Here is a 72,089-nt window from a genome sequence, read left to right as displayed (position 1 = left end):
TGACTTTCACAAATTTGACAAGTGCATAGGAACATATCTGGATTCTCGGTTGGTTCTTTTGTGAAATACGACCACACATGTGAAACAGCTCTACCACTAGAAGGTGGCATTGCCGGAAAAGGTTGTCTTACTGGTTCATCTTCATCTAAATAAATAATTTAAAATTATAAAACTATAATTAAATAAATAAATAAGTTAAAGTTTAATTAATTTGAAGAATAAAATTATAAAACTAACCGATAGTTTGGAAATTGACTCGTTTACCACGAGCTTGTCTTTGTTGTTGTTGTTCTCCTTGTTCTTCATCTGATCTTGTTGATGACTGTCGAGATATATGTACCCCAATTGGGGTCGTTGGTTCTTCTTCTTGTTCTTCTTCTTCTTCAATTTGTATATCTTTTTCCACTTCTTCTGCATATTGATGTAACTCCGGGTCGTACCCTTCCGGATAATTAGGTTCATAATTATAATTACTAATGGAGGGTGTTGTTGATACCGACGGAGTAGAAGTGGCCTTTCTTTTGGAGGAACTGGAACCTCCTAATGATTTTGCCACTTTAGTAACTTTTTTTGTGGCTCTTTTCAAAAATGAAGACATGATTGATAGTATAGAAGTAAAAATAGAAATATAGAATTAAGAAATAAATAAATGATTAATTATGTAACTAACTAAATTAAGAAATAATTAGAAGACTAATTATGTAATTAAGAGAATAATTGCGTAATTAAAGAATTAAGTAGAGAGAGTAGGAGAAGAGATGAGTTGTGAATGAAAATGATTGAAAGTGATGAGTATTTATAGGATGGATTCCAACGGCTCTCTAACGGCTAGTTTGGCTCAACGGTTCCATGGAACCGGTGGGCCGGTTCAACCGGACCAGTCCCGGTTCCGGTTCCGGTTCCGGTTCCATGGAACCGTTGAGCCGGTTCAACCGGACCGGTCCCGGTTCCGGTTCCAGAACCGGTTCCATGGAACCGTTGGACCGGTTCTCCCGGACCGGTTCCGGTTCCAACCCGCGGGTTTTTTGGCCCGGTTCACGACGGTTTTTTCCGGCGGTTTCACGGTTCCGGCGACTTTTTTCCGGCGGTTTCACGGTTTCGCGGTTCGGGGCGGTTCGGAACCTGTCGCAAACGGTTCCGGTTCCGGTTCCGGTTCCAAGCGGTTCGGGACCGGTTCGGTTCCGGGTAACCCGCCCCGTGGCCATGCCTATATGTATGGATATATATATATATATATATATATATATATATATATATATATATATATATATATATATATATATATATATATATATGTATATATATATATATATATGCATATATATATATGTATATATATATATATATATATATGTATATATATATATATATATATATATATATATATATATATATATATATATATATATATATATATATATATATATATGTATATATATATATATATATATATATATATATATATATATATATATATATGTGTATATATATATATGTATATATATATATGTATATATATATGTATATATATATATATATATATATATATATGTATATATATATATATATATATATATATATATATATATTTATATATATATATATATATATATATATATATATATATATATACATATATATATATATATATATATATATATATACATATATATATATATATACATATATATATATATATACATATATATATATATATATACATATATATATATATATACATATATATATATATATACATATATATATATATATATATATATATATATATATATATATATATATATATATATACATATATATATATATATATATATATATATATATATATATATATATATGTGTATGTATATATATATATATATATATATATATATATATATATATATATATATATATACATATATTCATTTTTTTCGAATTTTGCATTTTTTTTGAAACGCTTATTTGCTGCGGTTTTTTAAGAACCGCAGCATTTGCTCTTTGTTTTTTTTTTTCCTAATTCTTTTATACTATTTAATGTTGCATTTACTAAAAACCGCAGCCAATGTCACGAAGTAGATACGATTTTTTCCACTAGTGTAAGATGACTTCTTATCTTGACCCTCAGTCTAAAATGTGAACCTATTGACATAGTAACCCTCACATATTTGTTGACATCTTCACGAGGACCAAAAGCTAACCACTTAACAGTATCAGATACACCCTTGAGTTCTTCATATATTACTCGATTATGAAACCAATCGACAAACTTCTTATTATGCAACTGCATCAATGCCCTATCCCCTTTAGAAGGATATTTGGCACGCAATATATCAAAATGCTAATTCAGAAAAGGATGGACTTCTGGAATATGATGCAACGCATACAAGTGTGCTTGTAGAAGAATGTCTCGAGGAGGTGTGATCGATTTGGAGCAATTGTTTCTTTTCCCTTAAGCTTTCCTTCATGTCGAGAGGTGGGAAGTCCAATAGAAACCATGAATATATACTCAGCTATGAAGCTACCAATCTCATCACTTATAGTGCCTTGAATTATACTCCCTTCGGGTTGTGTTGGATTCTTCACTTTGTTTTGTAAAACTCCTATGTGCCTTTAAAAAAGATAACACCACCTTAAAATTACTAGACCTAGAAGCTTGATTTCACGATTGAGATGGACAATAAGATGAACCATTATGTCAAAAAAGAAGGTGGAAAATACGTCTCAAACTTGCATAAAGTTACAATCACGTCGACTAGAAGGGCATCGAGTTTAAAGGGATGAAGAACTTTACTACAAATTGTGTTGAAGAACGAACGTAGCTCGGTAATAGCATATCTCACATGTTTTGGTAGTATTCAACGGATTGCAATTGGTAAGAATACTTGGATCATTACATGGCAATCATGAGATTTCATGCTTTCCAACTTCAACTCACCATTTAGGGTCACAAATCTTTTCATGTTGGATGAGTACCCAAACGAAACCTTAATGCCATACAAAGACTCACAAAATGCCCGCTTCTCTACCTTTGAAAAATTTGTAGCAAGCAAGAGGCAAATAGTTTTTAACACATCTTCTTCTTACTTCCTTTTCCCTTGTCACTGCCACATATTTCTTCAGCTCTTTTTCTTTTATTACTCACCATAACCTGTAGCCAAAACCCTGGACGAAGACCCTTACATTCAAAGTAATCTCGCACGGCCTTAATATCCTTTGTCTTAACCGAATTGTTCATGAGTGTCCCTAGTATGGCATTGCATACAATTTTCTTTATATGCATAACGTCAAGAAAATGCTTAACCCGTAGATCTCTCCAATATGGAAGCTTCCAAAAGATTGATTCTTTTTCCATAGTCGGTCTTCACCCCCTTGCACTTGCCCTATTTTACCAAATACAGTTTCAACTCCCTTAACTTGTTCTTAAACCTCATAACCGGTCAATGGTCGACGAGCTACACAGTCCTCAACCTCCTCGCTGAACATCTTTTTCTTCTTACGATATTGTTGATCTCGTGGGAGGAACTTTCAATGGTGCATGAATACATGTTTGCACTTAGGAATCCACGTGATTCCATGTCATCGATACATATTGGATATGCTTTCTTCCCTTTGTTCTTATACCTTGATAAGTTGTCATATGCTAGAAAATCATTAAAGGTGCATAAAAGCATTGCACATAAGGTGAACTCCTCATTAGCATGTGCATCAAACACGAAAACGCCTTCATCTCACATCTTTCCCAAATCCTCAATGAGAGGTGCAAGATATACATTTATGTCGTTCCCAGGTTGTTTAGGACCTGAGATAAGCAGCAAAAGCATAATGTACTTACGCTTCATACACAATTAAGGAGGCAAATTATAGATAACTAACATTGCCGGCCAAGTACGATGTTGAGAACTAAGATTGCCAAATTGGTTCATTCCATCCGTACACAGTCCGAGCCTTAAATTACGCTCTTCATCCCCAAATGTCTTATGCACCCTATCAATACTCTTCCACTGCGGAGAATCAGCTGGATGTGTGAGCAAGTGACCTTTCATTTTTAGCCTATATACTTATTTATATTAAACATGTTTAACCCTAAAAATATATACTTATTTATACTAAACATATTTAACCCTAAATATATACTTCATATTCTTTAAATTGTTCAAATTATCTATATTCTAATAACCAAAACATATTTTTAAATAAAATACACATAAATCAAAAGAATTAACAAACTAATATAATATAACTTGGAAAAATGTCATACTTCAATATAAGCACTACATTGTAAAATAAAATCATATACAAAATATAAATAATAAAATAAAATCATTTAACCCTAAAAATATGAAAAACAATAAAAATTAGTATTAGTAGAAATTACCTTGTGTATTTATATGAAGAACAATTACAATGTGACCTACAATGAAATAAGAAAAAACAAAATTACTACACATAACCATTTTTCCAATGAAAGTAAAAATAAACTTAAAAAAACACCATTAATTCATGAAAAGTACATTGAATTTGTGGGTTTCAAAGCTTAAAGAAGAATTCGTGGGTTTATGAAGAAGAGAGTATATGAAGAAGAAAATTCGTGGCTTTCAAAGTTTGTACAAGAAGAAGAGAGCAAAGGAAGAAGAGAGCAAATGAAGAAGCAGGTTGCGGTTTTGAAGAGAGCAAATAAGCAAATGAAGAAGTTTGAAGAAGCAGCATGAAGCAAATTCAAGAGTTTGAAGATGTTTTGAAGAAGCAACAGGAAGCAAAATTTCGTGGGTTTATGAAGATGGAATGTTGTGATAAAGAAGCTAGCAATAAAACAGTATGTAAAGGGGCGCATTTTTTTTAAAAAAAGAAGAAATTGGTTATTTGCTGTGGTTCACAAAAAACCGCAGCCTATAATGCCTTAAATGCTGCGGTTTTTTGTGAACCGCAGCAAATAACCAATTTCTTTTTTTTAAATACAAGTTAGACAATATGCTGCGGTTTTTTAGGGAACCGCAACATATAGTCTATTATTTTTTTTTCACTCGTTTTTTCTTTCCATTTTATGTTGTGTCTGTTATTAACCACAGGATATTTCATGCAGCATATGATCTTTTTTGCACTAGTGTATATCCATGATACACATCTTCATAAGGTGATATGTAACAATACTTACGTATTATTCTTTAGTTGTTTTAGGTTTATTTTTTTAACATAACTTGTTATTTTTGTGTTTAGTGCAACTTACGAGGATTTGAATGGTAGGGAGTCTATTATTAAAGTTGGGTGCTTATATGCGAAAATAATTAGTGCCATTACATGTTTGGAACTTGGAAAAACCGACCGATGTGAAGGAATATATTGAGCATTCTTTGAAAAAGTCAATTGGAGCAAGCCTTAAGTTCATTGTCGCTCCATATTATCAAAATTATGTTTTATTCCTAACATTCAATATCTTTTATTATTTTCATCTAATTTCTCATGGTTCCATTTATTGACGTTACGAACACGTACTAACAACATTTGTTTTTTGTCCTTTTATTTCCTATTACTTCCTCTACCCAATGTAATACAATCCTCTATAAAGGAGGATAACATTGCATCCTCCCTGCAAAGAGGATGTATATAGATAATGTTTTTGGTTTCAGGCACACTTCACATGGCAATTAGCATTTGTTTATTTTATTTTATTTTTATTTTTTTACCTAATCATACATTGATATTTGTCATGTTTTTATTGGCCCTTAATTTTAATTTGGTGTATGTTTTACTTAGAAGAACTACTCAAATGATAAAATAAAACAATTGGCAAAGTCAAAAATACATCAATATATAGTTCAATTATTTTTTTCTATAAAATGAACCCACATTTGTAAATTTTACATTCACATCAAATTAATTTCATCATTTTCTCTCATTAGATATAATTAGTATAATTATCTCATTTAGACCTTACTTTCTAATATTAATTTTTTTATATTATTAATTTTTTTATATTATTATATTCATAATTATGAATCCAAATAACACAAACCATGAAAATTTTAATTTTCCTATTTATTCAAACTCTCAAAATAACTCAAATGTTGGCCCTTTGGATCCACTTATCCTCAATAATCCTCAAGTCAAGCTGCTTTATAGTGATTTGAACATCAACCGAGACCAGTTATTCCAAGTTACACCCCTTTAAATTAAAATGCCCCACTCTTTACTCCGTTTCAACAATCTTTTAATTAATATCCTTCATCGTTCCCCGTTTCTTATCATTTAACTCAACAAAAGGAAGCAATCTCCAGGGGGAGGATTCTTATAATGGTACTCCGACTTCGACAATGAGGGAAACAAGACATCTCGATGAAATACATGAGGAAGATGTTGAAATAGTTCCTCAACAAGTCTACCACGGCTAAAAAGACAATTACAACCCGAACAATTGGTGATCGGGCGAGTTAGAGCATATCCGAAGATAAAGCAATTATTTCAAGCTACATTAATGCAGGAGGAGATATAGAATGAAACCCTAACACTAGAAAGGTTGGCTTATGAAATGATATAGTTAAATATTACGAGTTAGCACAGTAAGAGAACTCCAATGAGATACGTGAATGGTTCTAAAAGTCTATGCAACTATTTGAGATCACATCAACTCTACAGTTTCGAGAAGGGTGGATATTTATGATTATGAGCTACGCCACAAAAAGATTGGAGACTCAACTTTGAATGTTGAAAATCGTGCGTATGTAGCTTTCCACAAAGAAAATAAAAATAAACCATTACAATTGATGCATTGTTTTGGAATTAGGAGAACATTTCCTAAATGGAACCCTGAAATAATTCAACTCCCTTACGAAAGTGAAGGAAGTAACAAAAATCATGCCCCGATAGACCATCCGAGGAAGGGAAGGGTGCCGCACCAACTAGACTTGATGGGATAAAGAAGACAAAGCGCAAGGGTAAAGAAGCTGCTACCTATTCAATGTCATTTGTAAACCTTGAATCTTTCAATTCTTCTTTTCTAGAGGTTGTTATCCGTAGGATAGATTTAGGAGAGTGTATGCTTAACGAGATAAGGGAGTGAGGTGAAGAAATAAGAAAGTAGAATGAGGATGCAGAAAATATGAGGATGTTAAGTGTTTTAATGGCTAAACCTATGCTTGATGATGTTAAAGCGGATATGTATCAAAAGTTGAGAGAGGAATTCAGCAATAAGCTTCTTTGAGCTTAAAACAACTAATAAGTCATTGTAATATTTCTTTTAATTATGTTAAGTATTAATTAAAATATTTTTTTTAATTGTCCTTGGTTGTTTGCCTTATGTCAAGTAGTCATTGTAATATTTCTATTAATTATGTATGTGTTTTAGTAATTTCAATATTATCGTATCTTTTGAACATAAAAATTTCACTGCCAAAATCTTTATCTTCTGAACCCAATATTATCACAGCAAGGATCTTATCTTCTTAATAGAATAATGTCACTATAAGAACCTTATCTTCTACGTTACCTTATGCCTACATTTCGAAAAGTGTGCATTTTAAAATCTTATCTTCGGACGTATCTTATCCTTAGATTTTAAAAAGTGTGAATTTCAAAATCTTATATTCAAACATTATATGAGTGCATTATTGAAGTACATTGCCTATAGATTGTACACTTTTATTCATATACCATCATCATCATAAAACTATTTTACTTCATCACGAAATTATATTATTAGTAATGGAATTGAATTATGATTCCAGTTCATCGAGTTCAAGTTAGGATGATGAACTCAACGAGTATTTGTTAATGAATTTTCTTAAAGAAAATTGTGAATTACAAGCACTGGAAGATGCAATAAGATACTTTGTTAACTCCGCCGCAGCAAGAAATAGATTCATGGTCCACGTCAACGAAAAAAGAGAACTTACCTTTTAAGAGATCGGGATCAGCAAATGAATTTTTGGTTGTTGATTACTTGTGTAACCAACCATTATACAATGAGTGCCAATTTTGGTGTATGTTTTGCATGAGGGAACACTAATATTCATTCGCATTGGGGATACCTTAAGTGTCCATGATTGTTTCTTCCAGCAACATGCAGATGTATGTAAGCAACAAGGTGCTACGACTCTTCAAAAGTGCACACACAGCTATAAGAATATTAGCATATGGATGTGCAACTGATAAAATCGACAAGTATTTGAAACTTGGTGCTAATACGTCCAAGGAGTGTCTTGCACATTTTATTGATGGTGTGATAGCACAATTTTCAGCCACTTACCTTCGAAAGTTTACACTTGACAATCTCCAACATCTCCACTAAAGGGTGTTATCTTACCAATGGTATTTATCTCAAATGGGTAAACTTTATCGATGGCATCACTGCTCCTCATACCCATAAACAAAGGTTGTTCACTAAAAACCAAGAAAGTGCACGAAAGGATGTTTAATGTGCCTTTGGTGTGAAAAAAGCTCGATTTGCAATTATTCGAAAATCAGCTTTGGCATGGAGTATGGCTATGTTGTGGAGGATCATGATGGCATGTATCATTATCCATAATATGATTGTAGAAGACGAGCGCGATCTTATACAAATCATAAAGACCTCAAGAGTTCTCCCAAGAACAACATGAAAATGTGTTGGGATCTTCAAGTTGTAATGCTATAACATTTTCTGTCATGCCAGAATGATATGACGAACACAACTTTGCGACACTTTTAGTTATAAGAGAAGAGATTCGTGATAGACAAGCACATTTTTCTTTGAATTATGATTTGATCGACCACTTGTGGCAAAAGTTCGTAAGCTCGTATTCTGATTAATAATCCTTATAATAAATCTCTATGTAAGTCAATTTTATAGCATGTTTCCTAATCTTGTTTAATTGCTTTTGTGAATTTTCATATCTTGTTTGATAATATATTTTAATGTTTTAATTTATTATTAATTATCGTTACATTTTATTATTGATAACCAATTGATAATGTCAAATTTTTATTTATTATTTAAAATTAGTAATCAATTAATTATCGATAGATTTTATAATTGAAAACCCAGAGATTAATTAACCATCACCAAATCAATATTATTAATTAAGATAATACATTAAAAAATATTAAAATATTAGAAATTTGTTTGGTAGGGTATATATAAAGCAGGAAAGAGAAAAAAATGAAAGAGGATACAAGAATGTTGGGTAAAATTTAGAGAGGAAATGGATGAAAATAGTAAAAAGTGATATGGATGAAATAGATTATGATGTGTCAAATGGAGAAAAAATAAAATAAATATTTAGGTGGATGCACCATTACACATGCTCTAAATTTGTGTTTGTAGTATGCATTGGTCGCTCCTAGTCATATGTCCTTTTACTAACACTGTATATCAATTTCATTCTTTATGTCAACATCCACCTCGCTCTAGACTTCTCAAGCCCTTGTAATACCCCAGATTTAGCTTGGAAAAGGATTGATAGACTACTCATATCAACAAGGTGCATTTTTTTTTCTAGGGAGACCATTTGCTAAGAACTCCACAGTTAAGCGTGCTTGGTGGGGAGCAATCTTAGGATGGGTGACCTCCTGGAAAGTGTTCCCGGGTGCGCACGAGTGAGGCCAAAGTGCGCTGGAAAGACTTGTGTTGATTTGTTGGGCCAGTCTACAGTCTCCATAAGTAGTCACCAGTGGTCCAAGGGGTTGGGGTGTTACAGTCCTAGTTGAATATGTATCTTTAAGTTGACCAATTTTATATTAGTGTTATATACTTAGTTTTGATATTACATGAATTGATAAGGCCTATATTTTACTTCATTGAGTGCAAAACATTGAAGAAATTACATGCAAATATGGCATCAATTTCCCGAGCCACATTTCTAAAATAGAAATCATTTAAGGTATATTCAACACCAAATAGTAACTTTTTTAAGCCACGAGCTTGGAAAAACTAGATCAAACTTGATTTGCTTGTCATGATACTTGACATGTAATACAATTTAGTAGCTATTATAGTTTTGAAATGGTTAAGGAGGAAAAAATGGGCATATGTAAGAAAATACGTGTCAAGTTGCCGTTTTACGGGATTTTTAAGCCACTAACTTGAAAAAAAGTAGGTCAAACTTGAATTGTTGACATGAAACTTTGCAAGCAAAAGTGATTAGTACCTATTTCTCTTCAAATGTTTTTTTTGGCTTTAATAAACTATAGAAAACTTATTAAATGTCAACTAAAGATAGCCCATTGCGCGATCAATATGCCTAAAGATAGCCCATCCATGTTCACATAACTCATAATCCTATAGCTCAAATTCCAAAGCTAACACCAATGCCCGAGTTAAAGGTAAAAAAGTTTACGCAACCAAGTCAAATCTCTCATAGAAGAGTTCTTATAGCTTGTACTTACACTTTCATAATTGTTGGTTAATTGTTTTAGGTTTGTTTTCTAACATAACTTGTTATTTGTGACTTTAGTGCAACATACGATAATATGAATAGTTGAAAGTCTATTACAAATGTTGAGTGGTTATGTGTAGAACTGATTAGTGCCTGTACATGCGGGGAACAACCAACTAATGTGCTGGAATATAATAAGCATACTTTGATAAAGTCAATCGGAGCTAGACACAAGTGCATTTTGGCTCCATATTATCAAATTTGTGTTTTAATATTAACATTCAACACCTTTTGCTAGTTTTTTTTTTCTAACCTCTTATGTTTTTATTTATTGATATTAAACTTGTGTTCGTAAATTGTATTGGATGCTCTTAGTCATATGTCCTTTGACTAACACTCTATATCAATTTGATTCTTTGCGTCATTACCCCACCTTGTTCCACACTTCTCAAATCCTTGTTGAATATGAATTATTATGTTGACCGATTTTATATTAGTACTATATATACTTAGGTTTAATATTTCATGCATCAATAGGGACTATAAATTACTTAATAGACTGCAAAACATTGAAGAAATTAAATGAAAGTATGGGATCAACTAAAGAGGCATATTTCCAAAATTGAAATCAATGAAGGTACATCAATCATTAATTAGTATCTTTTTAAGCCATTAACTTGCAAAAACAAGGTCAAACTTCATTTTTTGACATAAAACTTGACATAAAACATTAATTAGTAACTGCTAAAAAATGTGAAATTGTTAAGCTTAAAAACTTGGGCATATGAGTGAGATTATGTGTTCAGTAGCTATTTTAAAGGGTTTTCAAGCCAGTAACTTGCTAAAACTAAGTCAAAATTAATTTGTTTAACATGAAACTTGGCATTCAACAATATAACATAAAAGTTTTGAATTGGTTAGGTGCAAAAAAGGGCTTATAATGCAAAATTATAAGTCAAGTAGTCGTTTCATGGCTTTTAAAGCCACCAACTTGCAAAACCTAGATAAAACTGGATTTGTTTGACATTAAACTTGGAATGTAACATTAATTAGTAACTATTATAGTTTTGAAATTGTTAGACTTGAAAAAGGAGCATATGTGCAAAACTATGGGTCAAGTAGCCATTTTCAAGGCTTTTTAAGCCACTAAATTCTAAAAACTAAGTCAAACTCGATTTTCTTGTCATGAAACTTGGCATGCAACACTAATTAGTAACTATTATAGTTTTGAAATGGTAAGGCTAAAAACAAGACATATGTATGAAATTACATGTCAAGTAGTCATTATCAGGGCTTTTTAACCCACTAACTTGCAAAGACTATGTCAAACATGATTATTTTGGTATCAAACTTAGCGTATAAAAATATTTGGTACCTATTTCACTTTGATAAACTATATACATCTTTCACATTTTCTTTGAACCGAAGAGGTGGAAAGAAAAAGAGGCAACTAGCTAGCTCACCCCTAAATGTAGTGTTGATGCTTTACATATGGTTAGGAAAAGACCACAAAGGAAGCATGGTTGGAAAATGTGGAGTCCATTTAGGGATGAAAAAATCCTTCGGCAAAGAGTGCTTGGCCTCGCAACCAAGTGCGAGCATGGTAACACCACATGATTTAGAATCTTTCAAAACTAAGATAAATAGAGAAAGAACCAAGTGTAAGCATGATAAGTTATTGACTTTGCTGGTGTTAATCTTGTTGATAAATTAAGTCAACATGCAAATCCAAAGAGTCCACTTGATAGAGTAGAGACTTAATCGAGCCTATTAATCCTATTACTTAAATTCCAAAGCGAACACCAATGCATGAGTTAAAGGTAAATAAGTTTAATATATTTAACCACATAATTACATTGTGACGTGATGATGTGATACTAATTATATCAAACATAATTTTCAAGATGTGATTCCTTGTACTTTGTTGCTGCCATAGTTAGGGGTGGTCGATGGTAGCGACTTAACTAAGGTTGAATATGGTGAGAAAAAAAGACCTTGAGAGGGTCAAATAGTGTTTTTTTTTGTATTTTTCAGAAGATTAATTAAATGTGGTCGTGGATAATATTGTTAAGGGGTATGAAGATTACTCACTCTTAGTTCCAATGCGAGAATGAAACTTTGAGAAACTATCAGACACACAAGTTACTTTTGTAACCTGAACATGTGCTTGGGTTTGATGTTTAAATAAGATAATAACTATTTTAATCTTTTTAATTTTATTATTTTTACAACCAACAACATTTTTTGAAATTGATTAAATTGTTTAGATATTTAATCAAGTTTTGCATCAAACAAAATAAGTTCCAAAGGGCTCAATAAGAGAGGTCATTTTATTCAAGGGCTCAGCTCCATAGGCATCTGATCAAAAGAGAAATATTTCACAAGACAGTAAAGAACTATAGAAACCTTGCACCGACGAGTGCTCCTAGATACATATTTGTGCGAAAAAATATGACTGGCGATAGCCCAATCTAAGTTGATTTAATTAAGATCAGTTGAACTCATTGATGATGCATCATTGTACATGGACAAAGAAGATCTTCGTGAATTTTTGACATAAGTGATACTGAATTTATCAATGATACTTGTCTTCATGAGGTGATATGTACTCACACTTTCGTATTAGTGGGTTAATTATTTTAGCGTTACTGTCTGACATAACTTCTTACTTCTGAGTCTAGTGCAACTTACGAGGAACTAAATGGTAGCAATTATCTACTTAAAACTTGGAAGGTTATGTTATTAAAAGATTTGTGCCATTAAATGCTTGCAATAACTGGCCAATGTGAAACAATATATTGAGCATAGTTTGAAAAGGAAAATTGGAGCTAGGCAAAGTTTTATTTTGGCTCTATATATGGAAGATCTTAAATAACATCTACACAACGTCTTCAACATTAATGAGTTAGGTAAGCTTCATTTTTTTGGGCATTGAAGTATTTAGATGACGGTTTTGATCTCATACATAAAGCATAGAGCTACATAAACAATAATGGAACCAACCAGCTGACCAATTATTGGCAATGAATAGATGTCATTAGGATTTTATTTTTTGAGGTCCCAAAGTCTATACATATCCTTCATTTTCAAGGTTGTTCCTCATTCTCCTGAACCACCATTTGCTAGCGATTTTGGGTACTTATAGAGCTCTATGAACCCATCATCTATAAAATTTTTGAGTTCTTCCTAAAAGATATGCTCTTTCTTTTCCCTAAAGTTCCTCTTTTGAAACTTAAGGGAGTTCTTCGATATGTTGGTAGATGAATATGAAAAGATATTAAGAATCTTCCTTTCCAACTAGATAATAAAGACTCTAACTTATGGGGTCTAGATCTTTCCTAATTTTAACGATCTTTTTTGTCCCTATAATAATGGGAACTTCCTTAACATTTTCTTCCTCAAAAGGAAAACATTATCGATATTGTCTTCCTCAAAGGGTATAAGATCCATTCAATCAGAGTAACTGGGCTGGTTCACCAAGGTACCCTTAAAATGAATGAAAAATCTTAGTTCTTTATTGTTTTACTGCTCCCATAGGTCTTCTTATCCCACCGAGACCTTTCTTGGAGTTTTCTCTTGATATTCTTCATAGTCTCCTAATAATTTCAAAAACAACAATGTTTGGTGGTGAGTAGAGGGGATACTAGTGATGGATAACTCAACTTTTTAACTACATTAAATATTTTTTCTGTGAGATTTGGATAAAATAAAACTCCTAACTAACTGTAATTGTGACACCTCACTTGTCATTGATGGTCACTAGTATTGTGAGATTCCCTTCGGATGTAATGTACTCTCTAGGAAAATCCACAAAGGGATTGGAAAATCCCAGCAATACTTTGTCTTCTAGGTCTATTAGTAGATGACATTGACGTCAACACCAGAATTCATAAGTACCCTATAGATAAGCTAGTCAACAATACCAATCACCATGACTAGAGGTTTACAATGAGGTTCGAAGACCACTAAACAAAACCTCCTCAGTGAAGGTCATGTCTGGGATATAGCAAGTTAAGTGTAATTGTTTTTTGATTTTTCTTGTGTAGTTCATCTCTATTACCACGTCTCCATTTTGCTCTCCTGTTATTTAAACTTAATTGTGTAAAAGTTCTTTATAAAGTATTTGAATATACTTATCTTGTGTGGAAATTCTTAAAGGGAAATGGCTTCAAAAGAATGGCAAACCCTCTTTTTGGCGCCAAATTATTCTTGTTAAGGAATAGACATTATTATGTTAGTAGAAAGCGTGGTTTATGCTAGTAATAAAAGTGTTAATTTAAGTGTTTGAAAATGATTTAAAGAAGAACATTACCAAAAAATAAAGAAAGAAGAAATAATCTCTAACATAATGTACTTTAATGTGACATTAGGATTAACAAAGCAAAAGAACAAACTTACTGTCCCCTACTTCAATACTTAAGAACACCTCGGAGAATTAAAGACATGTTATAAATTTTAGACAGATGTAAAGTGTTATGGGGTCAATAATAACACATTTAGTCAAACCCTAACTACCCCCTTTGTCCACTACTATCACTACTCTTAGTCACTTCCTAAAATAACTCCCCATTATTCCCACATCTACAAACATTATGTTCATGATCATCCCATGATCAAGTAACCACATTTAGTGTCCTTATAAGAAATTGCTATAAATATGTCATAAAACTACATAAAATGACACACAATTCTACTCTTCTACATTCAATTTATTTTACCAAAAATACTTCCTTCAATCATTTAATTAGAAAGAAAGTTTATATATTCCTACCATTACTCCACAAAAATGACACTACCCTCCTACTTACAATCTATATTCTGAACCAAATATTCCTTCAATTGATCTGAACTCATCCTACAATCCGTTAATCTTGTATTCATTCATTATCATATATTCATTACTTTCTGTCTCCCGATCTGACTTGAGCGTCGGAGGGGTTTTCCGGGAAGTCACCCCCGGACAAGTCTAACGTTGTATTGCAGGATTTGAGGTCTCATCAGCGGAAGGATCATAAACACTTTCAGCATATTGAGAGTTGTACCCGATTACACCTATCTCCAGGTATTTTAAGTGTCTTTTGCACTTCCTCGTTTCATTACCGAAACAGTTTGGCGCCGTCTGTGGGGATTACAAACATAAAAGTTGCGTCTCCCCTAAAAATAAAAAAAAATAAAAAAAAAAACCGTAACTCACAAATTATTTGTGTGACTCCATTTCATTCGGTCAGACTGGTACAGAGATAAACATGATCACATATATAAATTGATTGAACCACAATTTTTATCTTGATCATAGTCAGTAAGTTGATCTCCTTCTGCTCAAATTCAATTATACTAAAAAATTTCGATGAGTTTCATGCCTTTTTCATGATTATCGGTGGTTAGATTATTATGAGAATTAGATTATGTTACACGATTTTTTTTGGGCGGATTTTAATCAGTTAGTGATTTTTCAATGGAAAATAATCAGTTTTATTAAAAATAACTGTTTTCCAATGAAATGTGGTTGAGCTTGAATCATTTATTTGAGATTGTAACTGTTGTGGCGACAGATGTCACCAATTCTAAATTCTTATGCAACTATCTGTTCGGTCAAAAACAAAGCATGCTTTGCAGTCTTTTGTAGTCCAAGGACTTAATTATTCTAATTAGAAAAGGTGAGGAATGCAAAATCTAAATTCACTTCTTTGATATATTCTCATAATAAACATCAAGCTGGATATCTACTAACTATAAATTAGGGAATGCCTTCAAATTGGAAGTTTGTAAAAAATCATCAATGGAATTAATTTGTGGAGCTGTTGATCGATTGTGAAGATGGAATATGCAATTTATTTATTAGATATAACATTACTATTAGTGCCAATTCCACAATATTTGATACAGAAAGCCATGTATCATTATAAATTTCACCCGCTATCGTACTTCATCTCTATGTTACTTAGCTTGAACCCTTGTTAAGCAGATTGGTTTCCTCCCTTTCATTATCGACCGATGTAATCAGATTATAAGTGATCGAGTTGAAATTAAATATAATCAGATAAAGTTGTGGTTATTGTTTATAATCAATTGGAAGGTCCAAAAAAAAAAATTAGTTCCAATTTTGAGTTCGGTTTGATGCACCTTCTAAAGGGTTATTAGATCCGTAGATTGTTTCCAAACCAACTTCAATCGACTAAAAATTTCAGTCCTAATGTTGAAGTTCGGTTTGATGCACATTCTAAAGGATTAGATGACCCATAGAACGTTTCCAAACTAGCTTAAACTAAGTGGTATCGGTCTAAAGGACCATCATCTTATCTTTACTGTGCCGTATGTGAATATTTCCTGAATTTTTCTCGGCACCCATTATTTTTGGGGATTCGGAAATTATTTGTTAATGATGAAGATTTGATTTGAAGATCATTTTGCTATGAGGAAAAGAAGGTTCCCACTCGTGTGTGACCGTCTAATTATGTGATATATTATATCCAGCTCTTTAATTTCACCATTTTTTGTCAACTCCAGCTATGTGACCGTCTAATTAATAAGCTATATATCATAAGCGATTCGGATGCGATGAGTCATTCGGTACCATCGAATAGCCGGATTCTCTTGTCTAAGGTTATTATACAAGTTTTGTCTTTTGCCGTATCATCAATTTGTCCGAAATATTAAAAAGTCGGACCCCCCAAGGGCCTCCAATAATTTCGCAAAATTGTCTAAGTATTGAAAGTAGCCGAGTTATGCTACATCCGAATCATCGAAGACCCGGTTGAGTAATTGTCATGACGTATTATCATAAAGTCGGACCCAAATTTGGTTTGATGCACCTTCTAAAGGGTTATTAGATCCATAGACAGTTTCCAAACCAACTTCAACTGACCAAAAAATTCAGTCTCATTGTTGAAGTTCGGTTTGATGCACTATCTAAAGGATTAGATGACCCTTAGAACGTTTCCGAACTAGCTTCAGCTACGTGATTTCAATCTGAAAAAATTACTCCAAATATTGCCCAATTCAAGGTATTGGTTGGATTCGGGTACGATCTGACAGTGGTTCAAACTATCTTAATCAGATCCCCGGAAAACTACCTATATTGATTGTAATGGCTGGATCCGGGTATGATCTGACAGTGGTTCGAACCATCCACCCGTGAGAAAACAATCTCAAGTAACTTGATACATAAAGCAAAATCATCACCATGGCCTTTTTATGAAATGCTACATAAACGATGTAAATCTTTGATTAGTATTGCCAAGTGAAGAATATATTATATTAATCTGATGATGATCATACGGTTATTCTTGCTTTTATTTATCAATATATATCGGGTGTTTTATATTTGTTATATTCATGGGTCAACATGAAAAGTGATGGAGTATGATATTGACACATATTGGAAGAATATTATATTATTTCTGCATGGGAATTCAATACTTCAGCATTATTATTCGTATTATATTGGGTCTTACTTACATGTGGTTTTCAATGATGAATGTATACAATCATCTGAGCTTTCACCTGGTTTGAAAGACATATTATTATTATTGAAGTCCCAAAACATGGGCATCATTTATTATATTATGGAATCATCTGAGCATTCAAGTAGTTTGAAGTCATATTATTACTGAAGTCCCAACACGTGGGCGTTCTTTGTCATATTATGGAATCATCTAAGCTTTCACCTAGTTTGAAAGTCATATTATTATTGAAGTCCCAAAATGATTAATTTTGGGCGATATTTTCCAAGTATTTATCTTAATTATCAAACTTTCACCTAGTTTGAAAGTGAAATCCTTGCGAGTGTCACCTAGCTTGGTAACTCGGACTCTTATTAAGCCCCAAAACGAGTGATTTTGGGCGTTATTTGTCAATGTATTCATAGCGAGTATCACTTAGCTTGATAACTCGATCACTTATTAAGCGGACCTATGTCCGATCAGTATATTCATCAATGTTTTCGAAGGATTCACCTAGTATGATTCCTTATCTAAGTCCCGGGTGATTGACGGCTGGGCAATGCGGACCTATGTCCGATCCAAATATTCCTTAAATGTGGACTTATGTCTGATCCTAATATTCACCAATGTTTTCGAAGGATTCATCTAGTATGATTCCTTATCTAAGTCCCAAGTGATTGACCGCCAGGCCATATCGTCATATAAAGCTCAAATGTCGAATCATTATATCAGGCTCAAATGTCGAATCATCATATCAGGCTCTAAAGTCGAATCATCAAAAGTGACCTAAAGGCCAAATATTTATAATTCATGGGGCTTCCACCATCATGGGCCCATCGAGGCAAGAATTCGAAGTTTATCTTATTCGGACCTTATTGCATGGTTTCTTCCGAATATTTATTGGATCTGCATCACAGGTATGATTTTTTCCGCATAAAGACTGATACCCTCGCCACATTAAATTCTCTCATCTCTCACTCTTTATGCGTGGGGCTAATGTTATGGGGTCAATAATAACACATTTAGTCAAACCCTAACTACCCCCTTTGTCCACTACTATCACTACTCTTGGTCACTTCCTAAAATAACTCCCCATTATTCCCACATCTACAAACATTATGTTCATGATCATCCCATGATCAAGTAACCACATTTAGTGTCCTTATAAGAAATTGCTATAAATATGTCATGAAACTACATAAAATGACACACAATTCTACTCTTCTACATTCAATTTATTTTACCAAAAATACTTCCTTCAATCATTTAATTAGAAAGAAAGTTTATATATTCCTACCATTACTCCACAAAAATGACACTACCCTCCTACTTACAATCTATATTCTGAACCAAATATTCCTTCAATTGATCTGAACTCATCCTACAATCCGTTAATCTTGTATTCATTCATTATCATATATTCATTACTTTCTGTCTCCCGATCTGACTTGAGCGTCGGAGGGGTTTTCCGAGAAATCACCCCCCGGACAAAGCTAACATTGTATTGCAGGATTTGAGGTCTCATCAGCGGAAGGATCATAAACACTTTCAGCATATTGAGAGTTGTACCCGATTACACCTATCTCCAGGTATTTTAAGTGTCTTTTGCACTTCCTCGTTTCATTACCGAAACATAAAGATTAGCAAGAAAGAAAAACTCATGGTTTTTGACTCATAGAACAAGTATGATATTTCATTACATATATGATCTTTTTAAATGGAGATATGAAACATCAAAAAGAAGCTAAAATCAAGAAAATAAAGGGGTGGAGTTTCAAGCATGGGTAACTTACCTTGTGATTTACCAAAATAGCCTCCTTAGCATACATTAGGTTTATTTAATCTTCCCCCTAAGAACGCACTTGGTAATTAAAGCTCCTATGGAAACAAGACAACCTTTATGAACCCTTAATACATATATTTGAAGCAAAAGAGAAAAAATTTAATATTAAAAAAAATAAAAACATGTTTGGACCCTTCTAGATGACGTCCAAAACCGCAATATCAATCTTCATCCCAATCTATACCTCTAACATATTTAGACATGTGGGAAAAGGACTAAACCCAAGAACTTCAACAACAATAGCAATTGACTAATTAGATAATGTATTTGATCTTGGATCTTCATCTCCTTCAATTGAAGCGTTTGTCCTTAAAATAGAAGCCTGTAAGTATGGTGACAAATCCCCTACAATTAAAGTAGCACTAACAACTATTAACTCATAAGAAAGTTTAATTTTGTAAGCGCTATTTCTCACTCTCATAAGCACTTTAAATGGACCATCTTAAAAAATCTCGCTTTTCTCAAATGATGCCAAACTAAATCCTTATGGTTAAAAATGGTATGTTTTCTTAATTTTGGTGGTTCTCTCTTTGTATTGTTATATTCTCCTTTGTTTTTTCTTTAGTTCCTCACATTTTCATAAAGTTGTTACTTTTTAAATTGCATCTTTTACTATCATTTTCCTTTCACCATAGTCACAAGATCATAGGCATAAAAGGATTCACTACATATGCTATCTCAAAAGGAGAATGAATGAGAAGTAATTAAGGATGGAGCTCTATTGTAAAAAAATTTGCATATGCAAGTTTATGTCACAATAGTTTTGTGTTTTGAACACAAGTCTTAATAATGTACCGAAAGTCTTATTTGTCACCTCGGTAATTCCATCACTTTGTAGATGATGAGAGTTTCTAAATAGAAATTTATAACCAACTAATTTCCATAGGATCCTTCATGAGTGACGAAGAAACTCTGAGTCTCTATTAGAAACTATACTCCTAGCAATGCCATAAAGTTTGATAATTTCCTTGAAGTACTATTTTACCACTTTAATAGCATCATTGGTTTCATTACATACTACAAAATGAGCTATCTTAAAAATCGATACAACTCTACCCCTCTGTGTCTGAGGCATCCCAACAATGAATTACATGCTAACACATGCCCATAGAGAATCTAGATTATGTAACAGCGTATAAAGCCCCTTTGTTGAATGCCCCTTTGCCTTTAGACATGCAGCACATCTCTCCACAACTAAGGTAACATCCTTTATTATCCTTGCCCAATAAAAGTGCTCAGACTAAATCTCAAGAGTCTTTTGAATCCCAAAAAGAAAGGTCAATCCACCATTATGCACTTCTCTTACCAATAATTCATAAATGTAACTCTTAGAAACACATTACTTGTTACACTTGAAATTATAACAATCTTGCTTAACGTAACCTTTTGATGGCTTTAGAATTCATTAGAAGAATCAAAATAAACTTCCTAATTCTCCGTGATTTATTCCAAACCTAAAACCTTAACATCCACTATTTAAAGCAAGTATGCTCTTCGAGACAACGTTTAAACAACAATATTACTTTTCCCATCTTTATACTTGGATCTAAAGGTATATGATAGAAGAAACTACATCCTTTTTGCATCTTATATTACCTCAATTTTCCCATGTATGAAGGTTAAAGTCTCATGATACGAATGAAGAACAAAAGGTTTCAGTCTAAGGTAATGAGACCAATAATCATGAATTCTAACTATGGCATAAAACTCACAATTATAAGTAGAATAGTTTAATTTTTCCTATTCAACTTCTCAATTAATTAAGTCAATGACGTTTTTCTTGAACACAGACATCCCCTATTTCAACCTCACTTGCATCATATTCTAATTCAAACACATTGTTAAAATCAAGAAGAACAAGTATAGGTGCATTGTAAAGTATGTGTTTAACTATTTCAAAAGCAATTAGAAAATTTTCACTCTACTCAATTTGCAAACACACCCTTTTTTGTTAACTCGGTGATGGAAGCCAACTATAATCGTAGAGAAGATCCAAAAGAGCCATCAACAGGATTAAGCATACGAAAACTCCTTACTCAATTACCTCAACCTTTTCTGGATCTACTTGTACTCCTTTCCTAATCATGATGTATCTTAAAATTGATACTCTATGATTTGTGAACAAACGCCTCACAAGCATTCATACAACTTTGCTTCCCTCAACTTTCAAACAACCACGTCAAATGCACTATATAGTCTTCATTGTTTTGATAATACAACAACTTTTCATCCAAGTAAACAACAACAAAATAATTACGAAAAAGATGAAAAACATCTTTAATCAACCTCATGAAAGAACTTAGGGCACTACAAAGCCCAAATGACATTATTAACCATTCATACAACCTTTGTTTTTTTTTTGAAAGTAGTTTTCCACTCCTCCCCTCCTCTATTATCATTTGATGATAAATATTTCCTAAAGTCTATTTTGGTAAAGACTAAGGGTCCACTTATTTCATCAAGCATATCTTTCAAACTGGGCATAGGTAAACGGTTTTGATGGTGATGATATATATATATAAGCAGGTCAGTAACGGCACAAGGACTATGAGTTTCTCTTACATAGCCCCTTTCAATCAACTCATTCACTTGCTCCTCATATTACTTATGGTCCTTAGCGTTACATCTATAAGCAGCTTCATTTAGTAAAGACAATCATTAAATGAACTCAATGGCATGTTCAATGCTTTTAATTGGTAAAAGGCCCTTAGGCAAGTCACTAGGAATCGCATCTTTTTACTCTTCTAATAACTAATTGAAAAAATAAGAGTTATCATAAGAAGTGCCAATACGATTTTGGGTAAGTCAAATAGTTTCTTTTATCTTTTTATTTCTTAGAAACTTTAAGGGGTAAGGGAATCAATCAAACTTTTCTACCATCTTTAGTTGTTGCTCCCTTTGTTCTTTTTTATTCTTCTCATTTATTTTTTTCATAGTTTTCAAAGTAAAATTAAAGCCTCAATATTTCTAAATACGCATCATAAAAAATTATAAAAACAAATAGTAAAAAAGTACACATTAAGACGAATCTAACGAGATCTCACATGGATATATTAAAAAACTTAATCAAATTTCTCTCTCCAAAAATAAAATATTGAGATCAAATTGTCAAGATCTTCCAAGCAACAAATGACAAGCCTAGTCATCTTTTCTGTTTAAAGCCTTCAATTGAATAAAAAAAACCCCAAAGCTGGTTTTCTCACCTTTATTTATGAGATATGATTCATCTTCATGATCTTTAGTAACCAACTTTAACTTACTCAAGGCCTCAAATGAACATCACATCAGTTTGTGCACCACTATCAACAAGGCGTTACCATCTTTATTTGTTACAATCTATTTATATGCTTTGACTATTGATGATTTTTCTGAGGACTCATTTATGGATTTTTCTAGAACCGAGAGACTCTTTGGCAGCACACTCCTTTATGGATATGAGTTCTCGCCTTTCTTCCTTCTCCAGACCCTGATCATAGTTTCCTATGAGTGGGATACACTAGGTATTATGATGATGATAATGATGCAACTCCCTCTGAAACACAACACGTTTTTCTTTTTTTGGATTTTCATTCTTCGAACCAGATGAAAAAACCTTCCTTTGAAATGTACTCTCTTTTGAGTAAGAAGGACCAAATTTCAAAGTATTTTGGTAGGAAAACTTGGGCTTTTCATTCTCTCTCTCTTCCTTAGCTTGTGATTCATATTTCAAAGCCAATTTACAAGCATCACATAAAGAAGCATGGTGAGTAATTTCCACTTTTCTCAAATGCTTTTGGACAACCCTTTAATAAAACGAGTGATTGAAAAGGTTGTGTTCTATTTCAAACCACAAATCAAACATTGTCTTTTCAACTCCCTAATTTAATCTTTCACACTTAACCTATTTTCTTGTAAAAGATGTGTAAGCTTCAAGTATCACTCTGGTAGCGGATGATGTAAGTGCTAATTTAAGCTTTTCAAAATGATTTAAAGAAGAAAAGAACAAAGTAAAAAGAGGACGAATCAATCAATCCAAAATGTGAGTTTATATGAAAATAGAATATCAAAAGCACAAGAGCAAACACGACACATTAGGGTTTAGGCCAGAGACAACACAACCTCAATCTACTTTTGTTTAATACTTAAGAGCACACTCAAAGTATTAAACAAATCTTATTAACTTTGGACAATTCATGCATAAAGATATGCAAGAAAGAAAAACACAAGGTTTTTGATTCATAAAACAAGTCTGCTTTTTCATTACACATATGCGCTTTTTAAATAGATATAAAAGAAAAAAAGGAAACTCAATAGAAAAAAACATAAACGGGTGGACGTCCTAGTATGTGAAACCAGCCTTGAGACGTACAAAACATCACTAAATGGCATGCCTTGAGTTGTTTCCTAGGCATGCATTGGCTAGTAAACTCTTAAACAAACTAAACAACCCTAAGTGACCTAAATATATTAAATTTAAAGCAAAAAGAGTTAAAAAGAAATATTAAAATAAATAATTTAGATGACGTTAAAAACAATAATTTTAATGTTTAACCCAATTTATAAATGCAACAAATTCAGATTTTTAGAAAAAGGACCAAAATCAAGAAACTTAAGAACTAAAGCAATCGGCTCATGAGATAATATATTTGATCTTGAATCAAGTAGTGTTTAAGGATGAGTTTAGTGATAATGTTTGATTCCTGGTTATGAGATTTATCTTTACTATATAAAGTTTCTTTAGTTAAGATCATCTTCAAATGATTGGTTAAATAATAAATGTCAGCTAATTTAGACGGTTACTTTTGGAACGATCTCCAACAATTAAGTTAGTACATACACGAGAAAGAGTAATACCTAATTCACTTAATACCAAGTGTTTAGTGGCAAATAATCTTAGATATCTTATAAATGAAGTTTGTCATCCTATTTATAGAAGTTTGTCATCTAGGAGCTATGGAAACCGTATTAATAGAAAAGTCCTTCTTAACATTGGTGAGAACCATTATTTAGTATAGTTGTTTCTCACCTCTTCCTTGGCTCAAATATAAAATTTCACCTTATATGCGAAGAATTGATTTTGCACAAAATAAGCAATCTAGTTATGGTATCAGAAAAAAAAAAATCTTTAGCCCCTTCACTAGAGTGTGAATTATACTGGAGCCACTTTTCAATCACACCCACAAATTAAGTACTACATATGTTTAGAGATTTAAAAGATTTCCTGATGCTATGGATCAAACATCTTAAATCTAAGGTCCTAAAACCAGATGCACACAACTCTAAGTCTCCAAAAATATTTTATCCTACCAATCTAACTAAACTTACACTACAAGAAAAACTGTTTTTAGCAACAAAAAAAGTCGTTGCTAAAAATGTTTTTGTTGCAACGACTTAAGTTGTTACGGGTACGATAGTAGCTAAAGGTTTTAGCAAGGACTTTGGTAGTTGCAAAAGTATAGCGTCTTTCGCAACGACTTTTATTATTGCAAAAGAAATGTCATTGCAATTCCTACAACCTTTATTGCAACGAAAAACAATTGTTGCCAAACCTTTTGCTTTTTTGACAATAACTTTGATCATTGTTAAATATTGATTTTTCACAACATAAGTTGTTGCAACATGATAAATATTTTTTACAACGACCGAATTGTAGGAAAAAAATTAAGTGATATTTATTATTACTATTTTTAGCAACGACTTTATCGTTGCAAAAATCATAAAACGTTTTTCGCAACTACTTATTTACCTTTGGAAGAAACATACAATCTTTATATAAATAAACAATCAAATTAATAAATAATATATAACCAACTTGATAAATTATTTAAACTAATACCAATTATTATATTAATTCATATCCAAAAATATCGCACGTTCCAAAAATTGTGCGTCCAAAATGTGATTTATATACATGTAACGAACTAGGAAATTTTCCAAAATAATTCTTACTTCTACCGTATACAAGTTTTTTATGCAAAATTACAAGTAAAAGGCACTTTAAAAAGTCCAAAAATTTACAAGTGCACATAATTAGCAAAAAATCGAGCATCCAAAATGCTTGTAGCTATCACCAACTTTTGCATTGAGTACGAAAACAATCTAACAAAAAAATGCTTACCTGCACCAAATAATTTTGTTAGTAACCGAGAATCAAATGAACCCTATAAGTAGATTTTATAATCTTGAAAAGGAAGAGAATCAAGAGTATCTACCCACAGAAAACATCATATAATACTGCAAGAAAATAAATAGTCGGGTTGCACACTATTTCAATTTTTTCATAGTTTGGGTGAAACTTCGCATTCAAGATCGTAAATTTTCAAGAAAACTCGGATAGAGTGATATGATTGATTAAACTCCTCCAACATCTGCATTTTGCAAGAAATGAAATGTGTAAAATGCATACACTGGATGATTGTTATCATCCTAAGTTTCAGATGCACAGCATTATTGCATTTGGAGGCGAAGAATGCTTACAGACAAATGAACAAGTGAACAAGATGTGAAGGTATCAAACTTTGAACACGAACCATTAGCAATAAAAGATTCATAATTTTGAAGATCAAATTACAGAGTCCGACATGAATAAAATTAAGGTGAATTTCACCTTTCGTTGCATGGATGAACACACAGTTGAAGCCAGCGAGATCCCTGCCCCAATCCCTATTATATTAAAGTGTAGATATGGCCTCCCCTTTAGCAAACAAATCACTGAGGTTTCCTTCTTTAGCAAATGAAGAATATAATGGCAATCTCGTGGCTCTAGCAGTAACAACTGCCATTCCTTGTATTGAAAAATGAGTAAATTATCAAAGTGTATGTAGAATTACAGAGAAACAACATCTAAGTAGCAAAAACCGGCTATCTAACACAGCATTAATTCTTATTCCCAGCAATTAACAAACAAGAAAGAGAAAAGCAATGTTAACTGCATTGAATGCTTTATGTAACAAATATAAGCATAACTAAAACTATCAACTTGAGACAAACCTCAGTGAATATAGCAACAATCAACCAAAAATAGTTCTATTTTAATCGCCAATTACCTTTGAAAAATCAGTCGATACTTGGAGCAGGCAAACAGAAAGAAGAAAATACCTTTGCAAAATTCCCCAAGACAGCCACTTGTAGAAAGTTAAAAATACAGTGTGATTCTTGTTTTTTCTGTATATTCCATGAGATAATTACAACAATATTTATACACAGATTGTTTAATTAGGCTCTAATTACACTAATAAATTGAAGGTGATTGATATTCCAAACAGATGAATTTCAAAGGACTTTCTAACACTCCCCTCAAGTTGAATGGTAGCATCCCTAACATCCAACTTGCTCAACACTTGATTAAATACTTGTGTGGAAATAGCTTTTGTTAAAATATCGGCTAGTTGGTCTTCTGACCGAATAAAGGGTAGAGTTACTATTTTCCCGTCTAGATGATCTTTAATGAAATGCCTGTCTATCTCTACATGTTTAGTTCGGTCATGTTGCACTGGATTCTCAGATATTCATATGGCTGTCATATTATCACAGTACAACTCACAACTTTTCTCGGGTGTATACCCAAGTTCCTTTAAGAGTTTTCTGAGCCAAAGAACTTCAGTGATACCTTTTGCAATTCCCCTGAATTCTGCTTTAGCACTGGACATAGCTACTACCTTTTGTAGTTTGCTCTTCCAGGAGACTAAGTTCCCTCCCACAAGGGCGAAGTAACCAGAAGTAGATTTCCTACTATCACGGTCTGCTCTCCAATCTGCATTTGTGAAGGCATGTAGATTTAGGTGTCCATGATTTCTATACAAAACCCCTTTTGTTTTTGAGGCTTGTGCATGAACCTACTAACTACTCCCACAGCATAGGCTAAATCTGGTCGGGTATGAGACAAGTATATCAGTTTCCCAACAAGCTTCTAGTACTGAGTTTGGTTTGTCAACTCAGCAATTTCAAGGATCTGGAGTCTATGATTCATCACCATAGGAGTATCAGCGGATTTGCAATCTATCATATCTGTTTCTGTCAAGAAGTCTAAGATGTATTTCCTCTGTGATATAAAAATACCCCCTTTTTGATCTAAGCACTTCTATTCCCAGAAAATATTTCAGACTCCCGAGATTTTTCATTTCAAACTCTTTGAACAACTTACTCTTCAACTGTTCTATTTCCTTTTTGTCATCTCCTGTTATAATCATATCATCAACATATATGATAAGACAGGTTATTCTCGTGCCTCTTCTCTTTAGGAACAGGGTATGATCTGCATTACTCTGTTTGTAACGGAATTTCTTCATTGCCATAGTGAACCTTCCAAACCATGCCTTTGGTGACTGCTTCAACCCATAAAGAGCTTTTTCGAGTCTGCACCCTTCACCTTTACCAAAACCATGCGAGAAACCTAGCGGAGCTTCCATATATACCTCATTGGACAGGTCTCCATGAAGAAATGCATTTTTTACATCGAATTGATACAAGGGCCAATCTCTGTTTGCTGCAATCGAGAAAAGGACTCTAACGGTGTTGAAGTTTGCTACTGGAGAGAAGGTCTCATCATAGTCTATCCCGTGAGTCTGTGTATACCCTTTTGCTACCAGCCTCGCCTTATATCTCTCAATGCTGCCATCTGCTCTGTGCTTAATTGTAAAGACCCACTTGCAGCCAACAGGTCTTTTTCCAGTGGGTAATGTGCACTTTTCCCAAGTGTTGTTCCGGATTAGTGCATTTATTTCTTCTTCCATGGCTGATCTCCAGTTTTCACTCCTCAATGCCTCTTCTGTTGTGTTGGGAATGTCTTCTGAGTAAAGAGTTGTATTGAAGTTTTTTGCTTGTATAGACAAGTTACCTTCCCTTGCCTTGTTCACAGGATATTTTGACCGTTGAGACTCAAACTCTGGATCATACCTCTTTGGGGGAATTCCCCTTGTGCTCCTTGGTGGCAGTTCATACCTAGAACCCATTGATTGATCTGTGTGTGATTCTACATTTTCACTTTCAGAAGACATATCAGCAGAATCTACATTTTCACTGTCAGAAGGTATATCAGCAGGTTCAGGTGTCCAAGATTCATTAATATGGCTCAAGTCTGAAGTACGTACCTCAATGTCTTTCTGAACTGGAGACTCAGACACAGTAGAATCAGGCACAATATTGTTGAAATCGGACTATATAATGTTATCAGTTGCCTTCGTGGTATCGCCTCCTTGTTCTTTTGGGTCGAGATCACTCAGTTTTGGGTAGACTAACCAACTTAGATCTATATCCTTATTAGGACTCTCCCCCTTAGATGGAAGGTGGTGGTAATAGAATTCTGTTTCAACAAAATCACAATCCATGGTAGTATATAATCGTTTAGTAATTGGGTTGAAACAGCGGTATCCTTTTTGAGTAATCCCATATCCCACAAAGACACACTTAACAGCCCGTGGTTCAAGTTTATTCCTCTCTCGTTTAGGCAAATGAACATACACAACACAACCAAAGACCCGAGGTGGTAATGAATGAGTAGAAGGAATATTAGTATGAGTTTTTAGGGTATCTAACGGGGTAGAAAAATTTAGGCTCTTTGTAGGAAGGCGATTGGTAAGGTAAGTGGCTGTTGCGATGGCTTCAGGCCAGTAATAAGCAGGAACAACGGATTCGATCATTATGGCCCGGGTCATTTCCAATAGAGTTTGGTTTTTTCTTTCTGCTGCCCCGTTTTGTTGTGGGGTATCACGACATGTGGTTTGGTGGATAAGGCCATTTGTGTCATTAAAAAGGTTCATGTCGATATTCTTATACTCAGTACCATTATCAGATCGAAGAATTCTAATTTGGGTTTGGAATTGTGTTGTGCCATTTTATAGAAAGAGACAAAAGTCTTATAGACGTTAGACTTTTTTCTAAGGAAATACACCCAACTCATTCTAGTGCAATCATCAATAAATGTAACATAATATAAGAAACCATGATTATTGAACGCGGGAGCTGGTCCCCACATATCTGAATGAATTAAAACAAAAGGTTTATCAGTTCTACTATCACTGTTCGGATAAAAGTGTTTATGACTCTTAGCAAGAATACAAGCTTCGCAATCAAAAAGAACATTTGAACTAGAAAGATTAGGGAAGAGTTTCTTAAGGTATCCTAAAGACGGATGACCTAGTCGCTTATGCCACATCCAAAGCTGTTGTTTAACCGTCTCGCGAACGAGCATTGCTTTACCCTGGTGAGGCATCTGAGTAACATAATATAGTCCACCCTCCTTAGTACCATGCCCAATAATCTCCCCTGTCCGAGCATCCTGAACAGTACAACCAGAAGAATTCATGTTAACAATACAGTTTAAATCCTTTGTCAATTGGCTAACGGAAAGTAATTTGTGGGATAAGTCTGGTATGAAAAGGCAATTTGATAATTTGATGTTATCTGAAATTCTGACAACACCCAACCCCTCTGTTTTAATTACCTCTCCATTGGCTGTTTGTACGTGATTTTTTTCTGGTGGGAGAATAGTTTCAAGGTCACTGGAATCAAATGTCATAGTGTCAGTTGCTCCACAATCAAAAATCCATCTGGGATTTTTGTTCGGTTTACAAACTAGTCCTACATGGTATGAGTTGGTTTTATTATTTTCATGTTTCACGGTTTGTGAGATAGACTTGATATTTGTATTGGGCCACAAAAGGAATGGGCTTGAGTACTTATTTTGACGGGTGGAAATAGGGCATAAATGAGAGCTTGAGCCATATAAACATAAACTTTGAAAACCAAAAGCCATACCTTCCTCCTTCGTTTTCTCTGTCATACCTGACGCAGAGAGAGAGGCTCCACGGCCGCCTGCCGTTCCTCCGTGCTCTCCGCCAGCTGCTGGTGCCTCACTGGTACCCACGGCCGCCGTGCTCCTCCTCTCTCCTTTCTTCTTTCGATCTCCCCACCATTCTGGGTAGCCGATAATCTCGAAACACCCCTTCTTGGTGTGTCTCGCACCCCCACAATGGGTGCATCTGAGTCCTGATTTCTCATCATCTCGACGAAAATTGGGTTTCTCCGTTCTTCCTCTCACAGCAAACCCACCACCGATTCCCGATGATTCGATTTGTGAGGGTTTTGGTGGTTCGGTGCTCATAATCCCTCGCCGGTTTATCTCTCTCCTTATTATCGCAAATGCCTCCTCCGGTGTTGGAAGAGGTTCTCGATTAAGAATATCCCATCGATCCTTATCAAGAGTTTCATCTACCCCTACTAAGAACTGATACAATCGGTTTTGCTGGGTTATTCGATTGTAAGTCGTTTTGTCTTCTGGACTGTTCATCGGATTTGGTGAACGTCTGTCAATCTCCTTCCAGATTCCGGTAAGTTTGCTGTAGTATACTTCGATTGGATCTCTTCCTTGTTGGATTTTGTTTGCTTTGACCATAAGGTCAAAAACTTGGAGTCCGTCTTTGGTCCCGCCGTATAATGTTTCGATCCCTTTCCATAAATCTCTTGAGGTAGGGTAATCCAGGAATTGATTTTGCAATTCTGGATCTATGTTTCCAATTATCCACGAGATTACTAATGAATCCCGTTGTGACCATTTTATGTAATCTGGATCCTCTTGGCTTGGCGGGGAGGCTGTGATGTGGTTGAGCCTTCCCCTGCCGCCGAATTCCAGTTGCATTAGCTTTGCCCATTTTGTGAAATTTTTGTGATTCAATTTTTCTGGAGTTCGAATTAGTTGGAAATTCTGAGTTTCTGTGGTGGATTTTTTTGGTGTTTAACTGTGTAAACAGTTGCACTAAATCTTCCATGGTTACCGGGTTTTGAATAACAGCTTTGTTATCGGGTTCCATGGTAGATGATGAGTTTTATGGGTTGCCGGCTGTAGGAGATCGAAACTGTGGCTCTGATACCAAGTTAAAAATACAGTGTAATTCTTGTTTTTTCTGTATATTCCATGAGATAGTTACAACAATATTTATACACAGATTGTTTAATTAGGCTCTAATTACACTAATAAATTGAAGGTGATTGATATTCCAAACAGTTGAATTTCAAAGGACTTTCTAACATAAAAACAGATGCGGGCATAATGGAGACATAACTTCCAATCTAGTGCCCAAGTCATACAGAACATCAGTTGAAAATTATGGAAGCAGACAAACATCAGATATTTACGAAACGTAAAATACGCATAAAATCATAGTCCAAAGTATATATTAAGAATAAAGGCATCAAACATAATCTATTTATTCATTTAAAAAGATGTCTGCTAACCAAAAATCCTTCAGCGTTTTTGTTCTGAATCCATCCTGGCACTGAGGTTGATACAAATCAGTTTTCCCACCTGCTCCATACCATCTTTTAGAATCTACAAAAATACGCATATCCAAACATCAAAAACCCTTTTCACAAAAAAACATCCCAATTCTTAAAGTTCGCCACCATTTTTATTTTATCGCCACCCCTATATTGAAATTACAAATTTGCCCCTAGATTTTAAAAAACTATGAAATTGCCACTGCACTTAAAACCTCTATAAAACACTTCAAATTCACTCAATAACTCTCCTACCACTTCCAAAAAACTCTAAATATTCACATAAAATTAATTGGTGCTGAAGCTTTAGAATCGAAGGCGTTAACAAGAACTCGAGGTAATTTCTAATCAAATTCATCCGTTTTTAATTTTTTTAAAAAAAAAATTAAAATGTTCATACCAGTCGCACAAAAAGTGCGACTGGTATGAACAATAATTTTTTAAAAAAAAATTTGGAATGAAATTGTTTTGTGTAATTATTTTTTTTTTAGTAATTGTTATTTAATAAATGTTGTAGTACATTATACTATGATAAATGTTGTAGTACAGTCGCATAGTCATACGGTTGGACCAGGTGACAATGATACTGATTACGACGATTTTGTTAGTCGGGAAGAGTCTGTAGGTCAACATGAGTCTGCCGGTCTTCCTGTTGATTGGACGATCGTCAGAGGCCATGCCGGTTAGGTTAGGATCAGAGGGCATAGCGCGGCTGGCACTTCTAATCACGTAGGAGCCAGCCAGGCTGAGGATGCGGGTCCACGGGAGAAGGACCGTTCACAGTCCGCGAACATGGACTGGTTGATCACATCACCCCAGCCCGGGGGCCCTGTTGACACCAGTTTAATACCCAGCTACGGTGGGCACGTAGCAAAGGTTGTATTTGAGGGATTCGAGCGCACTCCTTCGATTTTGGAATGTCGTCCTAGGAAGAGGACGTTAAATGCAATCATCAGACTTCAGGACATGTCTGATGAACTGTACGGGGTGTTACCTGCCACTCCTCTTGGTCATCTGCCGTATATAATGCACCAGCACATTGACAGCGCTCTCATTACGGAATTTGTGGAAAGGTGGCAGCCTGATACGAACACCTTCCACATGCCGTGGGGGGAGATGACCATAATGTTGCACAACGTGCAACGCATCTTAGGAATTGACATTGACGGTTCACTCCCCGTTGAACCGTCTGATTGTGAGTGGCAGTTTGGCCTGGGCGGTCTATTTGGGGAGCCATTGTCGTAGCTGTGTGTGAAGGGGCACTTCACCAACGGCAGCATTAACGCTTGCTCACATTGTTGCAGCTATGCCATCGTTCTCAGTCCATGGAGACTCAGGCTACTGCATACTACATGGCTATAGTGGGTTCCACGTTGCTCGTGGATAAGACTAGAGTCGGGATGCGGCCTCACCCTGTTGTTGCTGTCACTGCTGATCAGGATGACATTGCTTGCGGTGCATTGACGCTTGCTCACATGTATCGCCAACTAGGTATGGCGACAAGGACTGGGTGCAAGACTACTGCTGGATGTCTGACACTGTTGCAGACATGGATATACGAGTACTTCCCAACCTTCTGCCCCCGTCCGCGTCAAGCTGACATGCCGAACAAGAGTAGGGCAGAGATGTGGTCGCCGCAGAAGCCAATCCGTGAGCTCAGTAGATTGAGAGACTGCAGGAGCATTACACTAAATATTTTAATTTTATATTATGTTCTTAATGTTTATTTTCTTTCTAAGCAGGTGGAGTGGACGTCGTATATGAGTTATGGTAGGCATTTATTGAACGAGCACCCACGCACCGCCTATATAGGTGGTATCTCCTGTGTTGATATCGTGGAGGTCTACTTGCCTGAGAGGACAGTCAGGCAGCTCGGGTTTGTACAAGCCATTCCCCCCTCTCCACTGAGACCAACCCAAGCTGTGCGACCGGCACAGGGCTCCTACTCAGTGACATTCGCTCAGCTGTCCATGTACATTGAGATGTGGACTAGGTTCCCGTACTGTGCTCGCGTAATTGAGCAGGCACTGCGTCGAGCATCAGTTCCATCAGAGGCTGCCCCTGAGTACATCGACTGGTTTAGGGTGTCTTCCCACGCGTTTCTCATCCCAGGTGAAGGACCTGGTGCTACGTTCGGTGTTGCAGACAACAGAGTCGAATATGTTAGTGTTTATGTTTATTTATTACATTTTAATGTGTCATTACCGAAATGAACTGTTTAATTTATTGACAATATTATTTTTTTTATATAGTTTGCAGCTGAATTTCCAAGTAGACTCGCCCCACCACTGAGGATGCCATCTATTGTGCAAATGACGCCGCATGAAAGACATGCTGCTGATATGTATTTGGATGAACTTAGAGAGTTGTTTGAGGAGTGGCAGGCATTTAGAGGGCACAGCCCTTAATAGACATTTTTAGAATTTGTATTAATAAACAAATTTTTTTTTTCTTTTATTGATGAAAAATTGTTACTATTACGTATTGCGTAACATTCATTTACATATTTATTGACTAACTTAATTATGGAATTAATAATATGAATATAATCACTACAATGAACACAATTAATTAAATGATAACAACAAGTACAATCACTACAATAAATACTAAGGAGTATCTAAGTTGACCGCATCTTCGGCCGTGTTATTTTATTGTCGTTGTATCCCGCAAAGTCTATTCCATAGTAATATCCTGTTGCGATACTGTATCTCTAAGTCTTTACATGAATTGTTACCTGCTGCTCTCCAATTTTGTTGGACCGACGGCAGCGGAGATGAATCATTCTTCATTAAAAGCAGAACATAATGATTCCTATTAATCCAAAGAATATGTATAAGTTTGTTTACGCCATGCGTTCCCCCTGTTCTCCTCAACGGTAGCACTAAACATTATACATTGGATGACCATCAGCAGAGCCATAATACGCATTTGCTATGTTCAGAAAGGTTGCGGCGGAATACAATGCTGTCATTTCCATCCAGTGACTGAACGGAGCAGGTCCTTTATTGTGGGCACCAATTCTGTATATAGCTTCCTCAACCAAATCATCTGATAGATACACGCGTGCATATTGCTCTCTATGCATTTCCATTTCCAAACTCATTGCACGTCGTAAAAGAGGTCATGTTTCCTCGCCCCTTAACTCTGTGACGACAATAGCTCTAAAACCACAATTACTGTCACCGATGACATCAGTCTAGTCAAACAGATATGGCGGAAGAATAAACAGAATGTTATCTGGCCACTGAAAATGTGAAAAATCACGTCCTGCAGAAGCATCTGAAACAATAACAATATATTAATATCATTCATTTGACCTACAAAATATAAGAGTATACGGAAACAAATAAGGGTACCTGATAAGTCGAAACTAAACTTAATTCCAGCTGACGATTGGTGGGACCGACTGCTAAATCTACCAGTAGATCTACCGCGCGATGATGATCTGGATCCGCGACCCCTTGAGGACGAGCTGCTGTAATCAAACGCATTTTTGTTTCTCCTCAGGGTTCTGCTTGTCATTGGTCTTCTCTTCCTCGGTGGACTTGCTTGTGGCTCAGGTGTATCTGCTCCATCAAGGTGTAGTTCTTGTTCAAGTACCTGAGACACGCGCCGTACAACTGAGGGGTCGGCTCTTAAAACTTTATCCACCAACGATTGAATGTACTCCTTATCATCGGCATTTGCATGCCGTACTTCTTCGCCGGCATCTTCTTCTGGCTCTAAGTACTTTAACGTTCTCCAAAACGGATGTATATGGAAACATGTACTTTAACATCCGGTTGTGCTCCATCATCAATTGTTCGAAAGCAAATATGGAAACATGACGATACAACGGTTTGAGAAAATTAAGTCGCGACGTCCTTGAAATGGAATTCCTAGATTCCTCCAAAGCTTGTCTTATCCTTGACTGTTGATTCGTTATTTGTGCGTGTGCCCTTTTAAATAGCGTATCGAATGAGTTGTTACCACTACCCAAGTAGTATTTGAAGGAAGAGTGTTGGCTTTCAACTCTATTGGTAGTCTGGTTACCCAAGTGTAAACAATCGTTCGTCCACACATGCATAAATTTCTCCTTGTGAGGAATCCATGTTCCAGCCAAGTATCGCACGACCCTCTTATTCCTAATCGACCAAGAAGACACAATCCCTTCCCATCTGTTTTCAAATTCAAGGATCGTCAGCCTGTTAACTAAGGGGTTCCATTTTGTTTGCCTGAATATCTGCCCCTGTTGATTTTTCTTCCCGCCGCACAATTTATCGATCATGTTTTCCACGTCGTTCCCTATATTCCATAAGCACAATAAATGCCGTACACCTGCATTAAACATAAATTTAAAATTAAGTCAAACATATATACATTGAATGACAATAAGTGATAATAAAAACATGTTCACCTGGAAATACAACACTAATAGCTGCAGACAACCCTTCATCTCGATCCGTTACGATTACGTCGGGCTTCTGGACTCTGCCATAAATATCCCTCAACCTCTCCAACACCCAAGAATAAGACACAGACGCCTCATCTCGCATCAAACAGAACGCGACCAAGAAGTTATGATTCGTTGGCGTCATTCCAATGATTTCGCATAGGGGCCACTTCTGCTTATTCGTTTTATACGTTGTGTCTATCAACACAACATGGGGCCAAGAACGTATCATCTGGATAGATGTTGGATTCGCAACCAATAATCTATTCAACTGCCCCTCACTATCCAAGTCTGTACAGACTACATAATTGTGCTCCGTGGCCATATACATACAGTGTTGAAGAGGAGTGCTACCTTCCATCTCTTCTCTCCTTATTGATTGTCTTACATTGTAAATTTGATTCATACTAGCAAAAAAACCAGGAAAATTTCTTCTAATTGAAGTCATTATAAACGCTGGTTGCATGCCAGTTGCACTGAGATCTCGTATGTGCTGCCTAATATCGAAATCATCCTATTTACTCTTATTTAACCATCTCTGTACATGAAGAACGGGTGGTTATGTCTTCCTTTTTCACCCGGACTGTAACCGTTCAAGGTCTTTTTCCCTGGTTTTCGACTACTTCCTATAATCATAAATTTACAACCACAAGCCGTACTTTTTAAACCAGGCCGGACAACATTGTCTAAATTATGCAAATCACCCCTTATATTACCGTAGTGGTGACATCTTAAGTACAAACTTATTCTATAACGTCCTTCCTTTTGTTTACATGAAGCACGTGTAAATTGAAAACCAATTGTTAGTGCTATCTCATCAGCCCAATTATGTAAATCATCTACAGAATCAAATTTTCTATCGGTAACAAATCTATAAGAATAATCTACATCATTTCCTAAATTTTTAAAGTCCTGCACATAATAAGGGTGTTATTTAATTTATATTTAAACATTTAAAAAAATAATTCCTCCAAATTATATCTAATTTTTATAACAACATTATCATAATATAATAATACATAAAAATAAAACAAATTATTAAAACATTTATGAAAAAAAATAACTTAAAAAATAATTTAATTAAACAAAATTAAACAAAAAAATTTAAAAAATAAAAAAATAAAAAATAAAGAATAGTAGCAGTCGCACAAAAAATGTGACTCAGCCTAGGTGCAGTCGCACTTTTTGTGCGATTGGCAGTGGCGGACCCAGGAATTTCAAATTGGGGGGTCAAAATCCGAACGTCACGTCGTTTGGATAATCTGATCGTCGTCCGAATAATTTTTGTTAAAGAAAAATAGAAAACATAATAGAAACAATATTTACAAATTTATCCTTCGAGTTTTCATAATTTTAAAGCGATCAATAATCTTTTCATCGGAAACTTGTAGAAACACTTCCTTCTCAATGTAAGTAACCAAACAATCATTCACTAGTTGATCACCCATGCTATTTCTCAACTTATTTTTGACAAACGTTATTGCGGAAAACACTCTTTCTACACTTGCCGTAGCAACAGGAAGAATCAACATCAACTTGATTAGCAAATGTATAAGAGGAAAAGTCTCATGTCTCCTTGTTTTAACAAGCATCATGGAAAGAGAATTGATATCTTGCAAATCATGAAATCTTTCATCATTTTGCATTGAATCCAAGAAGACATCAAGTTGAAGATCAAGAGCCGTTAAATCAAAACATGAAAACTCTTCGGGATATAAAGAAGCAAGTTTAAGTATCCTCTCTTTATCAAAAGATGAAAAGTTACCTCTAGGACTCAGGGAAGCCATGCATGTAAGTAACTACATGTTCTTCTCATTAAAACGGTTATCAATCTCTTGAAAATGCAAATCAATTACTTCCAAAAAGATTGCAACCCGAAAATGATGTAGATTTGTTGCTTGTTTAGCAAAACGTCTTGATCTTCCTTGAGTTACATAATGAGCATTCATAGATGGAACATCAATCTCGTGTTTAATACAAAATAAAATAACTTTGTCTAAAAGACTATCCCATCCTTAATCCCTCATCTTTTGCAACACATTCGTTGTACTTTGAACAAGGCTAATGGCATTAACAATATCTTGTTCCTTTCTTTGTAAAGCAACACATAAATCATTAGTGTAGCCAAAAATAGTCAACATGAAATGAGCCATAAAAATAAAATCAAAGGACTCCAAAGATCCTAAAACAACTTGAGCTTTGAGCTTATCATCCGGAAAGCCATTTTCTCCAATCTCCTCAAGCACTTTAACAATTGAAGGAAACAAGTTGATGATACTTATTAGACACTTGTAATGAGATCCCAACGTGTATCTCCCGGCCTACTCAAACCACGTTCTTAATTCAAACCCGATCCACTTTCAATTTCCCCCACTTCCAAAGCTTGAGCCACTACTTGAGCTTGGTTTTTTCGAATAAGGTCTCTTCTCTTACAAGAAGCTCCCACCACATTTAACAAGTTTGCAAGTACGTCAAAAAGCCAAGTACAATTAACATTCTTTTTAGCAACCGCAACTAGAATGAATGTAATAGGCTCTTTGAGTATTATTCATAATCAAAGTCTTGAGGCCATTAATTTCACCCCTCATGTTACTTGCCCCATCATACCCTTGACCTCTTATCATGGAAGGACTCAATGAATGTTCCGTAAGCAAGGACATAATGACATCTTTAAGAGACAAAGCGGTAGTATCACCCACATGTAGAATGTCTAAAAAGCGTTCCACTACCGATCCATTTTCTCTATTAACAAACCGCAAAACAAGGGCTAGTTGTTCTTTTTGAGACACATCACTTGATTCATCGGCCAAAATAGAAAAGTAACCATCACCAACCTCTTCTATTATGCGCTTAGTAGTTTCTTTTGCACAACAAGTGATAATGTCTTTTTGAATTTCGGGAGATGTCAATTGACAATTTTTGGGTGCATTTTGAAAATTATATTTTTGGGTGAATTTCGGGAGATGTTAATTGTTGTCTTATTGAATTTGATAATTGAGTCATATTTTTAATTTAATTAGGAAATGTCAAGTAATTCAAGTTCACCTTGTTCGAAAAAGTCAAAAGCAAAGGGAAGACAACCCGATCTTCGTGAATTATTGTTTAAAAGAATAAAATCCCAACAAACATCTAACGAAGCCAATGAATCTCCTCCTTTAAGTTCCCCTCTAAGTCCTCCTTTAAGTTCCCCTCCAAGTGAAGATGTTAATATGGAAGTAGGTGGTTCAAGTAGTTGCGATGAACCATTGGATGATGAATGGGTGTATGATGTTGAACTTCTTCCTCATGACCCGGGATTGAGGAAAAACATAATGGATTATCTCCCTAATGAAAGAAATCCGGTTAGGAGAGCATATATTCTTAAAAAACCTTGCCAACCAAAAACACATGATTTCCCTTAAAGAAATATCTCCGGTAGGTTACGCCGTTTTAGTTTGAATTGGTTCAAAAAATGGAATTGGCTTGAATATAGTGTTGAAATGGATGCCGCATTTTGTTTTGTTTGTTATTTGTTCAAGAGGGATGTTGAAATTAACAAGGGGGGTGATGCATTTGTTGTTGGAGGGTTTAGAGCGTGGAATAAATCTGAGAGGCTTGAGAAGCATGTTGGAGGAATTAAAAGTGCTCATAATATTGCTTATGAGAAATATGTGAATCTAAGAGATGCAAAGAAGACATCAATTGAATTTGTATTTGATAATGCGAGTAAGGTTCAAATGAATGAATATCATATTCGTTTGAATGCATCCTTAATTTGTTTGAGATTTCTTTTGGGCCAAGATTTGGCATTCCGGGGACATGATGAAAGTAAGGAGTCATATAGTAGAGGTAACTTTCTTGAGCTTTTGAAGTGGTTGGGGGGAAGGTTGAGGAAATAAGAAAATATACTTTCCAAAATGCACCCAAAAATTGTCAATTGACATCTCCCAAAATTCAAAAAGACATTATCACTTGTTGTGCAAAAGAGACTACTAAGCACATAATAGAAGAGGATGGTGATGGTTACTTTTCTATTTTGGCCGATGAACCAAGTGATGTGTCTCAAAAAGAACAACTAGCTCTTGTTTTGCGGTTTGTTAATAGAGAAAATGGATCGGTAGTGAAACGCTTTTTAGGCATTCTACATGTGGGTGATACACTCAAATGACCAAATGTTTCACATGTGCTGTTTTCTGCAAATGTTTTTTAGTCCTCTTGGCACTCTCGATACATAATTAACATTAATAATTATACTTAAGATAAATAATGCGGAAGTGTAAAACGCCAAACTGCTAAAAAGCATTTAAACTAAAATTGTTCAAAACATAAGTAAAAAAAAAATATCTTACAACTGAGAAAATATAAAATAAGGTTTACTTAAATACGATAAAAAAAACAATAAGTACAATATAGTCATCAAGTAAAATCATTGAAGTTAAGTCCTCGATAGAATAATTAAAGTTGCGGCCTGGATCGAAACCTGAGCTAAATTTTCCTGCAAAATACTGTCATCCATAATATGGACGACAGCCGATTAAATCGGTCAGCGATAAAGCCGAGTACAATTTTTTCAACAAGCTTATGATGCGATAGTTAAATCATGATTACAGAATAATCATCAAGCACAATATAGAAGGTTATTACTCATTATTGACCTTTACTAAGCCATTAAGTTACATTCTCAATACTTGCAGAAGTTCATTACTGCTACTAAATACTTGGTAACCTTAATGCTTATTTAATCAAGTTCAATTAAGCCTCATAGCTTTACCATCATAGCACATCACAAGATCACAACAATAATGACAACTGATATATGTAAGGGTCTGGTTAGGTGAGGATCGTAGTCCTAAACCCTAACTGTGGTGGGAGTCGTCACTCCTCTCAATACTGTTATGCTCGAGACTTCACAGGATGGGTTTTTCTCGGACCCCCTGTCTGACACCGCATTTTACGTGCCGGCTAACACGGACGCCGGGATTTTACATGCCGGTCCATGGTTCGACGTTACCTTACTATCAGAGTCATACAATCAATATCATGCAATATCAAACAAGACTCTAAACCGAAATAGTTTACATTCTTATAAGTCAAACTTCCACTAGTCAAATTTTTGACAATTCTACCCTTTTAATAGAAACAAATTACTAGTATCTAATAAATTAATATTAATTAAATAACAGAATTTTCGTAGCTATACTAAGATTCCTGAGGCTAAACTAAGATTCCTGAGGCTAAACTAAGTCATTATTGTGTCATAAATAATCATAACAGTCAAGGGTAATATTTCTAAGTACTTAATAACATATTTTATCAAATAACCAGTAAAATAGTAAAACGGATCTATCATCACTATAAAAATAACATAATCCGACAAGTTATTAAGGGTCCAAAATCTATATGAAATGAGTTTTCAAGAAAAACAATGATAAGCATTTTAACAAATTTGTTTGACTATTTTACCAATAAACCGATTAAAATTTATCAAAACACCAAGATGATATGGAATCATTTTAAACACATAAGTTTATTTAACTAGTAAAATTCATATATATTTATATTATCATATTAATCAAAAATTTCCATATATATGACTTTTTTTTTCAAGTGTCCCAAAAGTATTATTGTTTTGACGAAAATATCACTAAACTGGATATGACTTTAATATTACCATATAAAGTTTAAATGACTAAAATAAAATCATGTTGATCATGCTTTTATATTATCGAGTAACCATAAATAAATATCACATAACGAGAGAGTTAAGAAAATGTGTACCATTTTCCTCCGAAGGTGGTGCTAAACCAAGTAAGAGAATAATAATAGGAAAATAAGAACTTAAGGAAATAAGCTCTAAAAGAAAGTCTTCAAGGTTCCAAGCTTCAAAGAAGTAGATCTTCAATTACCCAAAAGAAAATGATATCCAAGCTCCAAAAGATAATACTTGACTTTTTAAAAGTTGATGATTATTGGCTTAAGAAGTGACAAGATCAAGCTCCATCTTCATTTGATTCTTCAACAAATAAAAAGGGTATAAAGTTTATAAGAAAGAATGGTAGAAAGATTTGATGATGGGGGTGCAAGTGATCTCATGGCTAAGGAGGGGTATTTATAATGGGTTTTGGGCAACTTTTTAGTTCATAAGATTGTATGAAAAAGAAGGTTAACTTGTGTAAGTGATTTAGAGTGTGTAAGTGAATGTGTAACAGTTGGAGTGTGTAAGTGGATGTGTAAGAGTTTGGAGTGTAGAAGAAGGTTAACTTATGTAAGGAAATGGTGATAGCTTGTGTAAGTGATAAACATTATGGATTGATGTAGAAAGGATATTGATTCATCAAATTTTTGTTCTAGTTTATGCTAGTGAAATGTTTTAGATTAATTGGAAAGTATGATTAAGGTTTGATTATGAAAATATGATAGTTTACTTAGAAAATTTTAGTTAAAACTATACTTAAAGTTAATAAGAAAAATATAGTTAATTTTTAGGTATAAAATAATTAAATCAAAGTTGTAAAGTTAAAATGATAAGTAGTAAAGTTAGTTTAAGGAAACGAAATTGAAACGTAACGTTTTAATAAAACCGTAAATATAATATTAAAATTTTACTTTTCGTAGTATAAAATAATAAAATAATATTTTAGTGCTTATAAAGAAATTTAAGAATATATATATATTTTTAAGTTTAATATTTGGAAGAAATTACAAAAATCGGAATAAGGTTTAGGAATTAAAGGTGATTTGAATTAGATAACCAAAGGATTAGGAATTCGAAAAGAAATTTCGGAATAATTATTCGGAAGATTAAGATTAAGAAATTTGAGCCTGTTACACTTTTCTATTTTGGCCGATGAACCAAGTGATGTGTCTCAAAAAGAACAACTAGCTCTTGTTTTGCGGTTTGTTAATAGAGAAAATGGATCGGTAGTGAAACGCTTTTTAGGCATTCTACATGTGGGTGATACACTCAAATGACCAAATGTTTCACATGTGCTGTTTTCTGCAAATGTTTTTTAGTCCTCTTGGTGTGTAAGGTGTTTTTTTGTTACTTTCCTTGGTGTGTAAGGTGATAGCATAGCCTATAGTCGACAATTTGGAGGATGATGTTTTTTCTTTGGAGCTCTGCTGTTTTGGAAATGTTTTCTTCTGGTGTTTTGTTCGCATAGCCCACCCCTATGCTGTTTTGGGTGGTCTGGTCCTCATTTCCCTTCTTCCCTATGGCTTTTTCCCCACCGGGGTTTTTTATGCCGACAGGTGAGGTGTGCTCGTTGACCAGGTGTTTTTTTATCTTCTCTCCTATTAATATATTCCGAATTTTCGAAAAAAAAAAAAAAAAAAAAAAAAAAAAAAAAAAAAAAAAACCTTAGGGTCCCATTTTGACTTTTCTTAAAATCCGTGAAAAGTCAAATGGGACACCTATCCTGAATAGGAGGGAGTATATTTTAACCCAAATTATGAATTTCCTTATTCTATGCGTTTTTTAGCGAAAATTAATAATAATATTTATACTCAACTATAATTCCCGAAATTAATATACCAACTATATCTCATATATACATATATGTAAAGAAAAATTTTAATTTAAAACTTATAATATTTACTATTTTAATTAAAATTATTTTAGATTTTGCGGTTTTAAGAAATTAAAATGAATAAATCATATAAATTAATTTATAATGAATTAAATCACCAAAATTTACATAAATTTTAATTTATATATTATAAACATATAGAAAATTTATGGGCATAATTTTATGTAAATAAATATATGTAGGAATTTATACCTTAATATTTTCACTATTAATCAGTTTCCTTATTTGTAGAATTTTTAGCCACAAAATTAGCTTCCTCCCCTTGAATTTCTATAATTAATACTAAATACTATTATTAGGAAATTTTTGAGGGTTTTTAGGAATTTTTTTAGGGTTTTTTTAGAGATTATTAAGGAATTGCCCCTTTTTTGTGAAATTATAAGATAAAAATTTGATTTTTCCTCCTTTCTTTTCTTTCCTTTCTACGGCTAATATATAGAGTATTTAAATTATTTTTTTATTTTATCTTCATGTGTAAGTAATTAAGAGATAAGGAAAATAATTTAAAAAAATGAAAATAAATAATAGCATGCCACCTTTCTCTTATATTTGCCAACTCAAATGTTCTAGGATATTTTGCTTTTCTCTTTTTATTTATTTATTTATTTATTTATTTATTTATTTATTTATTTATACTTAATTAATAAATAGAATTAGAAAACTCTAGATTATGTTAGTATAGTGAATTTTGCTAGATTTAATATTTAAAATACAATATAATTATTAAACCGAGAGAGAGGAAAATAAAAATTTTAAAATTACCAAATATAATTAAATTAAAATAAAACTTATAATTTAAGTCTAAAATTCTATTGTAACAGAAATTAAATATTAAAATAAATCAAGAACTTAAGAAAAAAAAATTGGAATAAAATTCGAAACCAGATTAGAAATAATAATACAAAATGATGATTGAATTTGTTCGAATATTTAAGATTAAGAAAAAGGGTCTGCTCAAGGGTATGATGGGGCAAGTAACATGAGGGGTGAAATCAATGGCCTCAAGACTTTGATTATGAATGATACTCCAAGAGCCTATTACATTCATTGTTTTGCTCATCAACTTCAATTAACTCTAGTTGCGGTTGCTAAAAAGAATGTTAATTGTACTTGACTTTTTGACGTACTTGCAAACTTGTTAAATGTGGTGGGAGCTTCTTGTAAGAGAAGAGACCTTATTCGAAAAAACCAAGCTCAAATAGTGGCTCAAGCTTGGAAGTGGGGGAAATTGAAAGTGGATCGGGTTTGAATCAAGAACGTGATTTGAGTAGGCCGGGAGATACACGTTGGGGATCTCATTACAAGTGTCTAATAAGTATCATCAACTTGTTTCCTTCAATTGTTAAAGTGCTTGAGGAGATTGGAGAAAATGGCTCTCCGGATGATAAGCTCAAAGCTCAAGTTGTTTTAGGATCTTTGGAGTCCTTTGATTTTATTTTTATGGTTCATTTCATGTTGACTATTTTTGGCTACACTAATGATTTATGTGTTGCTTTACAAAGAAAGGAACAAGATATTGTTAATGCCATTAGCCTTGTTCAAAGTACAACGAATGTGTTGCAAAAGATGAGGGATCAAGGATGGGATAGTCTCTTAGACAAAGTTATTTTATTTTTTACTAAACACGAGATTGATGTTCCATCTATGGATGCTCATTATGTACCTCAAGGAAAATCAAGACGTTTTACTAAACAAGCAACAAATCTACATCATTTTCGGGTTGCAATCTTTTTGGAAGTAATTGATTTGCATCTTCAATTTACCAACAAGCTTTCATTAGTAGTTTGTAAGTGTAGGTCCTTTACCTACAAGACGCCTACAGAGGAGATTTTGTTAGTATGAGAGTTGTGGGTAAATAAATTTGTTAGAAAGTTATAGGTAATTCCCTACAAGCTAGTTTTGTAGCTATCTTGTAGGAAAATACCTACAAGCTTATTTCGGAAATTTGTAGGATATTCCCTATAAAATATCAACAAACCCACAAAATTATCTTTATATATTATTTAGCTTTTTTGTCAGATTGTAATTATGCCATTTGTAAGTGAAGAGTCTCTACTTGCACTTGGGTACTCATTGAGTCGAGTACAATTGTTTCAATCCTATTAACTTGGTTCCCAATCAGATTAAATTGTGAAACCCAAGATCCTAAGCAACACTTCTAATAATTCTGCACATAAACATATTAACTGTTCATTTGAAGTAAATTAAAAAATCAAAAACTTAAACAATAAGCAGACACTTAACCATCCATAATCATAAAATTGAACATAAATATCCCAACTTCATAACAATTAACTAGGCCAACACTCAACCATCAATACTCTAACTTTAGTAATTAAACATGAACATCCCAAATCAAACATGAACATCACAACTTCAAAACATCAAACAATAAGCAAACACTCAACATCCATAATCATAAGATTAAATATCAACATTTCATAACAATTAGAACAACACTCAACCATCAATACTCTACAACTTTAGTACAATTAAACACGAATATCCTAAATTATACATAAACATCCCAACATAAAAAATCTAAACAATAAGCAAACAACTGTATGCAGAGGGCCAATTCCAATGGTTTATTTTTTTTCCTTCTCGGGGTTTTTTATGCCGACAGTTTTGATTTTTTTCCGTTAAAAGTATTTATTTATATATTTTTCCAATTTTCAAAAAAAAACTAGTATATAATTATTTAAAAGTAATTGATAAAAGAAAGTCTAAGTCGTATAACATGAAATAGCTAAAGGCGAGGAGAAATTCATGCATACATGCATTAGACACACCAAGACCTAATCAGAAATAAGATAATCAAAGGTAGAAACGACGCACACGGTCCCAAGCGAGTATGTGAAGAATAGTAAACACAGTCAGGCAAACAAATGGGTATGATAAGAAATATTCATCTTGGTGTTGTCTCGAAATCAGTGCAAAGTTTTTGGAGTAGATATTACGAAATCTTTTAAAGAAAAGAAAAGAAAATTAGTATTAATTTACGTAGTAATATTATGAAAAAGGAATTAATTAAGAGTGTATACAAATATATATATGTACATCTAAAATAAAATACGCGTTTTAATGTAATATCGAGTCTGTAAATTAGTAGCTGATGAAATTTCCCTAGCCGACGGCGTCGAGATCGCCCGTCAACTTTTTCCCTTTCACGCTATCCCGTTGACAATATTATATCACCTCTTTCTAGTCTGTATTTAATTAATTCATTTAATTTGTATAAAACCCAATTACGTTGTTGTATGTAACTGCATTTTCAAGCACCCATAATAATCATTGACTTCATTACTGATTTTAGCATCATCATGTTGCTTTCTTCTGAAAGAAACTAACAACAACAAGAACAAGAACAAGGAAAAGAATAATGGGATCTTCGAGTAACGGCGGTGTTCCGCCAGGGTTTAGGTTTCATCCAACAGATGAAGAGTTGCTTCACTATTATCTCAAGAAGAAAATCACGTTTCAGAAGTTTGATATGGAGGTCATTAGAGAGGTTGATTTGAATAAGATGGAGCCTTGGGAACTCCAAGGTAACTTTTACTAGCTCATCCTTCTTTTTTTTTTTTTTTTTTTAAGTGCTACTTATAATACTCATACTCATAAATAATACTGTACTGCTTTATTTTTTTTAAGTTTTATGAGAGTGTTACTTGTTTTTTCAATTAAGACAAAATTAAATTCTCAATTATTATTTTTTATTTATATTATTGTATGATTAGTAAATATGAGTATCATATAACTTTATACTGGTTGCAACCGGTATAATTAATTTAATTAAAAAATAATTTGAAAAGCTAAATATCAAATTTTTGATAATTGATGGTCACATTGAAATAGATTATATTTTTTAAGTATTTGATTATGTTACAGATCCTTTGTTATTTTAAAGCTTTTATTTGTGTTTTATATTTTTTATTCTTCAGAAAAATAAACGACTCATATTCCAAAAAGGAATAATTAATAATTAAGATTTAAAAAGCCAACCAATCTTTAACTTTTACTAAAATAAAACATTGTTGATGTCATCACTTATCAAAATTACTTACGTGTCACGCTCTCAATAAAAAATTTTCTTCTAAAGTTTAATGATGATGTCATTGTTATAATGACTATTATTAATATTTTTGACTTTACTACTTTCTAAATATGAATATAATATTATTCATATTGATTGATTTTTTTACTTTTTAGGTTACATCATTTAATGTATTAGAAAGTCGTAAAAGTATATTTTCTTTTTTTTTTCAAGTTTTTTTTATAAAATCTTTATAATATTTCTTATTAAATGAGTATAGGATATTTTGAGATAGGTTAAAACACAAAGTCGTAAATTTTTTATTTTTTTTATACAAATATGTCAAAAATTTTAATAAAGTCTTGTATCGCACAAGGCATTATTTAGTATAGAACTAAGATGGAATTATTTATCAATTTAGAGTATAACAGATATCTATCACAGTTTTTATATGTACTAAATGATTTTCTTATAATAATTTTATATGTACTAGCACATAGATATGGAATTCATTTGGTGTTTGATTAAATAAAAGTTCAATTTTAATGTTAAAACAAAGAAATTTTAAGGAAAAACTCAATTGAAATCTAAGACTACTCTTCTTTCTAACAACATATAATTGTCAACTACTGTCAAATTGGACAAAAGAAAAAGGAAAAATTCTCGTGAATAATACAATTTTTCGTTAATTTTCCTTTAATAATACCAAATATTGATTAATCATAAATACTCCCAACTTAAAGGGTTTTTTTCCTAGAATAATACCAACTATAGTTTATTAACTAATTTACCAAATTTTTGTCATATAATCTCCTATAGTTTGATTTTTAACATGTTATGGAAGTAATTATTTTAGAGAAATAAGCAAAAGGTTGTATTACTATTCCTGGTAATTTTTCGAAAGAAAAAATCTATTCTTGTTTGTTAAAAGGTTAACTACACAAACTTAAAAATTAAAACTCCTCTAGTCTCACTATGAGACAATCTGGTACAATCAACAAATTTTTCTAATTGATCATTTTAAGATTATAAGTGATCGCTTTAAGGTTATAAGTAATTATTTTACTATAAGAATGTAATAAGTCATCTCAAAAAAATGGTAATAAATGATCACTTCAAGTTTATAATTAATCAATAAAAAACTAAAAGTATAAATAGGATTAGATTAATAGAAATTATCTCTTACATTTAAGAAATTGCGAAGTTAAAAATATCCATCATAAAAGTGGGAGCTAGATTAGCAACTTGCCAAACCATGATCTATAAGATCTTGTTTTATAAAGTTAAAGATATTTGAAAAAAAAAAGTTGATAGTGTCTTGATTGACAGAGAGGTGTAGAATAGGATCAACCCCACAAAATGAATGGTACTTCTTTAGCCATAAAGACAGGAAATACCCAACAGGATCAAGGACTAACAGAGCTACAAATGCTGGATTTTGGAAAGCAACGGGGAGAGATAAATGCATCAGAAACACCTTCAAGAAGATTGGTATGCGTAAAACCCTTGTTTTTTATCGAGGAAGAGCTCCACATGGTCAGAAAACTGATTGGATCATGCACGAATATCGCTTGGAAGATACTGATGACCTTCAAGGAACAACTACTGGGGTAAGATTTTCATTACATTTTACTAGTACATCAGATATTGCTTGATTGTTTCACTTTTAACTTGTTCCACTTTCTAATTTTGACTTTCCAATTTCTATTTCCCTCTCATTTTAAAGAAATTTTGGATCTTTATTATGATCACTACAAAATAAATAGGAAATGGAGACTAAGGGGTTTTGTTGTTATCCATGTTGCCAACAACTTTTACCGAAAATATGACAAACCCTTTATAGCCAGCATTATACGTTGTCGCTGAAATGAAAGGTTATCGCCATCTTTGTGGCCACCTTGACGACGAAAACATGTACTCTTTCGCCATATAATAAAAGAAAATAATTGAGTATTTTTTATTATCATTATTTAATAAAGTAATAATAAAAAATATTTAATTATTTTATATTTATAAAATTCAAGATATAAACATAAAATATAAATGTTCAAAAGAGCACTTTTGTCACCTATATTTTTGTCGCCAACATTGGCGATAAAGACTTTTTTTGTCGCCAATTTAAATTAGTTTTTTTAGTGATAGATCATGGTCATAAAAAATATATTATCCTTTCTTTTCGAACTATAATATTAAAATAACTTTTTATATCATGTGCACACTTTATTTATCTGACGTTTGATGATGTCTGCACCCAATATAATGCAAGCGTTACCCGATATTAGTACTAAAGAGAATACGATTGTATACAGTTGATCCCATTGCCTAGCGGGGAGTCTATTAATAACATCGGGACAATGAAATATCGTTTTTGTTAAATTATAACTACATCTATGTGATCCCAAATATATGAATTAGAAAGATAATAACTAACATATTAGCTCGATTAGCTACTCCAACATACTATAATTAATTTTATGATATATCTCAATAAATTTATGTCCAGTCAGTTTTTCTCTTGTATGTCTCTTAGTTATGCACAAATTCAATAATTAATATATCAATTTTCAATATAACTAAAGAAATTTGGTGAGATGTAGGGGAAGAATTTTACAAGATAAAAAAGTATTATAGTTTTTTTTAACAAAAGTTTACCTTTGACTTCCAGGAAGACGGATGGGTGGTATGTAGAGTGTTCAAGAAGAAAAACTTGTTCAAAGTTGGAAATGAGCAAGGAGGGGCTACAGCAAGTGCTACCTCTGATCAGCTTTTATACAACCCCACAGGATCAAACTGTAACGACCAATCACGTCCATTTATCAGATCAGATCATACCAACAACCCTCATTACCAGCATCATCTCCTCCAACGCAATGATCCTCAACCAACCTCCTCCTTTGATCTCTACATGAAGCCTGACCTTGGTCTTCACAGCTACTCCCACCCACACCAGATTGCAGCTCTTTCTCATCCTGACCATTACACTACAAACCCTCACCATCTCTACCAAGCTACTGGTGCATGTGAGGCAGGGCCCATTGCCCTAGAAATAGGCCCGTGTGAGTCGTCAAACCCGCATCATCAAGGGATCAATGAGTGGACAATGCTGGATCGTGTGGTTGGTCACCAGCAGGATGATGATCAACAGGCAAGTGCTGATAACTTGACTTCTGCAGTGCATGAGATGAACCAGCAACAACAACAACATCAGCTTTCTTTACGTGGTGAAATGGATTTCTGGGGTTATGCAAAGTGATTTTATTTTTGCATTCTTTTCTTTTTAATTATTTTTATACTCCACTATTATTTTTAGATTTTAATTTAAACATTATATATGACTTGTGAATTGTGATGTAAATGAATTGATTTCCATGCACAAAGTTTAACCTGTTTGCATATACTGGATTGTTTGCTGCATGTCGACAATTTGTTCATATTGCATTATAGTCATTGATTAGGATAATTTATTATGTATGTGTATGAAATTAAACTGTAAACTGTGAATTAATTAATATTTACTGCAGCTTTATAACTCAGTTGATATTATTTAACGGTACCATGATATTTGCTACATACACCCAAAGTTAATTTAACTAATGAATAGAAGTATTTTTTTTATTTTTTTTTGGAAAGAAGGCAATAAATTATAAGATTTAAAAGTTAGGCAGGTACCTCTAAAGGAAAAACATTATTCTCCTGCTTCTCAAATAGCAGGAGGGGGGAAGAAAACTGAAGCAAACAAAGAGTCTAAAGATACATCATAACAAGGCATGAGGTGCCCAAAATTAAAGATAATAGTCTCACCTACATAGGACGGCAAGGTAGAAAGTCTACAAAGCCTAAACTGCAAGGGAATTTCCATACGAACTTAGTGGGAAAGACAATCGGCATAATGAACTTCCTGTCTAGGAACTTGACGCTCTTCCTTCTTGAGGTTCCAACTTGAAAGCTCCCTACAATAGGTACAAAGTGATGCATATACATCTCCAACGGAAGTAAACCCTAATAAGCTTTCCCCAGCTACTTTGAAATCCGAAACAATAGAAAATCAGTCCAAGAGAGAAGATTAATAACCATAAACCAAAAGTAATTAGACAAAAGTAAACCAAAAGTAAACAAAATGGGGGATTTTAGTAAGGGTAAAATGGAAAAAAAAAAAAAAAAAACCTTATTAAAATAGGAAATGGGACATTAGTAATGAACTGACCTAATATAGAAATGAGACATTAGTGCTGAATTGAAGGGCGTAATATATAACATTACAATAATTGACATTTTAATATTGTAAAAATTAGGGATGTTACATATCAGCAAACTGTTGCTGATAAATTTAGAGGTTTTAAGTCTAAATTAGTGACAATATGAATTTCTAAGAAACGAGATAGATCCTATAAAGCAAACAAGATAAAAATGGGAAAGGAAAATTTTGAAGGGGGAGGTAAAAGATATGAGGAGAAGGGTTAAGGAAAGGAAAGGAAAGGAAAGGAAGGGAATGGAGGAAATAACATAAGTACCTTGGTTTGTTTAGAAGGAAAAAGAGTGGACTAAAGATTTTGGAGACCCTATTTATTTTTGCGATGACTTTTAAAATGAGACCCTTTTTTATATTAAAAGTTAAAAAATTCTCCATTTAAAAAAACTCAAGACAAAATATATTGTATTTCAAATATAAAAAAGATTTACAAACAAATCAATTTTAAAAGTGTTACTCGAAACCGGATCTGACTAGACCATTAAATATTTGAAGCCCTTTAATTTGGGGGCCCTAGACGGTCGGCTATAAGGGATACCTCTAGAACCAGGCATGAAAAAAATAAAGGGAGAAGAAGAGAAATAGCATTTTCATTCCAAACCTTTCCACATTTGGTCTTTTGGAAAGATTTACTTATTACCAAAGTAAAGGACTTTACCCTTTCGAATATTTTCCTTTCAAATCTTTTTCCTACAAAGTTCAAATCTAAACAAAGGAATTATATTACTCCAAATTTCGCATTTTCCCTCCAATTCCCTCAATCCAAACAAGGAGTAAAGGATTATTTCTAGACTAATGATAATAGAAATACATCTTTTATTCAAGGTAGGCTCGAGAATATTCACAGGCGTATGTACCTTGTAACAATGGGTAGCATAGGCCAACCATGGTTGTTTTAAAAAAATTATTTTTTCTTTTTTTGGTTAACTTGTACTTGCGCTGTTTCACTATACTTGCTACATTTGTCTTTACGTAATTCAATATGTTTTATTTTATTCATTTACATATTGAAATATGTAAATCTAAAAATTATTAAAAGTTAATTTTATAAAAGTGTGCAATTAAATGATTCAAACAAGATTCCACTTTCGTACTTCAACAATGAATAGTGTTAACAACCGTGATGCGGCGAGTATTTCAGAACGGAGGAAGTATTTCACTAAGTCAATTTTTTATCTTGTTGTAACTTATAACTTGAAACTTATAACTTTGTATGATGCGGTGTGGATGACATACATCGTCTTTTTTATTTATGGCGGCAATGATATGAGATTATTATTGCGATATTTTACTTACAGGTCAATTTGGAGTAATGAAAAATTTTGGGGTTGTTCACTTTACAAATACGACTCCGCCGATTTTTTTTATTAATTTACTTTAACACATTAGTGCTACCCATGATTTTGAGTTCTGGATCCGCCACAGAGAATATTTGCAGGCAAAAAGGTAATCAAGCATTCTCGTAGGTGGTGAGAATTAAACTCCTATAACAATGCTAAAAGAAAAATCTCTCAACTATTAGGCTAGCCCAAGACTCTCATCATAAAAGATTTATGCTATAAACCTTTTGGTGTGGTAAAATTTCCCTAGGAAAATATAGAATTTTAGCCTCATGTACATGTGTTCGCTTTAGCATCAATAAAGAATGCACGTCCAAAAACATTGGCTACTTGCCCGAGCAAGCAAAGTCAACAGCTTGTGTATCATAAAACTCAAATATGTTCGTCTGAATACTTCCATAACTGATGCTATTGAATGCCCTGTGCACCATAGTTACTCTCCCAAGCAAAGTACAGTGTGTGATCAACTGAGCACCATAGTTGGGTGTCCGAGCAACTTCTCTTCAAGAAAAATTGCCTTTCACCTAATTATACGCTACCATGAACCAACACGCCAGCATCGAAAATGCGGGGATTACAATGTGATATTGATATGTCTTATGCTGCATATCTTTGTATTTCTTTGAAAACAGCTACCAAATATATAGAATGCACAATCTTGATAAGTAATTGTAACCTTATACACTACATGAATGTACAATATACAAACATCCATCATCCATTATTTGCTTACAATACCACAAAGCCATAAGCCATGAATAATACCCATTGATTTAATCTCAAACAACTTAAAAGCTTAATCAACTAATAGCATCATCTATTGTGCAATGATGACTGAGACAGTAATGATCGATGAAACATTTAGTATCTAAAAATAGAAACTTTTGGGTGGTTTGTTAGATGGATGACGAAGTGCCCTCTAAATACGGGTAGCATCATCTATAATGAGTTGATTGATCACTTTTGCGCATCAACGATTGGATGAATTTCTAAGCTGTAAAAGCGTAGCCCACCTCATGTCTAGAGAAGCTGTCCTTTGAGCACCTATATCTGGAATGTTTATACTCTTTGCAGTCAGACGACAATTCCAGGCCAAATACTAATTGAGTCCTTAGTTCTATTAGACATGACAATAGTAGTTAGCAAACGAATGCTTACAGTGAAGTTTTGGTTCGGACTTCTCACATGACTCTGAACACGTTTCCTGGTAAAAACACATTTGTTAAAAATCATTTCAACATCTATTTCATAATAATGTGCTTGACGGGTGTTACTTATCTTACCTTCACTGCGATTTGAAGTCTTATTGTGTCTTGTATGAGCGCGTCTAAGTCAGCTTCATATCCAGGCTTACAATAGATAACCTACATCCATAATCCATTGGTCTCGCGGTGTAAATATTGATGTATTTAAAGTCCAATTATATGTACTTGAAGAGAAGAGGAATGTTGAGCATCTTACGGATGGATCATCACCACCAATTTCGGGTAATTCTGTAGATGGATCGGCTCTTCCATCAGGCAAAACCCATACACAAATGCTTGTGTCGATCTGAGAAAAGCACAAAAGATTGAGGAACAATTTCAACATGTTAAGTGTTGATTTATTTGGTTTATCTTGTGTGTTGGATTGAGTCAAATTATGTTAGTTATAATCAAAGTAGTGGTTAAGTAGGTAGTTACAATTTAGTACTTATTTCTAATTTAGTGGAGTAAGTTATTGGATCATGGGATGAACTCCCTATTTTTATGAGTAGTTAATTACTTAGTTTTCCTATTTTATAGGTACTTGTATTTTCATTTTCAATATATCGTAATGAGAAAGTTAGTGTTATACTTTTAATTCTATATCTCTTAACATGATATCAAGAGATTTAGGTTAGATCCTAGGGTTATACTTGAGAGAGAAAATGAGTTGAGTGTTCTATACAAAAAAAAAAAAAAAAAAAAAGAAAAGAGCATCATCCTACCCGTTATCAAAATGCCATCAAATAATTTTTCAATTCCTATACCAAGTTTAACTAGTGAAAATTATCACTCATGGGCCATAAAAATGGAATCATACTTAAGAGCCTTGAGTCTTTGGGATGTCATTGAAAATGATGTTAATCCTACTCTTCCCCAAAATTCTAGAATAGCCCAAATCAAGAAATATGATAAAGATATGGCCAAAAGAGTCAAGTCATTAACATGTTTACATTCAGCCATGACTGGGGAAATTTTCACCACTATTATGGCTTGTTCTTCATCAAAAGAAGCATGGGACAAGCTAAAAGATGAGTATGAAGGCAATAGTAAGACCAAACTAATGCAAATACTAAATGTCAAAAGGGAATTCGAGATGATGTCCGTGAAGAAGTCTGAAGGTGTTAAAGAATATGGGAGTCAGTTGATGTCCATTGTCAACCAAATCAAGCTTCTTGAAGGAGATTTTCCAAGTCAAAGAGCGGTTGACAAACTATTGGTTACTCTCCCAAGTAAGTATGAAACAAAGATTTCCTCTCTTGAGGATTCAAAAGATTTGTCTACATTGTCCTTCGTTGAATTAATTAATGTTCTTCACGCCGTTGATCAAAGAAAATAAGGGAGAAGAAGCTTTTTTTGTTAAAAACTCGAGCTATAAGGGGAAAGGAAAGAACGCCTCATGCAACTATTGCAAGAAGATTGGGCATGAAGAAAATGATTGTGGCATAAGGGAAAGCCACAATGTTATAAATGCAAGACGAAGGAGAAGAAAAAGCATCCATAGCACAAGTGGCCATTGAAGAAACACTCTTTTAGAGTATAAATGGTGAGATTTGCACCGTAAATGGAGAGAAGGGCTCCAATTAGTTAAGTGTTGGTGATGAAGTGCATCAACATAAATAATGGTAATGAGAAGTGCATTACATGGCTGGAAGAGAAGTGCTTCATTCATATTTTTGTATTTTTAGAAATTTTGAATCAAGGGGTTATATTGGATTGATTCAAATTATGTTAGTTATAGTCAAAGTAGTGGTTAATTAGGTAGTTACTATTTAGTATTTATTTCTAATTTAATGGAGTAAGTTATGGGATCATGGGATGAACTCCCTATTTTTATGGGTAGTTATTTACTTAGTTTTCCTATTTAATAGGTACTTATATTTTATTTTCAATATATCGTAATGAGAAAGTCGATGTTATAGTGCAAATACAATGAACTAATTGTATGGTTTTTATATGCAGTCATAAACCTCTGCCTCTGAAATTCTAAAATATAGAAACTACAAAAGAAGTGTTGCCAATTAGCTTTCTATCGGTTTTGATAACTTTAACAATCAAAAAAAATGTTGGTAAGTGACTTTTTATGGTAGCTACAAGGCTAGCTATAAGTCAAAACCAACAAGCTACTCAGTAGCTTTTTTCATCGGCTTTTACTTTTGGCCTTTTTTTTTGTTTAATAAACTACCAATAGCCGGCAAATATTTTTACCAAATGTCAACTTAACAGCAGACTTAAACAATTAACTTTAACGGCTTTAGTCAACTTTCAACTGTTCAAACCAGCAAAACGATTTTAGTTAACAGCTCTAGCTAACACCCATTTGACAAACAGTATGTGTCCGGTTTATGGGGGAAAATAATAAATGAAAATCTGTACAAGCAGAAGAGTTTAAAGTTCCGCAATAAGCTATAATGACGATGAAAATTCATGACAATAAATCTGACATAGAAGATTAATTCTGAAAACAAATTCAAGAACAGAAGAGTGTACCGTTCTGCAGTAACGAGAAGAACAACTGCTGCATTTCCTGACAATGTTAGTTAGCACCCTGCCATCCACTGATAGGCCAAAGCCCGTATGCTGATCACATCAAAAGATGAGATTATAAATCAATCGCACTGGTGAAACCAGAAATTAAGTGAGGATGGGCCAAAAGATGAGATTATAAATTTTTTAAAAAAATATGATGGGGAAAGACTAACAGTCATTCCCACAAGTAAGAGCTATTTTTGCCAAAGAGACCTAAATTGAAGTTGTAAAACGACATTGATGTAATTATTTGTTAAGAAAAAGGAAGAAGCAACCTTTTGAAGGGAAAGACTAACAAAAACCTCGGTATCTTTTCGACCATCTTCAGCTAAATCATCCAACTGAAGATCTTTAAGGGAGATTAAGTACTCACAAGTCCACTTCCCAGGCCATCTTCCAGTAGTTGCTGGTATAGTGATCACACGCCGTGATTTTGAAGCTCTTTTTGTGATCTGATGCAACATAACCACATCAATAATTACAACCAGATTCATTACTGCCAGAAAAACAGAGAGAAGTATGTTTTGTCAGAAATGAAATGTATATACCAGTGGTAATGCTTCATTTTTTCTTGAAGCTTTGACATTGATGATTTGAGGAATCGATAATTTTGGTTTTCTTGGATGTATTGTGTTATGTAATGGGTTGATGTTCTTAGATGAGCTCAGATGACTGGCATTTGCCATTTCTATGTCAGAATCAACTCTCACCCTCCTTGTATTTGCTGTCTTTCACTCCACAAAATTATGAGGTCTCTCAATTACATAAATTAGTGTATTATCTTATCCTGCGTAGTTGGGACTTTTATCATATCTTTCCCTCACGTGAGCTGCACCTGAAGGACTATTGAGTACTTCTATTTATATGCCTCTGTTAGGGTTTCCTTCTTATTTTGGGTTTTTGATGATGAACAATTAGTTATTGACTGCAAGTATTATATTCCCTCCTTTTCCTATTAATGTTCTTACAAGGAATATTCACTGAAATTAAGAAAATTTAAATTTTTTAATGATAAATAAATAAATAAAATATTAAATTAAGATAAATAAGTTTAATTATAATCGAAATTTGTGATACAAATAAAAAAATTCTTTTAAAAAACAACAAATAGAACGACCAGAAATGACAAATGGGAGATAATAGTCAAAACTAAAAACAAAAGTCATTTGAGTAGTGAGAGATGAATTCTACAACAGCAGAGTTACAGTTACAATCAAAATTTATGAAAATAATGTATTACAAAATCTGGATGTCTTTCTAGTAACAGATACAATTACACAGATGTCAGTGTGAATGTCTATGAATTACTAATGTACAACATTTCAAGCAAACCAAATTTGAGGTACACTCCGTACAAAAATACTCCGGGACGATGTTGAAAGATTTGCCCTACTTGCTATGAATTTTCTTAGAATTACAAAAGCCTCGTAAAAATCGTGGACAAGAATATGGAAATCCGAAAAATAAGTACAAGTTTCTGCAGTCCCGTTGTACCTCAACCTGGGAATTTAAACTAGTCAAGTACGTTCTTCCCTCAAAGATGAAATACAGTTGCTGCCACAAAAGCACCGTCAAACCTATCCCCACAGATATGCTAGCAACAAACAGATATAGAAGAACGAGCCCTCTTGCCGAAAAGAACACAGCAGATGTCACAAAGGCGACAAATATTTCCTTCAGGATGCTAATGAATGCTATTTTACTGTCAACTCTTTGTATATGCTGAACAGCTCCATCAACCATAGAGGGTAATACATGAAGTACACCATATCCAGACATGATGGCAGCATATGCCACGCTAATAATGGCTGCAAATAGGAAGCTGATGAAGTACCGGTGGTTTGATGCTCCAACACAATTTCCGATCTGCAATATCAAATGATTGATCATTTTTTTGAAGCGAACTTAAGTAACGATTTCCTTTGACAAGCACAACTATATTCCGGTCTAATATCTACATTCACTGCACTGCATCCCCGGTCAGATGGAGCACGTATTGTTATCCTAAATTGTTGGTCTCAATAGCCTAACCGATTTTTGTTCAAACACCCATCAAACAAAAGTTATCAGAACCATACTACCATGATTAAGGCCTACAGAAGTTAATCTATCAAGCAGCTACTATGCCATGGATATCGCCTTTCAGACTTCTAATACTTGCATAAAATATAGAGGGCGCCAATGCACTACACTTGTTAGTTTCGTGTTCATGGATGCAAAAGGGGAGTCTCAATGATTTTATTCAAGTGATAGGAGGCCTGCACTCTGGTCTACAGTCCTTATTTCAGTACAAGAGATGGTGATCAGCAGGTTAAAGAACCTAACTGCGACATCTATGATTCATTTACTAATAGGAACCAATAAATGGAGCACCAAATCACACAACCAGCACTAATCCATGAATGAGAACTTTAATAAGTGACTATGGCAATAAATGTTGAAACAAAAGAAAGAACCAAATTTCTAATGTAGACCTTGAATCTATGAACTTACAAAGGGACAGTGATGATCCATGTCCAGCACACACTTCTCACATGAACTACAGTGATGAGCTCTAGGGGATTTTGGCTTAGAGCAGTATTGGCAAAAAGTGTAGTCTAGCAATTCATCTTTCCTTACAGCTGGATAGCTACCCCATACAACTGGTGACGGAGTGCCAGCGTCACTAAAAGCTGCCAGGCTGAATGTAGAAATAGTAAACAAAGACAAAAGGAAAGTAACTGTACAGTGGAACACACCACAAAGATAGCTCACTGAAAACACAACTGGGTATATGGCCCATACACCACCACCTGTACATCCATAGAAGACAATAGAAAGGAGTTAGTGGTGGAGCTCAAAATATAGATCAGGGGATATAATATGGACTATATGGTCAATAAGTCATGGTTCAACAAAGCCCACAGGAAAAAAATAGCAAGGAAAAGTACCAAATGGAAGAACCAAGTTAATGTGGAAAATTAAACCAGGGAAATAGGTAAAAGTCTTGTATATCCACACTAAAATATTGTGCATCTTTCCATTAAAGAGTAGAATTAAGTGACTTCAGTAGAGAACTAGAGAATATTAATAAAGGTGCACAATTTTATTGGGTGGACTAACCTATAAAGGACTTGCTCCGAAAAGAGTTCATAAGTTAAGTGAAAGATACTATGAAAACAACCAATTAAACTATAGATTAACTAAAATCACAAAGATAAATAATAGACACAGTCCACCAACAGATAGCACATGATAAATGCAATACAGAAAACAAGAATTTGTGTTCATAGTCCAGCAAACTTAAACTAAGCTCACAATAAACAGATATAATAGCAGGAATTCAAAAAGTTACAGAAAGGTTCACCATAAAGTAGTATATTACAATTTATTTCATTGATTGTCGGCCTTGGGGGACGGAGAGGTATAACTTTTTCTTACTAGAACCCAACCTCAACTATCCTAGTTTGACAATGATGGTATAACTTGAAGGACATAGCATGTTACCAATCCAAATCACACTCACCCCAAACCTCACTAATAAAATAAACATTAAATCTTTTTAATGGAAAAGAACGAGGAGGATGAAAATTTAACTTGAACAATGTAAAAAAAGAAATGCATCATTCTTGCAATTACCACATTCTAGGAAAAGCAAATGGTGGTATGCAAGTGAAAGAGGACACAATGTGGTCAGATTACAAAATAAAAGTCGCAATAAAGAAAAGGAATAGATGATATTTAGCAAAAGAAAAATGCAAGAGTTAAGAGAAATAACAAAATACAAGGAAGCAAAAACTAAGACAAAACAAGTTAGTTGTGTGGCAAAGTTAAAATGTACGAAGTGGTACACAACAAGGTTGGACTAAGGAGAATGGGAGACCAATTTTATAAGATGTTCTCAAGGATAGCTAAACATTATTGTCCAAGATAAAGAGATCATGATGTGGAGGAATAATTCAAGGAGTTTTTCAATGAATGTCAAGTGAGACAATAAGATTCGTCTCATTAAATAGAACAAGGAATTTAGGAGATGAATAAACAAAGTAGAGACGGAGAAGCAAAGAAATAAAATAAAGCAAAAGAAGTAGGTTCTAATAGTAATCCAATCAAGGCTCGGAGATGTTTAAGACAAATGGGATTAAAATTGGTTGATTAGCCTCTTAAACAAGATGCATAGGACAAATAAAATGTCGAAAGACTATTGGCCTATTGGGTATGCACAATAATACCTATCTACAAAAACAACACGGATTCATTAAGATTAGGTTGGAATTTGAGATCTAATACATTAAAGTTTACTATAGAACGAAATTTGTAACCAATTAAGAATGGCTCAAAAAGATTATGTAGTAACGAATTTGAGATGGATGAAGTTACATTTTACAATTTGAGGAACTTAAAAGAAAGAGTTAGGCCGAAAATTATCAAATTGAGATTGAAAAGTACATAATAATATATATGAATTAATGGTAGAGGTATATAACTAGATGCTCATTGGAATTGATTTTTCAGTTGTAGCTTGGCATTAGACATGGCTAAATTAAGTATAATTTTTGTAACAATGATTTCCTACGTTGGTTTGTTTAATTTCTATGGATAACCCCATATTGTTAGGATCAAGGCTTTGGCATTGTTGTCAATTATGGAAAGAAATTACACAGAAAACGAACACTAGTCATCCATTATTAATTCATCATGCCTAGCCTTGATCGATATGCTAACAAAGAAAAGTGTGATCTTAATTACCAATCAGAGAAGAGAAATTTTAAAGAAATTAGGGGCATGAGGCGTACATATTATAAAGATCATAAATATAAGGAGAACTGAAACAAAGCAACGATCACGTAAAAGTCTCCACCGTAAATTTTTGCCTTCACGTTTGTTTTCTTTTTGCTTGGTTATTGCTCCACACCAACCACATTTAAAGACCGGTGCATTTGATGGAAGAATAAGTCGCAACCCACAACCCCAACAAATTGACTCATAATCTTGTTCCACGAAAGATGGGTGTTGTTCCTGAAAAAGTAAGGTAATACAAGATGTTTTAAAAGAATTCCAAGCAAGTGATAGATTATACCAAATTAAAAAGCATTAACATCTGATGGGATGGGATGGACAATGTTATAGCTACGAAATGGATCAGATAAGCAATTTAAATAGCAAACAAGTATGGAATACAATGTTTCTAAGCTAAGAGAGAATAAAAAACATCTTGATGAATAAAACTCCTTGTGGTAACAGTTCTATTTTTTCCTTTCCTAAATGAATACTTTATGTTATTTTTGATGTTATTGATAATAACAATAATAATAATAATAATATAGTGTCCCTTAGTGGAAAGAGGCCAAAAATTTATAGTGCTTTTGTTTCTGATTATAATAGATGATATTGAAATGGCTAATTAAATCATGTGCACTTTTTATTATGTGAGGTTGTGATGGTAAAAGCTACCAAGGGTCAATCAAAAACAACCACTTTGTTATCACTAACAAGGGTGAGGTAGAGTGCATTAGATCCCTCAAACCCCACATATGTGAGAGCCATTTATGGCGTTGGGGAAATGATAAGTTGTTCTTGTTGTATGAATGATTTATGAATGCTCTTCTAACTTCTGCCAACCACTATTTCTTTTTTTCTTTTTTTTTCTTTAACAATAAAAGTTAACAATACAATTTAGAATAGGTTGTACTCCCTATGTTTCATTTCAAATGTCCCATTTGCTTTTTGCATGTTCGCCAATGCAGTAATTCAATACTTAGTAGCAATAAGTGTGTATAATTAAAATTTATAAAAAATAGATATTAATAAACATATTTGAGATGAATAAAAAAAATCTCATTTAACTATGTTATAATGGATGAATTAAGAATAAAAAACAAATTAAGAGCGATTGACGAATAGTAACCCAAAAACAAATGGGACATCTGAAAAGAAATGACAATTAAAAACAGCCTCTTTGTTATCACTAACAAGGGTAAGGTTTAGTGCATCTAATCCCCAAACCCCACAAATGTGAGAGCCATTTTATGGCGTTGGGAAATAAAAAGTTGTTCTTGTATGAATAATTTATGAATGTTCTTCCAACTTATCCCAACCCCTAATTCTTTTTTCGTTATTTTTTTTATTTTAACAAGATTAATAATATAATTTAGTTAAGGTTGTATGATATATACAAATTACAATTAATTATAACTCCAAAATATGCTGATGGAATAAAGCAAAATTTCAAAACCATTAACTGTAAACGCATTTAATGTGACTCAAAAATACAACTTCTAAGTTAGCATGAATTAAAAGTTGAGCTCAATTTATCTCTCCTTGATTATTTTACCTCCAGTAAGAGTCACCTAAAGCAGTTAACTACCTTGCCAATCCCGATTTTCATGCTTGCCATCATAGCAATCTTGAGGTTGCGGTTTTGTTTTGTTGTTCAATTGTGATTTATAATTTCTGAGTTTATATAACTTATTGACCTTAATCTACATTTATATGGATAATTCTAGTTGTGTGATGAACATAACAACCCAACACAAACTCTACTTTGAAACGTGGGAGTATTTTGAAAGTTGGAAAGAATATCACCTCTTAAGTATATCCAATTAGAGACAAAAATCCAATGACCGACGTTGACTGAATATGTAAACCATTTTCATTTGGTCACTAGATGTTCAAGCTTCAATTTCAAGATAAAAAACCAAACATGGTGAAGGATATTTAAGTATGGAGTGGAATGGCCTTGAATACCGGAAAGTAGAGGTTGGTCAGGTCGGGTTGGGTTGGTCGAATGCGGTTCAACCATGGTGCAAAAACGTGGTTGCAGTCGCGATCACGGTCACGATTTCCGCTCGCGGGAATGGAAAAAATTCGGTCATTGCGGAATGCGTTGTAATAATTACACAGGATAATTTTGGAATATTACATATAATAATAGAATTAAAAATATATAAGAAAAAAGTACTTAGTATATAAAAATAACAAGATCACTCTTACTACCTTTTACTTATAATGTTAGTTTAACCTATTAAAGGTAACAAAATAGTATCCGTAAACATTTCAAAATAAATATATAAATAAAAATTTATGGCTGTAAAGTGGTAAAAAAATAAAAAATAGTAGCTGACAACATCAAGTACTATCACGTGAACTTTGCTTTCGTTCAAGTTTCAACCTTTAAAGTTTAATTCTTACTACCCATTATCTCAAAGACCATTTTAGATGGAGCTTATAATGAACCATCAATTCCAAATTTCCTATGCAGATCAACAATGGAGAACGGTTCATGAAAATCTTGTGCTTTCTTTAAACCTTAAATTCTTTCTAATATTTTTTTATAGGAAATTCTACATGGTAGCATCGAACTTTCATGAAACCCCACTGATAGCACTTTTGTATGTTTTTCCACATGGTAGCATTCAATGTTGGTTGTTGTCTTTATAATTTGCCGTAGCATTTTCCGTTAAATTCTTGTTAATTTCTGTTTAATTCACCATTTTGACGTTTCTACCCTTATTAAGTGTTGATTGTTGTCTTTATAGTTTGCCCAAAACCAATTTTATTCTCTTAAATGTTTAATTCACCATTTTGACGTTTAATTCCTCAACGCTCTCAAATGTTTAGGGCAAATTATAAAGACAACAACCAACACTTAATAAAGATAGAAACGTCAAAATGGTGAATTAAACGGAAATTGACAAGAATTTAACGGAAAATGCTACGGCAGTTAGATAAGGCATAAACTGGATGCTACCATGTGAAAAAATTTACAAAAGTGCTAATACTGACATTTCATGAAAGTTTGATGCTACCACGTGGAATTTCCCTCTTTTTATTTACCACATTTGGTGTGAACTTTCAAGTTGAAATCTCGCCCCAAAACGAAACTCGCCCAGAACTCGCTATAACTTTTGGTTTAACACGGCCAAAACGAGCGTTAACCGTGGTGATACGCTGCATTTACTTCTACCGTGAAAAATCGCAAGATTTTCGAATGGTCGCCTGAAAATCCGAGTCAACTCGGTCGTTCTGAGTTAACTCATACCATGGGTTTAGCAAATATATTTTTGAGTTAAGCTAGTCATGGGTTTGTGGGCCTTTTACCTCCGTGGAAATTATACAACTATAACACAAAGTACACAACTATTGGGGCAAACACATAATACCCAACAAAAAAACATTTTGACCATTTTCAGTCCATTGGAAAATAGAATTGAATAATCACACCATTGGCAAATAAAATTGAATAAAAAAAATTGAAATTGAACCAACAGTCCAACATTAATTACTAACTCAAATTTGAAGAAACCTATTTGGTATTGAAATAATTTTATGTTTCACCTGAAATTGATTTATGTAAAGTTGCTTAGGGAGTGCCATCTATTAGTGGAAATAATCAATTCAAATCTTCAGATTTATAAAGGAAAAATAACAAAATAAAGTTCTAAAAGTTCCCCAAGTAATGTTACAAATATAAATTAAGAAAATAAAGGAAATTTGAGCTAAAATGGAATTGACAATTGCTAGAATTGAAAAAACTTGATAAAGCAGTAAATTCAAAATCCTCTAATTTAGTGGTAAGTGCTAAGAAGTAGTGAAAACTTTCTAGTAAAAACATTAAAAGGAAAATTTAAGCATGGTCGCGATGATAATTAATAATTAATATCAACAAACCTTATGAAATGGGCTCCATCGAAGAAGTAGGTTGTTGAGTGTGATAATCTGAGGTTCACCCATTTGATTTTGACGAGAGAAGGGTGAAAGAGAGGAAAGATTGTGAATTTAGATTATTATTGACCTATTGGATTTTTTTGACTAAACCAATATTGACCCATTCCAGCCCACCATTGACCCTTTCTAACCAAAGCCCAATTACAACCTGCCCTATTAATGACTCATCCCACTAAGAACCCAATTATTATAACTTAGCCCATGACCCATTGAATCGACGCATTAACCACCTTTACCTGAAAGTTTTAAATGTGTTCCATACTAAAACTCTACAAATAATACTAATACTTAAAAGGAAACAAGACTATCAGCAGCCAAGGTATCAAATTCTCACCATGATACAAATCAAGCTTGATCACAACAAAATGATACATTGATATTGTACATGAATCCGAAAGTTGAGGGTTGCCAGCATGAAAGAATAGAGGATAATAGGACCACATGGAATTGGGATCAATTAAATAGCAGAATAGCCCGCTAAATTCAGATTAAGCAACTTTTTATCATTATTACGGGTGTCCCCAATCATAAAAATCAAGACAGCATAAAAAAAGATCTGGACTCAAAGAGCTTTTAATTGAAGTTGGTATGCTCATTTGGACAAATATAATAGGATTAACAAAGCACACATCCATGAAGCAAAAATATGGAGAAAATAAAATCACAACCAATAGTTTCTCTTTTCGTATCCTCCTTAACTGTGAACAAAATCGAAAAAACTAGACTATTGGAGTACTTGACTCACGAAGTATTCTACAGCTGGGTACTTAGAAATGCAGAGTTCAATGTATCAGCTATTAAACCTAAAGTAATGAAAATGTTGGTGCTATACCCAATTTATTATAAGACGACCATTAGACCCACTTTATTATACAGTTGGAATGTTGGGCACTTGAGAAGTATAGTAAGAAGATGGATGTAACAGAGGACATGCACATGTAGGTTGAGATGATGGATGTGTGCACATACTTCAAGAGATAAAATTTTAAACAAAGATATGCAAAAAAAACGTGGAAAGTTGCTGATTAAAACTAAGGAGATTTGAATATCAGCCGGCTAGAGAACATTCGGTGATGACAAGAGCTAGACCAAAGAAATCTATACAGAGACCAAAGGTAAAAAGGATAGAAATAGTAAAGTAAAATGTAAAACTGATACAGGATCACATTACTTTGGAAAGGAACAGAAGGAAATGGAGAATCGTCGTAGATAATCATGAGTCGATTCGTTTTGATTCATATACCCAATTCATAGTGCAATTTATCACACAAATCAATATACCACGCCTCTATTGTCAATATTTTTAAGCTTATCATGACATAAATATAGGTCAGCACGACCACAACCATTTGAATTGACCGCAAAATCCGTCTTGCGTCAATAACGCGACCATAATCGAAACGACATTTTGTACCATATTCTAAACGATACTTAGTCAAACGAAAATTTAGCATTGTTGAAGATAAATGGATGAAAAATTAGGAGAAGCAAATAGATTGGGGTAATCAAATCAAATCGTACGAAATGGATCATTCCTGCTAATGTATTGTAATAAATGGTTCGAGGGGTAATGTAAAATTTACCTAATAAATATTCACTATTCACAGCTAGTTAGACGAATAAGTTTTAGAGATAAATTATATAAAGGGTAAGAGATAGGATTCGTTCATTTGCAATAGATTTGGGATGTGTTCTTGAATCATGAATAGAGGGGGAAGGGTAAGAGAAAGGATTCATTCATTTGTAATAGATTTGGGATGAGTTCTTGACTCACAAGAGGGGGAAGGGTAAGAGAAAGGATTCGTTTATTTGTAATAGATTTGGGATGAGTTTTTGACTCATATTGAGAGCCATAAGCCTCTCGAAAGCTTAGACTATTATTGTAATCTTTCTAGGTAAAATTCTCATACAACTCAAATTTATCTTCATTACACATTCACACATTCATTCTTCCACATTCTCCTTACACATTTTGTAATTCACATCCATTGGCCTACAAATCTTGCCACATATTGGTAGAGATTCTGCCTAATATTGCGCTAAATCATCAACGCACAGACATGCTAATCCATAACAATTGGTATCATATATTATCCAAACATTTATCATCAACGAAATTTAACCAATATAAAAAATATATAATTATCATTCATTGATCCAAACTCATACAGGTTCATCTAATCACACATTTTCCTACAACTTGTTATACATTATCAACAAAATTAACTGATCATTATCGTCAATGGCTCATTCGGTCCATTTATTCTTGGTGATTGGAGATGTGCAGGAGGTTAAGAAATGTAGAATCTGGATTTTGATGGAGTTCTTGAGGAATGTAGATTCTTTATAAACTAAAGAATCGAAGTCTTGATTTCGACAATATTCAAAGAATCGGAAAAGTTTGAGGAATGTAGTATGATAAAGGAAGTTGTCCTTGAGGAAAGCGAGTTCAAACACTGTTCATCAGAAAGTGAAATTTGGACGAGCACTTAGGGTTTGGAAATTCTAAAAGAGGGAAAAGAAGAGTGAGACAAAGTAAGAGGGCAACACGTGGTAGAGAGAATCTCCTGTGAAGTTATCGTGGTGTTGTTCAAGAAGAATGTCGAGAGACCGAGGAAGAGGACACCATGTCGGTCATGTGAGTTGTGGGTCAACCAGGCACACAGCTTTGGGTTGGAAGTATAGATAGGGTGGAATTCTATATTAATAAGGAAGAGGATATGGGATGAACAAGTGAGAAGGCAGCCTAGAGCTAGAGAGTCCTCTAAAAACATGGATATCGGCGGCAAAGAAGAAAAGCAAATGGTGGTCACGATATTTGGAAAAAATGGAGTTTGATTTTTAGATGGTGGGGAAGTAAGGCACTGGAGTATGGGTTAAGGGTAAGGGAGTAGGTAGCCCTATTGACTTCATCATCCTTATATCACAAGCCAGTACTAAACTCTATCAATTTTCCTTGGCCCGATTTAAATATTTGGCTGATTTTAATTCTGGTCAATTTCCTTAAACCTCAAAATTTTATGGGACCCAAGAGGGTATTTAGACTGTCATATTATCATGTTCAAAGCAAAGAATCGCATCCAAATTCTCACCACCTGATTCTGCTTAATATTATGCTAAATCACCTATGGATTTGGTAACCCATAACATGCACCCTATCATGTGAAAAACCCCAATTACAACAGAAAAATAATACCAATTATTTATTAATAAGATATATAGTCCCCACACCCAATTTCAAAAGCATCACACCATTGGATATGTTATCAATACTTTGAGTCACAATGATGGAACTCAAGCAAGCCAAAGGTAAAAATGGATCAAAATATTATGTGATTGAGGGGTGTACTTAAATATAAGGGCAAGCTTTATCGCACAACCATTAGATAGCCGCTATTATATGGATCTGAATGTTGGATTTTAAGGATCACAGTAGAAAGATGGGAGTAGCGGAAATATGAATGTTTCGATAGATGAATAGACAAATGTTGAGGGAATTTGAAGCAAAGATGAAAAAAGATTTAGGAATCACAAATATTGAGAAAAAGATGAAGCATAATCGTTTAATAAGGTTTGGGCATGTGTAAAAACAACATATTAGGGAACTGATAAGGAAGATAGAAAATTGGATCTCGGGGGACCAAAAAAGGCGAGGAAGATTGAATATGACTGGGAGAACGATAAAGGATATGAAAGATTTATACTTATAAATTAAGATGGTAGAAAATCGAAATGAATGGAGAAGAACCATTCACATGGACAACCGTTGAAACTGATATATTGATTCCTGTAGTTGAACCTATTTTTAAAGATCAAGGCTCTAGCATTGGTGTTGTTGTGCAATGAAGGAAATCAAAACATTCATTACTTCCTATACATTTTTCTACTTAAACTTAACTCATTGAGTGAGTAAATTAGAAACAACCTGAATATAATATTGGAAAATTGGTTTAGTTCAAGACATTATTTCAATATAGCTTATCATTATACTTCTAGATAATTAAGTAGGAGAGAAACAAAAACCATTTCTCAAAAGCTTCTACATTGGACAGAGTCAGTTCAAACTAAAATTAGGTCAACTTCACAGAAGCAAAACAACCCTACAGTCAACCAAATGGAGCTCAAAATACCACGAATTAAAAGTATAAAGCTTGATTATGCAAAGAAAAATCAAACCCAAGAATAAGAAAAGAGAAAGGAAATAATAAAACTAACAGCTGTTTGAGATATGGGTGTTAATGACTCGGAAATCTCCACTTCCAAATGGGTATCAGTCGGGTTCAAAATGCCATTTCTGGAGTCTTCATGGTCTGCGAAATTAACTCAAATAGAATTAAAACAGACGATCATAAGTTTGTGAGAAAGAGAAAGCTGAATGAAGGGGAGGATCGAAAAAAAGAACTAACCTGGGCCGATCATGGCGGCAGAGAAAAATTAGAAATTATCTTAAATTAGTATTTTTCATGGCCATTAATGAGAAATATTCCTTCAAATTTTTTTTTTAAAGATTTTTGGATGATTTGATTAAAGAAGATTGCTAGGAAGTATATATACATGTTTATCGGCGGATCGACCATCACTCAATGATGCCAAGTCAAACCCCTACAAAATTTCACTTGAAAATTCTTCACTTCGATAGAATTTTTTAAATGCCAAAATGATTGCAAACTAGAGTTTATCTTTGTTTTAAAAAAAATTACAAATAAATGTCTAAATGTTTAAATGTTTTGCGAACTACAGTTACAAAGGTTTTTTTTGCAAATTACTGCCACTAAATATTGAATCTCGACAGCTTCAGGCCACATGATCGGATACGTACATATTGACCTATTTTTAATTGAGGGAGTTGGGAGTTAACTAGATAAGTTAAGTCAAAGGTAAATTAAGGTATAAACCGGTAAAAATAGGTCAACGTGTACGTATTCGACAATGTGGCCTGAACATTGTCGAGATTCAATACTTTGTGGCAGTAATTCGCAAAAAAAAAAAAAAATTACGGCTGTAATTCGCAAAACACTCAAACTTCAAGGCTGTTATTTGAAATTTTCTCAAAAAAGAAAAAGATAACTAAAATTTATCTCACTTACAAAAGTATACCTTTTATTACACGTAAAGTCTTAGATTCGATTCTCAATGATATTTTTCTTTCTCTAATCATAACCTATAACCAAAAAGCAATGACACATTCATATAAAAAATAAGAACAAAAGTATAAAAAATTTAATCCAATTATCATTTAAAAAATAAGTGACACATTATTCGTTATTGTGAATTAGTAATTCAAATAATTGTAATAAATACTAAAAAGATAAAGTGCACAACTTGATAAAGTTGAAAATGTAAGAGTATTTAAATTTTTTTTTAAATAAATTAAGTAAAATATAAAAGGAATGGTTGAAAAATAATTTTTACAAGAAGGTGGTGAGGATTCAAGCAACAAGCTGAGCACCCACACATCTATAAATAAAAAAAGCTAGCCTGTAGAAAATGTATGCCCTAGACTTAATGCTATTAGAGGTTCTCAAAGCAACCGATGCAATCCTTGATACCAAGTCGAGTGTGTCTTCACCTAACTCTCTAAAAGTGGAAAAGTAAAGGGGAAGAAATTTTAACTGTTCTACACTAACTTAGCAGTATATTTCTTCCTCTCTCTTTCTACAGTATTAGCTAAAGAGGCACCAGGGGCCCATGAGGAGACTCCTGTACCAGCAAAGGGTAAACCTCCAATTACTTCCACACAAGCATCTTTGCTATGAAGCCAATTAAACAGTAGGAGATCTGTTGGCCTAAGATCATTCCCCACCTTCGAAGAGAACCCTATCGGGTGTCTCCTTACGAATCGAGATCCCAGCTTTGCAGCAGAAATCCACGAGCATGTTTCGAACCAAATTGTGTCGAAACTTCAAGCCTACTTCATTAGAGCAATGAACTGTGTGATTCCCTCATATATCCATCCTTATAGTGTTGCAACTCGGGCATAAACTACTTTTGGCGAATAAGGGAATGATGAGTAGATAGCATAAAACAGACCGATACTAACTAGGATTCATTTTCTATCCAAAGACATCGATAGCGATTGTTAGCTGAAAATCCTATGCT

General features: G+C 33.6%; 5 protein-coding genes across 5 annotated transcripts; 1 reads left to right on the top strand and 4 right to left on the bottom strand.

Moving 5' to 3' along the window:
* Nucleotides 1-29,367: 29,367 nt before the first annotated feature.
* On the bottom strand, nucleotides 29,368-31,248 carry LOC130805545 (uncharacterized). Its single transcript, XM_057670322.1, has one exon. It carries the CDS (start codon nucleotides 31,246-31,248, stop codon nucleotides 29,368-29,370), a length of 1,881 nt encoding a protein of 626 aa, XP_057526305.1.
* A 6,872-nt stretch (nucleotides 31,249-38,120) lies between these two features.
* On the bottom strand, nucleotides 38,121-38,981 carry LOC130805544 (uncharacterized). Its single transcript, XM_057670321.1, has 4 exons — nucleotides 38,915-38,981; nucleotides 38,671-38,835; nucleotides 38,372-38,566; nucleotides 38,121-38,245 (listed from the first exon to the last, which is right to left on the bottom strand). Exons 1-4 carry the CDS (start codon nucleotides 38,979-38,981, stop codon nucleotides 38,121-38,123), a joined length of 552 nt encoding a protein of 183 aa, XP_057526304.1.
* A 7,916-nt stretch (nucleotides 38,982-46,897) lies between these two features.
* Nucleotides 46,898-51,601, top strand: LOC130806849 (protein BEARSKIN2-like). The gene is made up of 3 exons (XM_057672070.1): nucleotides 46,898-47,437; nucleotides 49,252-49,532; nucleotides 50,588-51,601. Exons 1-3 carry the CDS (start codon nucleotides 47,272-47,274, stop codon nucleotides 51,173-51,175), a joined length of 1,035 nt encoding a protein of 344 aa, XP_057528053.1. The 5' UTR covers nucleotides 46,898-47,271; the 3' UTR covers nucleotides 51,176-51,601.
* A 2,574-nt stretch (nucleotides 51,602-54,175) lies between these two features.
* Nucleotides 54,176-58,096, bottom strand: LOC130805252 (large ribosomal RNA subunit accumulation protein YCED homolog 2, chloroplastic). The gene is made up of 7 exons (XM_057669936.1): nucleotides 57,833-58,096; nucleotides 57,560-57,736; nucleotides 57,246-57,335; nucleotides 54,973-55,062; nucleotides 54,795-54,875; nucleotides 54,670-54,715; nucleotides 54,176-54,561 (listed from the first exon to the last, which is right to left on the bottom strand). The coding sequence occupies exons 1-7, from the start codon at nucleotides 57,968-57,970 to the stop codon at nucleotides 54,482-54,484; spliced, it is 702 nt and encodes a 233-aa protein (XP_057525919.1). The 5' UTR covers nucleotides 57,971-58,096; the 3' UTR covers nucleotides 54,176-54,481.
* Nucleotides 58,097-58,469: 373 nt separating this feature from the next.
* On the bottom strand, nucleotides 58,470-70,627 carry LOC130805251 (protein S-acyltransferase 11). The gene is made up of 5 exons (XM_057669935.1): nucleotides 70,397-70,627; nucleotides 70,206-70,300; nucleotides 62,060-62,282; nucleotides 59,778-60,076; nucleotides 58,470-59,150 (listed from the first exon to the last, which is right to left on the bottom strand). Exons 1-5 carry the CDS (start codon nucleotides 70,407-70,409, stop codon nucleotides 58,674-58,676), a joined length of 1,107 nt encoding a protein of 368 aa, XP_057525918.1. The 5' UTR covers nucleotides 70,410-70,627; the 3' UTR covers nucleotides 58,470-58,673.
* Nucleotides 70,628-72,089: the final 1,462 nt, after the last annotated feature.

The sequence above is a fragment of the Amaranthus tricolor genome, chromosome 2 (genome assembly GCF_026212465.1).
Source record: "Amaranthus tricolor cultivar Red isolate AtriRed21 chromosome 2, ASM2621246v1, whole genome shotgun sequence".
Taxonomy (NCBI): Eukaryota; Viridiplantae; Streptophyta; class Magnoliopsida; order Caryophyllales; family Amaranthaceae; genus Amaranthus; species Amaranthus tricolor.
Note: the sequence above shows the minus strand (reverse complement) of the source record. Positions and strands in the feature narration are given on the sequence as shown.

What these genes read in the sequence shown, in the direction of transcription:
- LOC130805252 (XM_057669936.1), bottom strand. Translation starts at nt 57,970, where the DNA reads ATGGCAAATGCCAGTCATCTGAGCTCATCTAAGAACATCAACCCATTA. An exon ending in TTGGTGGTGATGATCCATCC is followed by an intron (nt 54,876 to 54,972) that starts GTAAGATGCTCA and finishes TTATGGATGTAG; the next exon opens with GTTATCTATTGTAAGCCTGG. An exon ending in GTCCGAACCAAAACTTCACT is followed by an intron (nt 54,562 to 54,669) that starts GTAAGCATTCGT and finishes TAAACATTCCAG; the next exon opens with ATATAGGTGCTCAAAGGACA.
- LOC130805544 (XM_057670321.1), bottom strand. Translation starts at nt 38,981, where the DNA reads ATGTCCTTGCTTACGGAACATTCATTGAGTCCTTCCATGATAAGAGGT. An exon ending in GGAAATTGAAAGTGGATCGG is followed by an intron (nt 38,567 to 38,670) that starts GTTTGAATTAAG and finishes CAATTGTTAAAG; the next exon opens with TGCTTGAGGAGATTGGAGAA. An exon ending in TGCCATTAGCCTTGTTCAAA is followed by an intron (nt 38,246 to 38,371) that starts GTACAACGAATG and finishes ATGTAACTCAAG; the next exon opens with GAAGATCAAGACGTTTTGCT.
- LOC130806849 (XM_057672070.1), top strand. Translation starts at nt 47,272, where the DNA reads ATGGGATCTTCGAGTAACGGCGGTGTTCCGCCAGGGTTTAGGTTTCAT. An exon ending in GGAGCCTTGGGAACTCCAAG is followed by an intron (nt 47,438 to 49,251) that starts GTAACTTTTACT and finishes CTTGATTGACAG; the next exon opens with AGAGGTGTAGAATAGGATCA. An exon ending in TTCAAGGAACAACTACTGGG is followed by an intron (nt 49,533 to 50,587) that starts GTAAGATTTTCA and finishes TTTGACTTCCAG; the next exon opens with GAAGACGGATGGGTGGTATG.
- LOC130805251 (XM_057669935.1), bottom strand. An exon ending in CACCCATATCTCAAACAGCT is followed by an intron (nt 62,283 to 70,205) that starts GTTAGTTTTATT and finishes TTACTTTTTCAG; the next exon opens with GAACAACACCCATCTTTCGT. An exon ending in TGGATCATCACTGTCCCTTT is followed by an intron (nt 59,151 to 59,777) that starts GTAAGTTCATAG and finishes TTGATATTGCAG; the next exon opens with ATCGGAAATTGTGTTGGAGC.
- LOC130805545 (XM_057670322.1), bottom strand. Translation starts at nt 31,248, where the DNA reads ATGCAACTGGAATTCGGCGGCAGGGGAAGGCTCAACCACATCACAGCC.